General features: G+C 42.6%; 3 protein-coding genes across 3 annotated transcripts; all 3 read right to left on the bottom strand.

The window, feature by feature from the left end:
* Positions 1-25,746: 25,746 nt before the first annotated feature.
* LOC113906224 (PRAME family member 8-like) lies at positions 25,747-28,643 on the bottom strand. Its single transcript, XM_027564115.1, has 3 exons — positions 28,357-28,643; positions 27,314-27,871; positions 25,747-26,311 (listed from the first exon to the last, which is right to left on the bottom strand). Exons 1-3 carry the CDS (start codon positions 28,641-28,643, stop codon positions 25,747-25,749), a joined length of 1,410 nt encoding a protein of 469 aa, XP_027419916.1.
* A 5,232-nt stretch (positions 28,644-33,875) lies between these two features.
* LOC113906225 (melanoma antigen preferentially expressed in tumors-like) lies at positions 33,876-37,381 on the bottom strand. Its single transcript, XM_027564116.1, has 3 exons — positions 37,095-37,381; positions 36,097-36,669; positions 33,876-34,449 (listed from the first exon to the last, which is right to left on the bottom strand). Exons 1-3 carry the CDS (start codon positions 37,379-37,381, stop codon positions 33,876-33,878), a joined length of 1,434 nt encoding a protein of 477 aa, XP_027419917.1.
* A 9,124-nt stretch (positions 37,382-46,505) lies between these two features.
* On the bottom strand, positions 46,506-50,599 carry LOC113906182 (PRAME family member 8-like). The gene is made up of 4 exons (XM_027564086.1): positions 50,506-50,599; positions 49,399-49,718; positions 48,392-48,964; positions 46,506-47,391 (listed from the first exon to the last, which is right to left on the bottom strand). The coding sequence occupies exons 2-4, from the start codon at positions 49,683-49,685 to the stop codon at positions 46,869-46,871; spliced, it is 1,383 nt and encodes a 460-aa protein (XP_027419887.1). The 5' UTR covers positions 49,686-49,718; positions 50,506-50,599; the 3' UTR covers positions 46,506-46,868.
* Between the last annotated feature and the right edge of the window lie 20,908 nt (positions 50,600-71,507).

Here is a 71,507-nt window from a genome sequence, read left to right on the forward strand (position 1 = left end):
TGATGACAAATGGCTCTCAGCTCTTGCTTCACCTAGAGAACTATTTCCCCCACCTCCCCAACAGAGTTCAGTTCAGTTCAGTTGCTCAGTCGTGTCCGACTCTTCGCGACTCCATGGATTGCAGCACACCAGGCCTCCCTGGCCATCACCAACTCCTGGAGTTTACTCAAACTCATGTCCATTGAGTTGGTGATGCCATCCAACAATCTCATCTTCTGTCATCCCCTTCTCCTCCTGACTTCAATCTTTCCAAGCATCAGGGTCTTTTCCAATGAGTCAGGTGGCCAAAGTACTGGAGTTTCAGCTTCAGCATCAGTCCTTTCAATGAACATTCAGGACTGATTTCCTTTAGGATGGACTGGTTGGATCTCCTTGGAGTCCAAGGGACTCTCAAAAGTCTTCTCCAATAATACAGTTCAAAAACATCAATTCTTCGGTGCTCAGCTTTCTTTATAGTCCAACTGTCAAATCCATACTTGACTCCTGAAAAAAACCATAGCTTTGACTAGATGGACCTTTTTTGGCAAAGTGATATCTCTGCTTTTTAATATGATGTCTAGGTTGACCATAACTTTTATTCCAAGGAGCAAGTATCTTTTAATTTCATGGCTGTGGTCACCATCTACAATGATTTTAGAGCCCAAGAAAATAAAGTCTCTCACTGCTGCCATTGTTTCCCCATCTATTTGCCATGATGTGATCAGACTGGATGCCATGAAGTTAGTTTTCTGAATGTTGAGTTTTAAGCCAACTTTTTCACTCTCTTCTTTCACTTTCATCAAGAGGCTCTTTAGTTCTTCGCTTTCTGCCATAAGGGTGGTGTCATCTGCATATTGAGGTTATTGATATTTCTCCCAGCAATCTTCACCCCAGCTTGTGTTTCATGAAGTTTGGCATTTTGCACATATGTACCTCATGCAAAATGCCAGACTGGAAGAAAGCAAAATGGCCATCCAAGGAGGCTTTACAAATAGCAGTGAAAAGAACAGAAGTGAAAAGCAAAAGAGAAAAGGAAAGATATACCCATCTGAATGCAGAGTTCCAAAGAATAGCAAGGAAAGATAAGAAAGCCTTCCTCAGCAATCAATGCAAAGAAATAGAGGAAAACAATAGAATGGGAAAGACTAGAGATCTCTTTAAGAAAATGAGAGATACCAAGGGAACATTTCACGCAAAGAAATGTTATGCAAAGAAATATCCATACCAGAAATGGTATGGACCTAACAGAAGCAGAAGATATTAAGAAGAGGTGGCAAGAATACACAGAACTATACAAAAAAGATCTTTAAGACCCAGATAATCATGAAGGTGTGATCACTCACACTCATCTAGAGCTGGACATACTGGAATGTGAAGTCAGGTGGGCGTTAGGAAGCATCACTATGAATAAAGCTAGTGGAGGTGATGGAATTCCAGTTGAGCTATTTTAAATCCTAAAAGATGATGCTGTGAAAGTGCTGCACTCAATATACCAGCACATTTGGAAAACTCAGCAGTGGCCACAGGACTGGAAAAGGTCGGTTATCATTCCAATCCCAAAGAAAGGCAATGCCAAAGAATGCTCAAATTACCACACAATTGCACTCATCTCACACGCTAGTAAGTAATGTTAAAAATTCTTCAAGCCAGGCTTCATCGATATGTGAACCATGAACTTCCAGATGTTCAAGCTGGTTTTAGAAAAGGCAGAGGAACCAGAGATCAAATTGCCAACATCCGCTGGATCATTGAAAAAGCAAGAGATTTCCAGAAAAACATCTATTTCTGCTTTATTGACTATGCCAAAGCCTTTGACTGTGTGGATCACAATAAACTGTGGGAAATTCTTCAAGAGATGGGAATTCTAGACCACCTGACCTGCCTCTTGAGAAACCTATATGCAGGTCAGGAAGCAACAGTTAGAACTGGACATGGAACAACAGATTGGTTCCAAATAGGAAAAGGAGTATGTCAAGGCTGCCTATTGTCACCCTTCTTATTTAACTTATATGCAGAGTACATCATGAGAAACGCTGGACTGGATGAAGCACAACTGGAATCAAGATTGCTGGGAGAAAAATCAATAAGCTCAGATATGCAGATGACACCACCCTTATGGCAGAAAGTGAAGAAGAATTAAAGAGCCTCTTGATGAAAGTGAAAGAGGAGAGTGAAAAAGTTGGCTTAAAGCTCAACATTCAGAAAACTAAGATCGTGGCATCCGGTACCATCATTTCATGGCAAATAAATGGGGAAACAGTGGAAAAAGTGGCTGACTTTATTTTTCTGGGTTCCAAAATCACTGCAGATGGTGATTGCAGCCGTGAAATTAAAAGACACCTACTCCTTGGAAGGAAAGTAACCTAGAAAACATATTAAAAAGCAGAGACATTACTTTGCCAACAAAGGTCCATCTAGTCAAGGTTATGGTTTTTCCAGCAGTCATGTATGGATGGGAGAGTTGGACTGTAAAGAAAGCTGAGCTCTGAAGAATTGATGCTTTTGAACTGTGGTGTTGGAGAAGACTCTTGAGAGTCCCTTGGACTGCAAGCAGATCCAACCAGTCCATCCTAAAGATCAGTCCTGGGTGTTCATTGGAGGGACTCATGTTGAAGCTGAAACTCCAATACTTTGGCCACCTGATGTGGAGAGCTGACTCATTGGAAAAGACCCTGATGCTGGGAAAGATTGAAGGCAGGAGGAGAAGGGGACGACAGAGGATGAGATGGTTGGATGGCATTACTGACACAATGGACATGGGTTTGGGTGGACTCCGGGAGTTTGGGGTGGACAGGGAGGCCTGGCATGCTGCGGTTCATGGGGTCACAAAGAGTCGGACGTGACTGAGAGACTGAACTGACACTGCATGTAAGTTAAACAAGCAGGGTGACAATATACAGCCTTAACGTATTCCTTTCCCTGTTTGGAACCAGTCTGTTGTTTCATGTCCAGTTCTAACTGTTGCTTCTTGACCTGCATACAGATTTCTCAGGAAGCAGGTAAGGTTGTCTGGTATTCTCATCTCTTTAAGAATTTTCCACAGTTTGTTGTGATCCACACAAAGGCTTTGTGGTAGTCAATAAAGCAGAAATAGATATTTTTCTGGAACTCTCTTTTTCGATGATCCAAGGGATGTTGGCAAGTTGGTCTCTGGTTCCTCTGCCTTTTCTAAATCCAGTTTGAACATATGGAAGTTTTGGTTCACATACTGTTAAAGCCTGGCTTGGAAAATTTTGAGCATTACTTTGCTAGTGTGTGCTGCTGCTGCTAAGTCACTTCAGTCGTGTCCGACTCTGTGCGACCCCATAGATGGCAGCCCATCAGGCTCCCCTGTCCCTGGGATTCTCCAGGCAAGAACACTGGAGTGGGTTGCCATTTCCTTCTCCAATGCATGAAAGTGAAAAGTGGAAGTGAAGTCAAAAGCTCAGTCGTGTCTGACTCCTAGCAACCCCATGGAATGCAGCCCACCAGGCCCCTCTGTCCATGGGATTTTCCAGGCAAGAGTACTGGAGTGGGGTGCCATTGCTAGTGTGTGAGATGAGTGCAATTGTGCCAAAGTTTGACATTCTTTGGCATTGTCTTTCTTTGGGATTGGAATGAAAACAGACTTTTTCCAGTCTTGTGGCCGCTGCTGAGTTTTCCAAATTTGCTGGCATATTAAATGCAGCACTTTCATAGCATCGTCTTTTAGGGTTTGAAATAGCTCAACTAGAATTCCATCGCCGCCACTAGCTTTGTTCGTAGTGATGCTTCCTAAGTAAGGCCCACTTGACTTTGCATTCCAGGATTTCTGGCTCTAGGTGAGTGATCACACCATTGTGGTTCTCTGGGTCATTAAGATCATTTTTGTATAGTTCTTCTGTGTATTCTTGCCACCTCTTCTTAATATCTTCTGCTTCTGTTAGGTCCATACCATTTCTGTCCTTTATTGTGCCAGTCTTTGCATGAAGTGTTCCCTTAGTATCTCTGATTTTCTTGAAGAGATCTCTAGTCTTTCCCATTCTATTGTTTTCCTCTATTTCTTTGCAATGATCACTGAGGAAGGCTTTCTTATCTCTCCTTGCTATTCTTTGGAACTCTGCATTCAAATGGTTATATCTCATTTTCTCCCTGGCCTTTCACTTCTCTTCTTTTCACAGCTATTTGTAAGGTCTCCTCAGGCAGCCATTTTGCCTTTTTGCATTTCTTTTTCTTGGGGATGGTCTTGATCCCTGCCTTCTGTACAATGTCACGAACCTCTGTCCATAGTTCATTAAGCACTCTATCAGATTTAATCCCTTGAATTTATTTGTCACTTCCACTGTATAATCATAAGGGATTTAATTTAGGTCATACCTGAATGGTCTAGTGGTTTTCCCTACTTTCTTCAATTTCAGTCTGAATTTGGCAATAAGGAGTTCATGATCTGAGCCACAGTCAGCTCCCAGTCTTGTTTCTGCTGACTGTATAGAGCTCCTCCATCTTTGAGTGCAAAGAATATAATCAATCTGATTTTGGTATTGACCATCTGGTGATGCCCATGTGTAGTGTTGTTGGAAGAGGGTGTTTGCTATGGCCAGTGCATTCTCTTGGCAAAACTTAGTTGCCTTTGCCTTGCTTCATTCTGTACTCCAAGGCAAAATTTACCTGTTACTCCAGGTATCTCTTGACTTCCTTCTTTTGCATTCCAGTCACCTATATCACCTATAATGAAAAGGACATCTTTTTCGTGTGTTAGTTCAAGAAGGTCTTGTAGGTCTTCATAGAATCATTCAACTTCTGCTTCTTCAGCATTAGTGGTAGGGGCATAGACTTGGATTACCGTGATATTGAATGGTTTGACTTGGAAACGAACAGAGATCACTCTGTCGTTTTTGAGATTACATCCAAGTGCTACATTTAGGACTCTTCTGTTGACCTTGATGGCTACTCTATTTCTTCTAAGGGTGTTGCCCACAGTTGTGGATATAATGGTCATCTGAGTTTAATTCATCCATTCCAGTCAATTTTAGTTCACTGATTCCTAAAATGTGGACATTCACTCTTGCCATATCCTGTTTGACCACTTCCAATTTGCCTTGATTCATGGACCTAACATTCCAGGTTCCTATGCAATATTGCTCTTTACAGCACCAGACTTTACTTCCATCACCAGTCACATCCACAACTGGGTGTTGCTTTTGCTTTGGCTCCGTCTCTTCATTCTTTTTGGAGTTATTTTTCCACTGATCTCCAGTAGCATATTGGGCACCTACTGACCTGGGGAGTTCATCTTTTAGTGTCCTATCTTTTTGCCTTTTCATGCTGTTCTGTGGTCTCAAGGCAAGAATACTGAAGACCATTCAGGTATGCTGCTGCTGCTGCTAAGTCGCTTCGGTCATGTCCGACTCTGTGTGACGCCATAGATGGCAGCCCACCAGGCTCCCCCGTCCCTGGGATTCTCCAGGCAAGAACGCTGGAGTGGGTTGCCATTTCCTTCTCCAATGCATGAAAGTGAAAAGTGAAAGTGAAGTCACTCAGTCGTGTCCGACCCTCAGCGACCCCGTGGACTGCAGCCTTCCAGGCTCCTCCGTCCATGGGATTTTCCAGGCAAGAGTACTGGAGTGGGATGCCATCACCTGACCTAAATCAAATCCCTTAAGATTATACATTGGAAGTGGCAAGTAGATTCAAGGGGTTAGATCTGATAGACAGAGTGCCTGAGGAATTGCGGATGTAGAGCCCTTTTGGCAGTCCTGACTCAGGCGTCTCACAGCCATGACTCACTGACAAGGGAGAACAAAAGGCAACTCCCTGGATCCACAGCGTGATACACTCCCAACTCCAATGTAATACCCTGGAGGAGGGGGAAGATCAGGTGGAATCAGGCTCCAGCTGGGACCATGTCCTTGCTGGGCTTCTTCCCCTGCCTTCTCCATGTCCTTCATGCTCTTTTCCTTTTCCAGTTAACCTGTGTGCCTGCATCCTTGTATCAATCTCTGCTTCTAGGTACTGGTACCTAATACATTTAGATGTGCTGGTGCCCAAAAGTCACCAACAAGGCACACTTAACAACTGGGGGTAAACTCATCTTCATTATTGTTGCAGAAAAGCTTTTGCATTTGAGAGCCTAACAGTGCACATCTAGGGCATTTTCTCATCACATTGGGGTGTGGTGTTGCAGATTGCAGCTGCAACTCTGTTCACCTGGGGAATAAGTAACTTTCTCATAAAGCTCTTACACTTGTAATGGCTACAGTAATATGAGACTGAGTGAGTCAGGATTGGACATGGCTGGCAGATAGTGGTAAGGGTGAAAAAGAGCCAAGGAGGTAAAAGAGGGCATCTCTGACAGTGCTTGCATTATTGTGGGGAGTAGATTCAGTAGTAATCTGAGACCCTTAGAATGTATGCAGAACCTGACATCTCTATGGAAGTCTCCATAATGCCATTGCTTCTATTAGTATGATAGATATTTACACCTAAAGTAAATATAACAACATTAAAACAACATTCTGGCCTATAACAACATTAAAAGTGAAAGTGGAACTGAAAGTCACTCAATCGTGTCCAACTCTTTGCGACCCCATGGACTATACAGTTCATGGAATTCTCCAGGCCAGAATACTGGAGTGGGTAGCCTTTCTTTTCTCCAGGGGATCTTCCCAACCCAGGGATTGAACCCAGGTCTTCCTTATTGCAGGCAGATTCTTTACCAGCTGAGTCACAAGGGAAGCCCAAGAATACTGGAGTGGGTAGTCTATCCCTTCTCCAGCGGATCTTCCCCACCCAGGAATCCAACTGGGGTCTCCTGTATTGCAGGTGGATTCTTTACCAACTGAGCTATCAGGGAATTAGGAAAATCATCTAACATTACTTGAGTTATTTGAAAAGTGAAAGTGTTAGTTGTTTAGTTGTGTCCAACACTTTTCGACCCCATGGACTGTAGCCTGTCAGGCTCCTCTGTCCATGGGATTCTCCAGGCAACAATACTGGAGTGGATAACCATTCCTTTCTACAGGGGATCTTCTTGACCTAGGGACTGAACCCCGGTCTTCTGCATTGCAGGCAGATTCTTCACTGTTTGAGCCACCAGGAAAGCACAGAGTATTAAATTTTATAGGCTCAAAAAAGGTTTTTTTTTTTTTTTTCCTCTTTAGTAAAGAGCATCTTCCAAGAACCTACAGAAAATACAATTAATGGTGAATCAACAGAAAGCATTATAAGCAGTGTGGTGCTGGAGAAGACTCTCGAGAGTCCCTTGGACTATGAAATGAAACCAGTCAATCCTAAAAGAAATGAACCTGAATATTCATTGGAAGGACTGTTGCTGAAGCTGAAGCTTCAATACTTTGGCCACCTGATATGAAGAACTAACTCTTTGAGAAAGACCCTAATGTTGGGAAGGATTGAAGGCAAAAGGAGAAGGGGGAGAAAGAGGTTGAGATGGTTAGATAGCATCACCGACTCAATGGACATGAATTTGAGCAAACTCTGGAGTCAATGGAGAACAGAGGAACCTGGTGTGCTGTAGTCCATGGGGCCACAAAGATTCAGACATGACTTAACGACTGAACAACAACAGCAACAAATAATATGCCTTTGTTAATTATTCAATATTGCACTAAGGGTCTTGGCCAATTTTTCAAAAAAAAGGAAGTAAGAGGTATAAATATTTGAAATGAATTGTGTGTTAATAAATGACATGATTGCCTACATAGAAAATCCAAGAGTATCTACTGGTAAATTTTACTGAACTCATCTGTTAGTTCAGCAAGATGTGTGTGTGTGTGCATGCTCAGTCACTCAGTTGTGTCCACCTCCTTGCAACTGCATGGACTGTAGCTTTCCAGGCTTCTCTGTCCATGGAATTTTCCTGGAAAGAATACTGGAGTGGATTACCATTTCCTAGGGGATCTTCCCAACCCAAGAATCAAACTTCTGTCTTCTTCCTCTCCTGCATTGGCAGCTGGATTCTTTACCACTGCACCACCTGGTGGACAGGTACAAAATTAACGTGCACAAGTCAGGACCTCTTAGACTAACCAATTCTTGCACAAAATCTAACCACAAATTTAGGAATGTACAAGTAACTCAGTGGTAAAGAATCTGCCTGCCAGTGTAAAAGATGCAGGAGACATGGGTTTGATCCCTGGGTTGGGAAGATGCCCTGGAGAGGGAAATGGCAACTCACTCCAGTATTCTTGCTGGGATAATCCCCATGGACAGAAGAGCCTGGCAGGCTACAGTCCATGGTGTCACAAGAGTCAGACATGACTGAGTGACTGAGTGCATAGATAAAATATAATCCAAACTGCTTTTAAATCAAATCCCTTATGATTATACAGTGGAAGTGAGAAATAGATTTAAGGGACTAGATCTGATAGATAGAGTGCCTGATGAACTATGGACGGAGGTTCGTGACATTGTACAGGAGACAGGGATCAAGACCATTCCCATAGAAAAGAAATGCAAAAAAGCAAAATGGCTGTCTGGGGAGGCCTTACAAATAGCTGTGAAAAGAAGAGAAGCGAAAAGCAAAGGAGAAAAGGAAAGATATAAACATCTGAATGCAGAGTTCCAAAGAATAGCAAGAAGAGATAAGAAAGCCTTCTTCAGCAATCAATGCAAAGAAATAGAGGAAAATAACAGAATGGGAAAGACTAGGGACCTCTTCAAGAAAATCAGAGATACCAAAGGAACATTTCATGCAAAGATGAGCTCGATAAAGGACAGAAATGGTATGGACCTAACAGAAGCAGAAGATATTAAGAAGAGGTGGCAACAACAGACAGAAAAGCTATACAAAATAGATATTCATGATCCAGATAACCATGATGGTGTGATCACTCACCTAGAGCCAGACATCCTGGAATGCCAAGTCAAGTGGGCCTTACTTAGGAAGCATCACTACAAACAAAGCTAGTGGCGGTGATGGAATTCTAGTTGAGCGATTTCAAATCCTGAAAGATGATGCTGTGAAAGTGCTGCACTCAATATGCCAGCAAATTTGGAAAACTCAGCAGTGGCCACAGGACTGGAAAAGGTCAGTTTTCATTCCAATCCCAAAGAAAGGCAATGCCAAAGAATGCTCAAACTACCACACAATTGCACTCATCTCACACGCTAGTAAAGTAATGCTCAAAATTCTCCAAGCCAGTCTTTAGCAATATGTGAACCGTGAACTTCCTGATGTTCAAGCTGGTTTTAGAAAAGGCAGAGGAACCAGAGATCAAATTGCCAACATCTGCTGGATCATCAAAAAAGCAAGAGAGTTCCAGAAAAACACCTATTTCTGCTTTATTGACTATGCCAAAGCCTTTAACTGTGTGGATCACAATCAACTGTGGAAAATTCTTCAAGAGATGGGAATACCAGACCACCTGACCTGCATCTTGAAAAATTTGTATGCAGGTCAGGAAGCAACAGTTAGAACTGGACATGGAACAACAGACTGGTTCCAAATAGGAAAAGGAGTTCGTCAAGGCTGTATATTGTCACCCTGTTTATTTAACTTATATGCAGAGTACATCATGAGAAATGCTGGACTGGAAGAAACACAAGCTGGAATCAAGATTGCCGGGAAAAATATCAATAACCTCAGATATGCAGATGACACCACCCTTATGGCAGAAAGTGAAGAGGAACTCAAAAGCCTCTTGATGAAAGTGAAAGTGGAGAGTGAAAAAGTTGGCTTAAAGCGCAACATTCAGAAAATGAAGATCATGGCATCCGGTTACACCACTTCATAGGAAATAGATGGGGAAACAGTGGAAACAGTGTCCGATTATTTTTGGGGGCCCCAAAATCACTACAGATGGTGACTTCAGCCATGAAATTAAAAGACGCTTACTCCTTGGAAGGAAAGTATGACCAACCTAGATAGCATATTGAAAAGCAGAGACATTACTTTGCCAAAAAAGGTTCGTCTAGTCAAGGCTATGGTTTTTCCAGTGGTCATGTATGGATGTGAGAGTTGGACTGTGAAGAAGGCTGAGCACCGAAGAATTGATACTTTTGAACTGTGGTGTTGGAGAAGACTCTTGAGAGTCCCTTGGACTGCAAGGAGATCCAACCAGTCCATTCTGAAGGAGATCAGCCCTGGGATTTCTTTGGAAGGAATGATGCTAAAGCGGAAACTCCAGTACTTTGGCCACCTCATGCGAAGAGTTGACTCATTGGAAAAGACTCTGATGCTGGGAGGGATTGGGGGCAGGAGGAGAAGGGGACGACAGAGGATGAGATGGCTGGATGGCATCACTGACTCGATGGACGTGAGTCTGAGTGAACTCCAGGAGTTGGTGATGGACAGGGAGGCCTGGCGTGCTGCGATTCATGGGGTCGCAAAGAGTTGGACATGACTGAGCGACTGATCTGATCTGATCTGAAGCCCAGAAGGGGAAAAGGAAGTGTTCATTTACATTCTAGAACAAAGCAGAGCTTGAAACTAGAGTGGTGAGAAAGTGAACTAGCAAAATGACTGATGGGGAAAAGAGATGTTAGGGCAGGGAGTCATTATGGGCCCAGGAACCTAGGGGCCTGGGTTTTAAGACCCACATGGGGGACGAGTACAAAACTAGCCTGGAAAAGATAGGCAACTGGAATTAATATCACGACATAAAACTGTGTCATCAAGATCTTACTTTAAGTGAAAGGAGGAATTCTAGAAGTCCACCTGCCACTGCAGGGAGGTTCTGGGTGGGTAGGGAAAAAATTATCTCTCCTTATAAATTCAAGTATCCAGCCCATTCCTTAGGTAGATTTGCAGCCTATTTTATTTTTAAAATAACTTTTTCCTTTTTATTTTGTATTGGGGTATAGCTAATTGGGGGCTTCCTAGGTGGTGCTAGTGGTGGTCAAGAACCCACCTGCCAATGCAGGAGATGTAAGAGATGAGGGTTTGATCCCTGCGTCAGGAAGATTCCCTGGTGGAGGGTATGGCAACCCACTCCAGTATTCTTGCCTGGAGAATCCCATGGACAGCGAGCCTGGTGGGCTATAGTCCATGGGGTTGCAAAGAGTCAGATATGACTGAAGTGACTTAGCATGCATGCACGTAGCCGATTGAGAATGTTGTGACAGTTTCAGGTAAACATCAAAGAGACTCAGCCATACATATACATTCATCCATTCTCCCCCAAACTCCCCTCCCTTCCTGGTGTAGCCTATTTTATATGCACTATGTGGTCCAGGAGACTCTAAGATGAGAAATGAAGTTACAATTTGTCCCATGTCACTGACATCACTGGGACACTTGAAAATCACAGTAGCAAAAGGACCTTAGGATGGAATGGATGCTGTTGGAGAATAACCCAGTAGCAGAAGCTACAAAGAATTCCCACATATAAAGCCTGGTGAAGATGAACCCAAACCCAAATTATAGTACTCATTCTAAAATATTCCTCTAAGAGTCAGGATCAGCAAACCATAATAATCAGGAGGATTTGAACCCTGGAAATAATACAGATAGAACAATCTGGAAGAGGCTCTTAAATAAGATATTAGAAATGAATGAAAACATAAAGGAATTGAAATCTTAAAAGATACTAGTTTTAAAAGGCCTATTTAAAAAAATAGAATCAAATAGAACTCTTTGAAACTCTTTATCCAAGAGATAAAAATTAAAAATTTCTCAGGATTTGTAGAAGACACCATCTTAGATTCAGGAAGCCCAATAAACCTGAGCTGAATAAAGGAAAATGAATCCATCTTGATAAACTATATGAAATTCAGAACGTCAAAGGCTAAAAGGTTACCTTAAGAGTGCCAGAGAGAAAAAACCAATTACCTACAAGGGAATGACCATTTGCTTTACAGCTGGCTTCTCAGCTCCATTAATGGAAATCAAATGCCCTTCAAAGAGGAACAGTATCTCCATATCATTAAGAATGTAATTGTCTTCTAAATTCAGCAAAATTCATTCAAGAGTGAGGTGGAATAAAAGCCTTTTATGATGACAACTGAATTTCCCACTTTTAGCTGTTGAAAAAGAAAATCACATCTATAAAAAAAGGTCTGAGATTCAAAAAGAAATGGTAAGTAAAGAAATTGAAATAAAGGCTGTTAATCTAAACAAACCCCAACTGTACAAAACAGAAATAATGACAAGTTTGGAGTACAAAAGCAAGGGGTAAATAAAATCCTAAACTCCTAGCCAACAATGTAATGTAAGAAAAGAGGAGTAATTGGCATTCATTTTTTCCTATTGTTTAAAAGGAAGATAGAGACACTATTTTTATTTTATTTTTTTCAGTTTTTAAATTAATTTTTATTGGAGTATAGTTGCTTTACAGTGTTGTGTTAGTTTTTATTGTACAGCAAAATGAAACAGCTGTGTGTGTGTGTGTTAATCGCTCAGTCATGTCTGACTCTTTGTGACCCCATGGCCTGTAGATTGCCAGGCTCCTCTGTCCGTGGAATTTTCCAGGCAAGAATACTGGAGTGGGTTGCCGTTTCCTTCTCCAGGGGATCTTCCCAACCCAGGGATGGAATCTGGGTCTCCTGCATTGCAAGCATATACTTTACCATCTGAGCTACTAGGGAAGCCCAGCTATATGCATACATATATCCAACCATGAAGAAGGCTGAGCACCAAAGAAATGATGCTTTAGAACTGCGGTGCTGGAGAAGACTCTTGAGAGTCCCTTGGACTGCAAGGAGATCCAACCAGTCCATTCTGAAGGAGATCAGCCCTGGGATTTCTTTGGAAGGAATGATGCTAAAGCTGAAACTCCAGTACTTTGGCCACCTCATGTGAAGAGCTGACTCATTGGAAAAGACTCTGATGCTGGGAGGGATTGGGGGCAGGGGGAGAAGGGGATGACAGAGGATGAGATGGCTGGATGGCATCATCAACTCGATAGATGTGAGTTTGAGTGAACTCCGGGAGATGGTGATGGACAGGGAGGCCTGGCGTGCTGCAATTCATGGGGTTGCAAAGAGTTGGACACAACTGAGCGACTGAACTGAACTGAACTGAATAAGACTTCCATCACCCAAACCTCCAGGCTCAGCTGTCTGATGTGATTTTTCCACACTTTAAGGTAATTCCTATCTTACACAAGTTGTTCCAGAAAATAGACAGCAGAGAAAACTGTGCAGTTAGTTTATGAGGCTGACTGTAACCTATGTTTCAAAGCTGAATAAGAACATTATAGGGGAAGTAAATTATAGGCCCATTTGGCAAACATTCTTAGCTCACTGAATCCAATAGTGTATTAAAAAGCAGTATATCATGATTAAGTAAAGTTCATTCTGGCAATTCAAGACAACCTCTGAAAAATCTATCATTATAGTTCACAATGACAGACTTAAAAAGGAAAAGTATGATTCCCTCAAAAATTCAGAAGTTTTTTAGAAATCAAATCTTATTTTTTAATTAAAAAATTCTTGGAAAATGAAATGTCATAAACTAAAAAGTCACATTAAACATCAGATACAGTGTAGAAACTTTAGCTATCTTCCTACCAGGTTTGAAATAAGATAAGAATCTTTGTGGGCAGCTGTGCTCACCACTATGTGACCAGTGCTGCCCAAACCCTCAGAATCTTTGGATTCAAAGACAGCTATGGTATTATGGTCAGTAGCAGAGACTCCAGAGCCAGACTGACTAATTTAGGTTCAAAACCAGCTCAGTCCTCTTTGCCTGTGTGACCTTGTGTGTGTGTGCTCAGTCATGTCCTACTCTTTGCGACGTAGGATTGTAGCCTTCCAGGCTCCTCTCTCCATGAGATTTTCCAGGCAAGAATATTGGTCTGGGTTGCCATTTCCTCATCCAAGAGAGCTTCCTGACCTAAGGTTCGAGCCCACGTCTCCTGCATTGGCAGGAGGATTCTTTACCACTGCGCCACCTGGGAAGCCCTTTGTGACCTTGTACACACTTGCTTAATCTCTCTGTGCTTCAGTTCACTCACTTATTCAATGGGGTAATAACAATGTCTACCTTAGAGAATTACAATGGTGTTTGCCATGACAACTAACATTGCTATCATCATTATTAAGTTTTAAAAATGTTACCAATTGAAAAAGTAAGTAAAGAAGGTCTATAGTTTAGATAATTATAGGTTCACCAGGATTTCCCTGTTGTTCTGGAAGTATTAATAATAATAGCACTTTTGTTCACTCTCCAAAGTATTTCTGGGTTGGGCAGTTAATTGTATCAAGCTGTCTATAGCACTATGTGCTATGCCGTGTATATGAATTCAGTTCAGTTCAGTTCAGTCACTCAGTTGTGACCGAGTCTTTGCGACCCCATGGACTGCAGCACATCAGGCCTCCCTGTCAATCATCAACTCCCAGAGTTTATTCAAACTCCTGTCCATTGAGTCGGTGATGCCATCCAACCATCTCATCCTCTGTCATCCCCTTCTCCTCCTGCCCTTAATCTTTCCCAGCACCAGAGTCTTTTCAAATGAGTCAGCTCTTCGCATCAGGTGGCCAAAGTATTGAGGTTTCAGCTTCAACATCAGTCCTTGCAATGAACATTCAGGGCTGATCTCCTTCAGAATGGACTGGTTTGATCTCCTTGCAGTCCAAGGGACTCTCAAGAGTCTTCTCCATCACCACAGTTCAAAAGCATACATTCTTCAGCACTCAGCTTTCTTTTTTAGTCCAACTGTCACATCCATACATGACCACTGGAAAAACCATAGCCTTGACTAGACGGACCTTTGTTGGCACACTAATGTCTCTGCTTTTTAATATGCTCTCTAGGTTGGTCATAACTTTCCAGACACACAAAAAATGACACTACATATTTTATAAGGATACGTGCAAATTTAAGGCTAGGTCACATGGTAGAATAGTTATCTATGGTGGGGAAGGGAGTGGAAGTGAATAAGGGGAATAAAAGGGAATTTATACAGTTGTATATACATATACCTGCAAGTGAGGGCCTCTTGTGGACCAATTATGACCGTGAGCCATGAAGGAAGAATCTAGAATAGTCCAATTCTGAAAGATGGAGAAGGAGGAAAGGGAGGGAAAAGAAGAAATAAAAGAGAAAGAAGAGAGAAGAAAAGAAGCAAAATATGAAATTAGTGTCTTTAGTGGGATGAATTGGGATATTGTGATTGACATATACACTATTGATTGTTGTTGTTCAGTCACTAAGTCTGAATGTCAGCAACTCCCAAGGGCAAAAACAAACATTTGGGAGTGTGGAAATACGCTGTGCTGGATTGTGTTGCTGGTTTCACAGGTGAATACATTTGTCAAAGATTATCAAATTGTAGACTTTAAGATGGTAACAATAACCCTGTATGCCAGACAGCAAAAGAGACACAGATGTATAAAACAGTCTTTTGGACTCTGTGGGAGAAGGCGAGGGTGGGATGATCTGGGAGAATGGCATTGAAACATGTATATTATCAGTCATATGTGAAACGAATCGCCAGTCCAGGTTTGATGCATGATACAATACGTTTGGGGCTGGTGCACTGGGATGACCCAGAGGGATGGGATGGGGAGGGAGGTGGGAGGGGGGTTCAGGATGGGGAACACATGTACACCCATGGCTGATTCATGTCAGTGTATGGCAAAAACCATACAATATTGTAAAGTAATTAGCCTCCAATTAAAATAAATTTATATTAAAAAACTGTAGACTTTAAATGTGTGTAGTTCCCTATCAATAAATTATAACATAATAAACCTATATGAATCAATATGAATAAATCTCAAAGACAAAATCTTGGCCAAAAAATGCACATGGAAAAGGATATATAGAGTATCGTGTGTACTATGTCGCTTCAGTCAAGTCCAACTCTTAGTGACCCTATGAACTATAAGCTCACCAGCCTTCTCTGTCCATTGGATTCTCCAGGCAAGAATACTGGAGTGGGTTGCTGTGCTCTTCTCCAGAGGGGCAGGGATTCCTGACCCAGGGATCAAACCCACATCTCTTATGTCTCCTGCATTGGCAGACAGGTTCTTTACCACTAGCGCCACCTGGGAAACTCAACATAAAGTGTCACATTTATGTAAATTTTACCAGCATCTGAAATTAAATGCTATTTATGGAAAAATTAATTTGAAAACACTGAGTTGGCCAAAAAGTTTGTTTTTTCCCCTAACATCTTATAATTAAAACGTGCATAGTAATAGTATATGACAAGTTTAAAATAATGGTTATCTTAGGAAGGGAGGGAGAGACAGAGGTTCAAGGATAGGGGAGAATTCCCCAGAAGGAGTCATCTGTATCTATAATATTATAATGGACTTACAAATAGCAAATACGAGAGAAGGTGTGGGGAAAGGGGAATTGCCCTACACTGTTGATGGGAATGTAAATTTGTGCAGTCACTATGAAAAACAGTATAGAGTTTCCTCAAAAAACTAAAAATAGAGTTGTCATATGATCCAGCAATCTCACTCCTGGGCATATATCTGGACAATACTCTGATTCAAAAAGATACATGTACCCCTATGTTCATAGCATCACTATTCACAATAGTCAAGACACAAAAACAACCTAAATGTCCATTGACAAATGAATGGATATAGAAGATGTAGTGTATTTATATGATGGGATACTACTCAAGCATAAAGAAAGAATGAAATAATGCCATTTGCAGCAACTTGGATGGATCTAGATATTATCACACCAAGTGAAGTAAGTCAGAAAGAGTAAGATATATTTCATATGATATCATTTATATGTGGAATCTAAAATACAGCATAAATGAAATTCTCTGTGAAACAGAAACAGACTCACAAACATAAAGCACAGACTTGTGGTTTCCAAGGGGGCGTGGGGTGAGGGAGGGACGGATTGGGAGTTTGGGATTAGCAGATGCAAACTATTATAAATAGAATGGATAAACAACAAGGTTCTGTTGTATAGCACAGGGAACTATATTAAATATCCTGTAATCAACCATAATGGAAAAAATATGAAAAAGAATATATATGTATAAAAATATTGTAATAGGCTTAAACATTTTAAATGAATATGGCAAAATGTTGATTCAGAAGTGTAAAACTGGGTGTGAGTACCTGTGTATTTTTATTTTATATTACTCAGCAAACTTCTCCGTGTATTTGAGAAATAGAAAAAACAATGTGAATATGTGAAATATTAAGACAAGGAGATAAGGAATGTTGAGACCTCTTTAGAAAAGATTTGCTATCAAGGAAAAGAAATGAAACAAGAGATGGAGGATGCTATGAAGTCAAGTGAGGTTTTTCTTTTCTTTCTTTTTGCTTCTTTTTTAAACTGAAGATAGTGGAGAGCCTGTCATAAGTTGATGAAAATGATCTAGCTTGAGGATGAAATGAATGATTCAGGAGAGATGGGGCTAAATACAGGGAAAAAACATTGCAAAACCAAAGAGAAGCTTTGGTGAGTATAAGGATTTTTTTACTCTGTGATTGATAGGAACCAAAAAATTGGAACAATATAAATTTACATAAACAGGTAAAGGGTCAAATTGTGGACCATTCTTATTCTGAAATACTGTAGCCCTGCTAATACAAATGAGGACAGAGGTTTAAAGACCTGGCTTTAAAATTTTTTTTAAAGGAAGAAGATCAAAGCTACGTGAAAACACTTTTTCTATAAGAGAAGATGAAACCAGACATTTCCACATGCACATATAAATGTACAGAAAGTCAGGGAAAAGTCTCAGGAGATACACTAAATAGAACCCTCTGGAGAGGGGCCTGGGATGAGGAGGAAGTTCATGAAGAATCTTGTTCTGTCTATATTATTGGGATGGTTTGTGTGGAGAATATTTTCCTATATTACTTGGCTGAAACCAGCAAAAGCGAGGAGAACAAATGGAAGTTTTTCTCCATGTACAGTTTACATGTACAAATGTATTGACCACAGAAGCACAACTGCTATTTCTTCCATATCCAACTTCTTAAACTATTGGTAGCCAACTAACAATGAGCTTCCCCAAATTTACGTTTTTAGTGAATGATAACATTTGGCTATAAACTGATGATAAAGATTTCCATGAATCATGAAGTTGTAAGCATTTACTGCCACAACAGAGTCCGTGTTCAGCTATGGGACCACAGGGTGATACAGACATGGTCCCTGCCCTGTGGGAAAATCTCTAACAGGTGAGACTAAAAGGAAAAATAAAAACAAAACTGTAACCCATGCCCTCATCCAGAAATCTCACTCCTTGATATCCACCCAAATGAGCTGAAATCTTATGTCTATACTAAACATGCACACAGAGGCTAATGGAAGCTTTATTCATAATTACCAAATCTTGCAAGCAACCAAGATGTCCTTCAAGAGGTGATTGAATAAGCTGCAATATATACAGAATATGAAAAGACATGGAGGAAACCTAAATGTCTCTTACTAAGTGAAAGAAGTCAATCTGAAAAGGCTACTTACTGTATGATTCCAATTATATTATATTTTGGGAAAGGTGAAACTCTGGGGACAGCAGAAAGATCAGTGGTTGCCAGGGCTGGTGGGAGGGAGGGATGAGTAGCCAGAGCCAAGAGGGTTTCTGGGCAGTGAAAGTGCTCTGTATGATATTACAATGATGGATACATGTCATTAAACATTTGACCAAACTCAAGGAGTTCGCAACACCAAGAGTGAACTTTAATGTAAACTGTGGACTTTGTGTGAAATGATGTGTCATTGTAGGCCCATCAGTTATCACAATTACCAACCCAGTGGGGGTTGTTGATAATGGGTAAGGCTGTGTGTTTGGTGGGGGCAGGAGGTAAAGGGAAATTTTCTGTCGTTTCTGCTTGACTTACTGTGAACGTAAATCTGCTCTAAAAAGTAATCTACTTAAAAAATAGATATAATTGAAATCCAGTTCTAAAATTTTATTATTCTAAATATTTTTAAGAAAATAAAAGTTGATGTATGGCAAAACCAATACAATATTGTAAAGTAATTAGCCTCCAATTAAAATAAATAAATTTAAATTAAAAAAAAGAAAATAATTCCTGTTCATTGACCTTTAATATTAGTTTTAAAGTCTCATTTGTTTTTTTTTAAATTTTATTTAATTTTTAAACTTTACATAATTGTATTAATTTTGCCAAATATCAAAATGAATCCACCACAGGTATACATGTGTTCCCCATCCTGAACCCTCCTCCCTCCTCCCTCCCCATACCATCCCTCTGGGTCGTCCCAGTGCACTAGCCCCAAGCATCCAGTATCGTGCATCGAACCTGGACTGGCAACTCATTTCATACATGATATTCTACATGTTTCAATGCCATTCTCCCAAATCTTCCCACCCTCTCCCTCTCCCACAGAGTCCATAAGACTGTTCTATATGTCACTGTCTCTTTTGCTGTCTCGTACACAGGGTTATTGTTACCATCTTTCTAAATTCCATATATATGCGTTAGTATACTGTATTTTGGTGTTTTTCCTTCTGGCTTACTTCACTCTGTATAATAGGCTCCAGTTTCATCCACCTCATTAGAACTGATTCAAATGTATTCTTTCTAATGGCTGAGTAATACTCCATTGTGTATATGTACCACAGCTTTCTTATCCATTCATCTGCTGATGGGCATCTAGGTTGCTTCCATGTCCTGGCTATTATAAACAGTGCTGAGATGAACATTGGGGTACACGTGTCTCTTTCCCTTCTGGTTTCCTCAGTGTGTATGCCCAGCAGTGGGCTTGCTGGGTCATAAGGCAGTTCTATTTCCAGTTTTTTAAGGAATCTCCACACTGTTCTCCATAGTGGCTGTACTAGTTTGCATTCCCACCAACAGTGTAAGAGGGTTCCCTTTTCTCCACACCCTCTCCAGCATTTATTATTTGTTGTTAAAGTCTCATTTGTTTTGAGGCTCCAAACCAAGTTAAATATTTTTAAAAATGTCTACATGCATTCTTTAAAAGTACTATATATACTTTATACTTTTAAAAGAATACTTACATTTTTAATATTATGTATGTCACAGTGCAAATATTTACATTCAAATAACATTTACATAATGTCAGATTTCGGAGAAGGCAATGGCACCCCACTCAGTACTCTTGCCTGGAAAATCCCATGGATGGAGGAGCCTGGTAGGCTGCAGTCTATGGGGTTGCAAAGAGTTGGACACGATTGAGCAACTTCACTTTCACTTTTCACTTTCATGCATTGGAGAAGGAAATGGCAACCCACTCCAGTGTTCTTGCCTGGAGAATCCAGGGACAGGGGAGCCTGATGGGCTGCCGTCTACGGGGTCGCACAGAGTCGAACATGACTGAAGTGACTTAGCAGCAATGTCAGATTTAAAAAAAAATATGAACTATACAATCCTGCTTGCCAAATTGCTTAGTATCTTTTGACCTGATCCACCAGCAGATGGCAGAGGACACCTGAGGCTCAGAATGTCTATCACTAGCGATGACTCCAGCCTCTCCTGTGCTCTTCCCTCGCCCTCCCTGCATTGGCTGCTAGAGCAGCTGGAGAGACTCATGATACACTGATGCACTGCGCTTGCGTACTCAGCTGTGCTTCACTCTTTGCAATCCCGTGCGCTGTAGCCTGTCAGGTTCCTCTGTCCATGGAATTTTTCAGGCAAGAATACTGGAGTAGGTTGCCATTTTCTACTCCAAGGGATCTTCCTGACCCAGAGATCGAACTCCCATCTCCTGCATCTCCTACATTGGCAGGCAGATTCTTAACCACTGCAAAACCTGAGTTATTGTTGTTCAGTCACTCAGTTGTGTCTGACTCTTTGCAACCTCATGGACTGCAGTGTGCCAGGCTTCCCTGTCCTTCACTATCTTCCAGAGTTTGCTTATGTCCATTGAGTGAGTGTTGTTGTTCTGTCATTCAGTCATGTCCGACTGTTTGCAACCCCATGAACTGCAGCACACCAGGTTTCTTTGTTGTTCACCATCTCCCAGAGCTTGCTCAAACTCATGTCCATCGAGTCGGTGATGCCATCCAACCATCTCATCCTATGTCATCCCCTTCTCCTCCTGCCTTCAATCTTTCCCAGCATCAGAGTCTTTTCTAATGAGTTGGCTCTTGCATCAGGTGGCCAAAGTATTGGAACTTCAGCTTCATCATCAGTCCTTCCAATGAATATTCAGGGTTGATTTCCGTTAGGACTGACTGGTTTGATCTCCTTGCAGACTAAGGGACTCTCAAGAGTCTTCTCCAACATCACAGTACAAAAGCATCAATTCTTTGGCATTCAGCCTTCTTTATGGCCCAACTCTCACATCCAAAAATGACTACTGGAAAAACCAGAACTTTGACTAGATGGGCATTTGTTGGCAAAGTAATGTCTCTGCTTTTTAATATGCTAAGTTGGTCATAGCTTTTCTTCCAATAAGCAAGGGATTTTTAATTTCACCGTTCACAGTGATTTAGGAGCCCAAGAAATAAAGTCTGTCACTGTTTCCATTGTTTCCGCATCTATTTCTCATGAAGTGATGGGACGGGATGCCATGATCTTAGTTTTTTGAATGTTGAGTTTTAAGTCAGTTTTTTCAATCCCCTCTTTCACCTTTATCAAGAGGCTCTTTAATTCTTCTTCATTTTCTTCCATAAGGGTGGTATCATCTGCATATCTGAGGTTATTGATATTTCTCCCAGCAGTCTTGATTTCAGCTTGTGCTTCATTCAGTCTGGCATATCTCATGATGTATTCTGCATATAAGTTAAATAAGCAAGGTGGCAATATACAGTCTTGATGTACTCCTTTTCCAACTTGGAACCAGTCTGTTGTTTCACGTCCAGTTCTAACTGTTGCTTCTTGACCTGCATACAGATTTCTCAGAAATATTTCTCAAAAATCCTGAGAAATACCAGGTCAGGTGGTCTGGTATTCCCATCTCTTTAAGAATTTTCCATAGTTTGTTGTGATCCACGCAGTAAAAGGCTTTAGCATAGTCAATGAAACTGAAGTAGGTGATTTCCTGGAATTCTCTTGCTTTTTCTATGATCCTACAGAAGTTGGCAATTTGATTTCTGGTTCCTCTGCCTTTTCTAAATCCAGTTTGGACATCTGGAAGTTCTCAGTTCATGTACTGTTGAAGTATAGCTTGAAGGATTTTGAGAATGACCTTGCTAGCATGTGAATAATGCAATTGTGTGGTAGTTTAAACACTATTTGGCATTGCCTTCTTTGGGATCGGAATGAAAACTGACCTTTTCCAGTCCTGTGGCCACTGCTGAGTTTTCCAAATTTGCTGGCATATTGAGTGCAACACTTTCACAGCACCATCTTTTAGGATTTGAAACAACTCAGCTGGAATTACATTACCTCCACTAGCTTTGTTCATAGAGATGCTTCCTAAGTTCCACTTGACTTCACACTCCAGCATTTCTGGCTCCAGGTGAGTGATCACACTATCGTGGTTATCTAGGTCATTAAGATCTTTTTTGTATAGTTCTTCTGTGTGTTCTTGCCATCTCTTCTTAATATCTTCTGCTGGGTGGCATCACCTGGGTGGCCACATGTAAAAACTGAGACCCACTTCAGGTCCAGGGCTTGTTCTCCTGGTCTTATAAGCAATAAAGTGTAGGCTAGAGGGATGAAGAGTCCTGGGGGTTTCTACTAGGAGGGAAAAAGAAAGAAAAGACTCATTTATTGAACTTTTACTGTATGCCAGATCCAGTGCTAAGCCCTCAAGTGCATCATCTCATGGGATTCTACAAATATCCCATAAGGTGGGTGTCCAACATTATTATCATTTGGAGAAACTGAGGTTCTTGCCTAAGGTTCTGTCACCCCTATATCATGTTCCCCTCTGAGCCAATTACACCAATCCCTGAAGCCCCAACAGGAAGCCTTCTTATGAGTGCCCTTTGTTTAGGGTCAGTGAGATGGATAGATTTTTTGTGTGAACATTGGTTCTTGTAAAGGCATACCCAGATCACTAGTAAACCTTTAATTCTGGGTGTGTTTGGGAGAGTGTTTCTGGAAAATAAGAACATTGGAATCAGTATACTGAGTAAAGAGATTTACTCTCACCAACATTGGTGGGCATCATCCAGTCCTTGGGGTCTGAATGAAACAAGAAGACAAATTCTCTCCTGTCTTCTTACCCAGGAACATCAGAGCTTCTGTCTTGAGCCTCCATACTCTGAAACTTAAAACAGTGGTCCCCTTGGTTCTCAGGTCTTCAGCCTCAGACTTGGAGTAACACTATCAGCTCAATTGGTTTTCAATCTTAATCCTTAGTCGACTGAGTTATAGCACTGGCTTTGCTTGTTCTCTCGTTTACAGACAGCAGATTGTGGGACTTCTCAGCATCTGTAACCATGAAAGCCTGTTCCCATAATAAATCTCCTCTAATATATCCCTATATATGCACATTGCCCTGGAAACATGAATTTGAACTGCTCAGATTCATTTACACACAGATCCTTTTTTTTTCCCCCACCACTTTTTTTTAAATTTTGTTTTATTTTTAAACTTTACAATATTGTATTAGTTTTGCCAAATATCAAAATGAATCCGCCACAGGTATACCTGTGTTCCCCATCCTGAACCCTCCTCCCTCCTCCCTCCCCATACCCTCCCTCTGGGTCATCCCAGTGCACCAGCCCCAAGCATCCAGCATCGTGCATCAAACCTGGACTGGCGACTCGTTTCATACATGATATTATACATGTTTCAATGCCCATTCTCCCAAATCTCCCCACCCTCTCCCTCTCCCACAGAGTCTATAAGACTGATCTATACATCAGTGTCTCTTTTGCTGTCTCGTACACAGGGTTATTGTTACCATCTTTCTAAATTCCATATATATGCGTTAGTATACTGTATTGGTGTTTTTCTTTCTAGCTTACTTCACTCTGTATAATAGGTTCTAGTTTCATCCATCTATGGAGAACAGTGTGGAGATTCCTTAAAAAACTGGAAATAGAACTGCCTTATGATCCAGCAATCCCACTGCTGGGCATACACACTGAGGAAACCAGAAGGGAAAGAGACACGTGTACTCCAATGTTCATCGCAGCACTGTTTATAATAGCCAGGACATGGAAGCAACCTAGATGCCCATCAGCAGATGAATGGATAAGAAAGCTGTGGTACATATACACAATGGAGTATTACTCAGCCATTAAAAAGAATACATTTGAATCACACAGATCCTTTTAAGAATACATATACTTCTGCAGGATCTGAAGTTGGTGGAATCCAAGGATATGGAAATGAGAGTATGGAGGGCAGACTGCAAGTTATATGGGGATTTTTGACTGAACAGGGCAACCCTGACTACCATGTTGTTACTACAATGATCAATTGTACCCTATTGGTTGGCCTCCCTGGCGGCTCAGACAAAGAATCTGCCTACAATGCAGAAGACCCAGGTTCCATCCCTGGGTCAGAAAGATCCCCGGAGAAGGGAAATCATGTACCAATCTGAGAGTTGGATCATAAAGACAACTGAGCGCCAAAGAATTGATGCTTTTGAACTGTGGTGTTGGAGAAGACTCGAGAGTTCCTTGGACTGCAAGGAGATCAAATCAGTCAATCCTAAAAGAAATCAACCATGAATATTCACTGGAAGGATTGATGCTGAAGCTGAAGCTCCAATAATTTGGCCAGCTGATGTGAAGAGCTGACTCATTGGAAAAGACCCTAATGCTGGGAAGATTGAGGGCAGGAGGAGAAGGGAATGACAGAGGATGAGATGGTTGGATGGCTTCACCAACTCAGTTTGAGCAAACTCTGGGAGATAATCAAGTATGGAGAAGCCTGGCATGCTGCAATTCATGGGGCTGCAAAGAGTTGGATATGACTCAGCAACTGAAGAACAAAAACAAACCTATTGGCTATACTGTCTTACCACAGGCAAGGAGGTCATATATATCCATGGGTGTTTTGTTATACATCCTGATTATCTGATGGCAAAACATGCTATTCTAGTCTTCCCTGATGGTGAGAAACAGGTGTTATGGTAATTTTGTAAATCTCTTATTGACATGATCTACCCTCTAAAGGATATAAATTTTTACATGTGGCATAGAAATAATAAAACTATGTTAAATGCCTATACTATTTTAGCATTTTGCTAAAATGAATTTGGATGTGCACAACTAGATTAATTCAAGAAGGACCACTACCCAGCCATGGCAGGCATGGTTTCGTGAGATCCAGTCTCCAGATTATTCAGTTTGGACTACCCCTCCCAGAACTGGAGGGTTTGCCTTATATAGTCAAACCCTTTCTCAGCAACACAAAGGCCAGGAACTAAGACTTATGGACCCACCAGGAGAACCATGAGGACTCCTCATGTCCAGGGTCATGACCTGTGTCAGCAGTGAGGACCCTGGAAAGAGCTCTTCACTCCACTGGTTCATTGGCCAATGAGTATGTTCCCCTTTGTGTGTATTAACCCAATTAACAGACACAGAAATAAGCAAGGAGGGATGAGATGCCCCAGATAGAATAAAGAACTTGCAGGAATAGTAAGGCTTCAGATCATAGACAACTCCATGTTTTTTTAAATTTTATCAGTATCTGGAAATTCCCGAGATATAAACTGAGAAAACAGGATAATACTTCATGCAGGATAGCAGTAGGTTTACACTAGGGGTCTTTTTATTTCTGACCATTTCTTTACAATCATCCACCAGAGATAACTTTAACTTATGCTTCTCAAGCTCAAATCCCTCTAAAGTCATTTAGGTTCACATTTCTAACTCTGTGGGACACATGTTCCCGGAAGTCACATCAGCTCTCCAGGTCAACATTTTCCTTCTGCACCTTCACTGGCTCACTTTTCCTTTTCTCATTCACATGAGCAGATGTCTGAAACCATGGGTCTGGTTTCCCTTTATGATGTACCTGTGACATAGATTTCAGCTTCCAAGTGCCCAGAAGAAAGCTTTTGATAGGTGCACCCAACTAGGCAGGGATGTATTCAATAATTTCTAAATGAGAGTATTCGTCGTAGCCATAGGAAGCAAAGAAGATGGAGTTAAGCCAGATGGTCCTGGGACGTCCCAAGTCTCTCAGAATCTCCAAAAGTTCAGCTCGAAGCTGGGCAAGTCTCTCTTCTGAAAGAACTGCCTGAGAGCTGTTACTCTCCAGAGGGGCTGGGTAAAACTCTTGACTTAACCTGGGCAGCCCTGAGGTGTGACGCAGCAGCTTCTCCATAGCAGCCATGGAGAGGAGGTTCCCACACATGCTGATGGACCTGAGCTGGGAGCAGTGGCTCAGGGCAGGCAGGATGGCCTCGATTTGGGAGTCCATGATCTCACACTGATTTAAGTCCAATACCTGGAGGGTATCTGCAACTTGCTCCAGCAGAACTTGAAGGAGCTCAGGACTAAAGTCAGCCAGGGTGATACCACTCAGATCCAGGCCTTTTAGCTGACTGATTCTTGGGCACTGGGACAGGTGGGTCAAGTCTGATTCTGTAAGGAGGCAGTGAGTTATCGTGAGGTTATCCAAGGGGCTCATCAGACACCTGTGAAGAAAGGGCCATTAGGTCTGAGAAACAGGGGAGGCAGGTGACCTCCAGGTAAGAAACAAGTGATTTGCCCAAGGCCAGGGTCATTCTGACCATCAAATAAAGGTCAATATCCAACATGCCCAGTCTCATTTTAGCCTGAGTTCTTTCACCTTCACTGTGTGACTGAATGAAGTACATAGAACCTTGAAATCTCTCTTTCCTAATCTGTCAAGCAGGGTGTAACATACTCTACTTCCTTATGAGGGTGAATGAACATAATGGAATATCTAGAACCTGCTCAGAGGGAGAGCCTGACATCACGTCTAAATCAAGTGCAGGCATCTCTGAGTGTTAGTATTGGGAAAGAAGGCAAAAGATACTTTCATCTCAGGCTTTCTTCTGTCTGTGCTGGGCTCAGGCACTCATATCTCAGGCTTGGTGAGGTACCTGGGTTACATGAATAAAAAAAACAACTTGGGTAATTTCCTGCAACTCAACTGAGCTTTCCAGTCTGCAGGGGCTCATTTACGCCCCTGTGTCATCTGCTAAGATCTACCACTTTCTACTGTCCCTTTGGCTCCTGCTCTATTATCATCATCTCTAGAACCATGCATTTCTCATATATTAAATATCTTATCTGAAGCGCAAAACAACATTTTAGGGACAGGGAATTTGAGAGAGGCTCATTGCGGCCACAGACTTGCAGAGCACAGAGCTTCCATTTAGAAATGCTCAGGTCCCTCCTCAAGACCCTTTCCACTTGTTTTCCTAAGTTATCTGGACATAGATCTCTCCTCCTAAAGTAGAAACCTCAAACTGTTCTTTGGTAGAGTCCAGTCCCCTAGTTTATAGCTCCCTAGATGGTGTCCCTTTCCAGTGCCTCTATCCATTTGTTCCTCGACCTTGACTTGGGTAGCTGTGTGTTACCACACTTCAGGGTAGAGCACAAAACAAGACAGTGCACTTGACATTGCAGAGTTGTGTTCATTGTTTCTCAACTAGTGGTGCCCCCCTCACCTGAGCATCTGGTCCAGGCGGCCTGACAGGAAGAAGGGAGATTCCAGACAGAGATCCCGGAGGTGGTGCAGCTTGAGGAACTGAGAGGTAAACTGGACAACAACATGCTGTTCCTGCTCTTTAGAGGCAGAAAGTATGAGTCTCTGCACGTTACTCATTTGGCCCAGGAGAGGAGCGAATGTGGCCAGGCTGGACAGATGCCAGTTCTGGTTGACTTCTACATCCTGGATACAGTCCAGCTGCACCATACTCAGGACCTTCATAATATTTTCCACAGGCATTCCAAAGATCTTCAGCTTCTTACAGCACAGGTGTATGGAACCTTTTCTTTGTTCTGCCCACCTCATGAGGTAGGTGAGGAACTCATCCATGGCCCATTCCTTGAGGTTCATCTCTATGAACACCTCCAAGGGAGCCAAGGGCTGCTCTGTCCTTGACCTGTCCTCAGGAACTGGTGCCGTCAGTGAGCTTGAGTACATGTGGTCCATGTATCCAGACCATATGCTCCAGAAGTTCTGGCCAGTATTCCTTAAATCCAACACCTGCAGTTTGCACCTCCTGTGGGGAAACAACAGATGGGCAGCAATGGTTTAAAATCCAAACTGAATGAAATCACAGTCTCAGAATACAGGCTGAATGAAACCACAGTCTCAGAATATAGGCAACACTAAGACTTCTCACCTGAGTTTTTACTTCAGATCCCTGACATTACCTGCTGCCTTGCCCACTTCCTCTTCAGTAGGGATACTGCCTCACTTTCCTCTATCTCCTTTGCCCCTACATGCTTCCTGATTTTCTACTTCTACAATCCTTAAGAATCCCTGGGAAGAGGCTGGGACATGTTCTCTTAGGTTTCCCTGCATCTTAGACACTCCTACACTTCCAGAAGGCGTTTCCCAAAGAGGGCTCAGCAGTGGTCAAGGCCTCGAAATTCATTGACATCATCAGAAGCCTTTGGTGCATTCCTTGACCATTCACTCTATGACCCCAGCTGTCTTTTCAGGATGTCTAGTAACCTTCCAGGCTACCTGGATTAGACTCACCTGGGGTGCTCCTTCTGGGAAAGCAGGACATCAAGTCCATCCAGTACTGCTTGTAAGGTTATCAGATGAGGCGGCTCCATCAGGCCCCCCAGAGGCAGGCGGACAAAAGGCCAGGAATACACCATGGTCTTCAGGGTCTTAATGTGACTCCCATAGAAGGCTTCCATGAAGAGTAGGGGGAAGAGCTCAATGGGCAGAAACTCCAAAGAACTCATGGCCAAATCCTCATTCCTTAGCAGGCTCATAGCTGCCAGGTCCAGGAGTCTGGGTGGGGCCCAAAGACTCATTCTGATCTGACTCTGCTACAAAAGAAATCCTGTGAAAACTTCCAGAGAACAAGGCATCCTTCTCAGGCCAAACAAGAACACACCTCTCTCTCCCACTCGTCAAAGGAATCTTCCTGGCAGTAGTGCAAGTGCCTGTTAGTCCCAAGTACACTCTGGACCCAGTGAGCACAAAGCCATAGCTCTACCCCTATGGGCACTAGAGCATGATCTCACAAGGAGCAAGAAGGGAGAAATCCAACCATTAGTCCATCCATTTCCATCCACTGCTTTGCTTAATCATGTGTCACTGGGAAGTGGGTACCATGAGCTAAAGGCTGAGCTTCATCTTTTTTGGGGGGAAATTTTAATATATCACTTAGAGCCTTAAAACTATGGGAATAGGAGCATTATGTGGCCCAATATAGCCCACAGTTCACTGGGCTGGGAAAGGGTAAGAGATACCCCTAGTATGAATGATGTTTGTGCTCAAACTAAACATTTTAAATTTCAAGAAATAAAATTTCAAAAAAAAGAGAAAAAAATTAAAAAAAAAAAAGAAATTCCAAAGATGTTTTTTTTACTAAAAAGAGCATCTGCTTTGTTAAGACATTTAAAAAGAACCAATCAAATATTTGGGATTAAGTCAATACTACATTCAAGGTAAAACCAAAATCTTAAATCAGTATATATGAAAATAAATAATTTTTATTCATTTATTTTTATTTTTCAATTTTGGCAGCATGGCATGGGGTGTCTTAGTTCCCAGACCAGGAATGAACCTGCGATCCTGCAGTGGTCCAATCCCAGGATCCCTAGGGAAGTCCCCAGTAAGCAGTTTTTAAAATTAATCTCTCCTTTCATCCTGATACGCCTGCCACCATTCAAGACCAGTTGACCATGGGTACAGTGAAGGTGTCTTTAGTTGTATCTGTAACTTACCAGCTCTGTTGTGGTTGGCAGGCTGCTCACACTCAGACTTGAGAACCCCGGTGGTGACTCTGAAACCCTGAAGATTCTGCATCTCTTTGGTGTCTAAGGCTTATATAGACCTTTCTAATCACATCTTCCTTCTTTCCAACAACTAACTGCCAATCAGAAAGTGATACCTGATTAGATTTCAGACTGTCTATTGGGTTAATCCTGATTGGATCTTTGTTACCTTCAGAGGAACTGATTGAATCAGATTTCATTCAGGCAGGATGAAGAATGAGGGAGGGGTACTGGATTTCTTGATTCACCCACAAATATTGATTTGGCTTTACTAATATTAATAGTAATAGGCCTGGGTGTGAGACAGGAAAGGGGTTATCCTTTTGTGACAGGAAAAACAAAACTTTGAAGTACCGTTGTTTGGGGATCTTCAGCCATACAAAAATTATCAAAATGTCCCAGAATTAACATTGCTTTATGAAGACAGTAGTGTTGTTCCCAAAGGAAGCAAAATAAAAGTATCCACCTCTATCAACTGTCACTCAGGTGTTATGTTGGACAAGTGGAGATCAGGAATCTACTCAGAAAGTAAAGGGAAGTCCTTTTGAGGATGTGACTGGTATTCCAATCTTAAGTCAAACCATCTCTGAAGACATCAGGTCAAAATCACATTTGAGAAGTAAGAGTGAGGGCTGGGTAGTTGGAGCTGGATGTCCCTAGAGGGACAATGTGAGTAATGCAAATAGTGTAAAATGTAGGGTTTTTTTTTTTCCCTTCTCTTGGGGAAGAAGGAAATTTAGAAGACTTTTCTCTGGGTTGTGTTTAGAAATTAAAAGGAGTGACTAAAAGGAAGCAGTATGATCTCTGAAGGGTTTCCTCTCCAAAAGTTGAGATTAGTACCATAAATTGAATGAAAAGATTGTTTTCACTTTAAAAATTTAAAATGAGAAATTGCAGAAGCCACGTAACTAAGAGTGTTATTAAGATGTGGGGGTCTATCTGAGCTGGAAAGCTTTGAGATGCACATTTTTAAACATTCTTTCTTTACATATATAAGAATTACTGAGACAGGAAAGGGGCAAGGCACAACCTTTAAAAGAAGGACATGACATAAACTGATTAGAAACAACCAGGTCCAGGACGGTGGACTCAACTTGCACTTGCCCTCGATCCTCAGTATAGCTCATTGTAGCACAACCCAGCTGCCACGATGGTTATGAACATTAATGGTCAAAAAGTGGGCAGTGGTCCAATTCCTGGAAATCCCCACCCCTTCCCCAAGATGAAAGGGGCTTCCCTAGTGGCTCAGATGGTAAAAGAATCTGCCCGCAATGCAGGAGACCTGGGTTCGATCCCTGGGTCAGGAAGATCCCCTGGAGAAGGGAATGGCTACCCACTCAAGTGTTCTTGCCTGGAGAATTGCATGGACAGAGGAGCCTGGCAGACTGTAGTCCATGGGGTTGCAAAGAGTCAGACACAACTGAGTGACTAATATTTTATTGCCCCAAGATAGCTGGAATACTCCCACTCATTAGCCTATAAAATTACCCGCCCCTATAAAAATTGACAAGCCTGGTGCCTCTCTTGCTTTCCATGATGGCCCACTCTATCTCTATGGAGTGTGGGCCTTTATAAACCTTCTTTATCTTTACAAAGGTTCATTCTTGAATTTTTCCCTGCACGACGCCAAAACCCACATGTGGCAGCCTTCCCAGAGACTCTTATGTGACCTGGGGATCACATCATTCTCCTGCACCCCTACTTTCATTCCTGCAACATTACTGCTTTGGAAAGGAGTTCAGTGATTGGAACACTTCATACCCAGTTGTTATTGTTTCAGTCAATAAGTGGAGTCAGGTTCTTTTGTAACCGCATGGACTGTAGCCTGTCAGGCTCCTCTGGCAATGGGATTTCCCAGGCAAGAATACTGGAGTGGTTGCCATTGCCAACTCCAGGGGATCTTCCTGATGCAGGGATAGAATCTTTGTCTCCTGCATTGGCAGGCAGTCTCTTTACCACTGAGACACCAGGGAGAGACTTTAAAAATAGCATATGGAATGCTTTTAAGTTTCTGTTTAGAAAGCCTAACTAGTAAAATTTAAAAAACTGCCAAGTATGTGAGTGTCAGTAGCACACCAGCTCTGATGGGGTTGGCAGGATGGTCAGACCTCAGACCCCTTGTAGAACCCAGGAAATGCTTCTATATTCCTTCTTTGGTGCCTGAGGCTTTTAGAGGACTTTCTAATCATTTCTTTCCCCTTCCAACAAGTAACTTCTGATTGGAAAGTGATACCAGGTTAGATTCCAGAATATCCAGATGGTTAATCCTTAAATTTGTGTTTCTCCAGATAGATTGAATCAGATTTTCATTTCAGGAAAGAGAAATAATTAGGTCAAAGGGAAAGTCAAAACACATTCCTGGATTCACTCCCCAAACACTGATCGAGTTTTACTAATACTGGCAGTTGTAGCCCTGGGTGTGTCAAGGAAGGGATTAATCTGTGCCTGACACTGCACCAAAAAAGGAAAACCTGGAAGCATCATCTTTGGGGGACTCTTTGGCCATATTAAAACTATTCAAATGGCCTAGAAATAAAGCAGCTTCACAGGAACAGTGGTGCTGTCCCAAAGAAAACTAACTAAACTTCTCCTTGTATCAAGTTGTTGTGCCAGTGTCATGTTGGAATAATAGCAGATCAGGAGCCTATTCAGGAGCAAGGGCAGTCTCCCGGGGATATGGTTGGTCCTCCAGTTTAAGTCATGGCTTCTCTGATGGAGACCAGGTCAAAGTCACAGTGAGAAGTGAGGGTGGGGTAGGGCAGCCTGGAGCTGGGCATTCCTACAGCAGCCCTGTGAATGACTGAAGACAGTGTAAAATATGGATATATTGTTTTCCACTGACTTGGAGAGAGATTAAAAGACTTTTCTCTGGGTGAAAGTGAAAAGAAAGTGAAGTTGCTCAGTCGTGTCCAACTCTTTGCGACCCCATGGACTGTAGCCTACCAGGCTCTTCCATCCATGGAATTTTCCAGGCAAGAGTACTGGAGTGGGTTGCCATTTCCTTCTCCAGGGGATCTTCCTGACCCAGGGATCAAACCCGGGTGTCCCGAATTTTCTCAGGGTAAAGTTTAGAAACTAAAGGGTGTGGCCAAGAGGAACAGTGTCGCCTTTGTTGGTGTTACCTTTCCTGAAGATGGGATCGGACTAGCAAACTCATTTGAAAGACTAAACCTAAGAATGTGAGCAGAGAGAGAGGTGACCAGTCCTGGAATATGAGACATTTCCAAGTCTGAGAGCCCCTGATGGAGGTGCTGTGGGCTCTTGAGGAACTTGGACCCAGGGAGAGAATTAAACATGAGTCAGTCACACACAACCTTGTCATCATCATGCCAGCTGCTATCAGAAGTTATCTTCCAGCTCCTTCCCAGAAGGCAGATAGCCCCAGCCATTGTCCAGGGGGCCTGAGATGTGGAACCATAATCTCATTAGCCGATTTCCAAGTAGTATGTATATATATGTATGTATGTGTATATATATATATAATGACAAACCTAGATAGTGTGTTGAAAAGCAGAGACACTACTCTGCTGACAAAAATTCACATAGTCAAGGCTATGGTCTTTCCAGTGGTCAGGCATGATTGTGAGAGCCGGACCGTAAAGAAGGCAGAACACCAAAGAATTGATGGATTAGAACTGTGGTGCTAGAGAAGACTCCTGAAATTCACTTGGACAGCAAGGAGATCAAATCAGTCAATCTTACTGGGGATCAATCCTGAATATTCACTGGAAGGACTAATGCTGAAGCTCCACTATTTTGGTCATTTTATGTGAACAGCTGACTCATTGGAAAAGTCCCTGATGCTGGGAAAGATTGAGGGCAGAAGAAGGCGTCAGAGGATGAGATGGCTGGACGGCATCACGGATGCAATGAACATGAACTTGGGCAAACTTTAGGAGATGGTGAGGGACAGGGAGGCCTGGCGTTCTGCAGTCCATGGGGTTGAAGAGTTGGACACGACTGGGCAACTGAACAACAACAATCCAGGGACAATTGCAACATGTGAATCTCAAGTTCAAATCCAGCTAAATAAATGTAGGTTCCTATCTCTGACTCTACAGGACACATGTCCACAAGCATTGCATTACTGGGGAGACTACATTTCCCCCTGCAATCCTGCTCCCCTGTAGGACCACCTTTCCTTTTCACATTCACATTGAGTAGATGTCTGAAACAATATGTCTGTTTTCCCTTCACGATGTATCTTGTCCAAGATTTCAGTTTCCAAGGGCTCAGTAGAGAGCTTGGGATTGATGCACCCAACTAGGCTGGAATGTTACCGCCATACATGATGGGCTCAGGATGATAGAATGTGTTATCTCCACAGTGTGGACAGGGGGTGAAGCAAATCCAGATGGTCCTGGGGCGTCCTAAGTCCTTCAGAATCTCAAGCAGTTCAGTCCGACACTGGGCAAGTCTCCCAGGTTGGAGGATCCCCTGAGAGCTGAAACTCTCCTGAAGGACAGGGTACAGCTCTCGACTTAAACTGGGCAGCTCAGAGGTATGTCGCAGCATCTTCTCCATGATGGGCATGGAGAGGAGGTTCCCACGCAGACTGAAGGATGTGAGCTGGAAGCAGTGGCTCAGGGCAGGCAAGATGGCCTCGAGGTGGGAGTCCCTGATCCCAGATTGCTCTAAGTATAGCTCCTGAAGTGTGGCTGAAACTTTCTCCAGCAGAGCTGGGAGGAGCTCAGGACTAGAGTAGGTCATGGTGACCCCACTCAGATTCAGGCTCTTTAGCTGACTGATGTTCGGGCTCTGGGACAGATGGGTCAAGTCTGAATCTTTAAGGAGGCAGCAAGTTATTGAAAGGTTGTCCAAGGGCTTCATCAGGCACCTGGGGAGAAACAGAGACATTAGGTCTTAGAAACTTGAGGTGAAAACTGACCGCAAGTTGAGAGACAAGTGATCTGCCCAAGCCCAGGTTTGGTATGATGATCTGATAAGGATTGAAACCCAGAATGGCCAGTCTTATTGTAGCCAGAGTCATTTACCCTTCTGTGTGATTGGGTCAAGTACATAGAGTCTTGAAAACTCTCCTCATTAGGCAAGCAGAGAAAAACTCACTCCACTTCTGTCTGAGGATGAATGAAGATAATGGGATGCACTAGGACAAGTTCAGAGGAGAGCCTGATACCTTGTTTCAATTGAGAGTGGGTATCACTAAAATTTAATAGTAAGAGATATACTTAAAATGCTTCCAATCCATGCTTCCTTCACACATGCTTTGGCCCCAGGTACCCATCTCAGGCTGGTGAGGCTTTTGTGTGACATGCATAGAGGACAACCTGGACAAGATCCCACAACATCCACTGAGGATGCCAGTCTGCACAGGCTCACTTACATCCCTCCTTTATCTGCAAACCATCTACCAATTTTTATGATCCCTTTGATCCCTACTCTATTACCATCATCTCCAGAGTCATGCATTTCCCATATATTAATAAGCTTATCTGAGGCTTCCCAGGTGGCACTAGTGGTAAAGAATTGGCCTGCCAATCCAGGAGACATAAAAGACAGGGGTTTTATTCCTGGGTTGGAAAGATCTCCTGGAGGAGTGCATGGCTACCAACTCCAGTATTCTTGCCTGGAAAATCCCATGGAAAGGGAAGCCTGATGGGCTACAGTCCATAGGATTACAGAGAACTGGGCATGATTGAGTGACTTAGCATACACACATGGAGAAAAAAATCGACCTTTATAGATGGGGAATTAGGCTCACTGTGGTCACAAAACCAGTGAGCATGGAGCTTCTGTTTAAAATGCTCATGACTGATGGAATTTTCCATCTGCAACGCTCCATTCCCTTAATTATTTTTAAGTCACCTAAGCTATTGTTGTTCAATTGCCCGGTCATGTCTGACTCTTTGTAATCCCATGGACTGCAGCATGCCAAGGCCTCTCTGTCCCTCACCATCTCCTGAAGTTTGCCCAAGTTTATGTTCAATGAGTCAGTGATGCCATCTAGCCATCTCATCCTCTAACACCCTCTTCTGCTTCTGCCCTCAATCTTTCCCATCATCAGGGACTTTTCCAATGAGTCACCTGTACACATCAGATGACCCAAATACTGGAGTTTCAATTTCAGCATCAGCCCTTCCAACAAGTATTCAGGATTGATTTTCATTAAGATTGACTGGTTTAATTTCTTTGCTTTCCAAGGGACTCTCAGGAGTCTTCCCCAGCACCACAGTTCAAATGCATCCATTCTTGGTGTTCTGCCTTCTTTATGGCCCAGCTCTCACAATCATATATGACCACTGGGAAGACCATAGTCTTGAGTATGTGGACCTCTGTGGCCAAGGAATGTCTCTGCTTTTTAAACACTGTCTAGGTTTGTTATAACTTTCCTTTCAAGAAGCAAACATCTTCTGATTTTATGGCTGCAGTCACCATCTGAAGTGATTTTAGAGCCCAGGAAGAGGAAATCTGTCACTACCTCCAGCTTTTCCCCTCTATTTGCTGGTCAGTGGTACACACTCACCTGAGCATCTGGTCCAGGCAGCCTTCAAGGTAGAAAGGGGATTCCAGATGGAGATCCTGGAGGTGGTGCAGCCTCAGGAACTGAGAAGTAATTTTGACAATGTGCTGCTCATCCCACTCCTCAGGATCAGGCAGATGGATGTGGGAGACAAACAGTTTCTGCACATTGCTCATCTGGCCCAGGAGAGGAGCAATCATGGCCAGAGTGGACAGATGCCAGGTGCAATTCACATGTAACTCCTGGATACAGTCCAGCTGCACCATGCTCAGGACATTCATAATATTATCCATGGGAAATGAAACAATTTTCATCTTCTTACAGCACAGGTGTATGAAAGGGTCTCTCTCCTCTACCCACTTCAGGAGGTAAGTGAGGAATTCATTCATGGTTCTTTCCTTGAGGTGAAGTTCTGTGAACACCTCGAAGGGAGCCAAGGGCTTCTCGATCCTTGACCCATCCTCAGCCATTGGTACCATTGATGAGCTTGAGGACACATGGACACTGGATCCAGACCACATTCTCCAGAAGTCCTGGCCAGTATTCCTTAAATCCAGCACACGCAGTTTGCACTTCCTGTGGGGAATCAGCAGATTGGCAGCTATAGTTTTTAGATTCACACAAAATTAGGCAACACTCTGACTTTGCACCTCAGCTTTTACTTCACATTCCTGACATCACCTTCTTCCTTGCCCTCTTCCCTCTCTGCCTCACATCCCTCCATCTCCTTTCCCTTGCCATTTCCCCTAACTTTCTACTCTAGTACCCTTAGGCATCCCTGAGAGGAGGCTGGGCATGTACTTTCACATTTCCTTGCATTTTAGGCACACCTGCACTGCTGGAAGGCATTCAGCAAAGTGAACTCAGCAATGACCAAGTCTCTGTTTCTTCACTGGCATCATCAGAAGCCACTGGTCCATCCATTTGTCATTTACTCTCCTACTGTCACTTGTCTCTTCAGGACTGCCCATCTCTTACCAGGTTACATGCATCTGACTCACCTTGGATGATCCTTCTGTGTGAGCAGGACATCGAGTCCATCCAGCACTGCTTGTAAGGTTCCCAGATGAGGTGTCTGCATCAGGCCCCCCAGAGGCAGGCGGACAAAGGGCCAGGCTTGAACCAAGGCCTTTAAGGTCTTTCTGTGTCTTCCACAGAATGCTTCCATGAAGAGTGGGGGGAAGAGCTCGATGGGCAGATACTCCAGAGTAGAAATGGTCAAGGCCTCATCAGTTAGTAGGCTCTTCCCTGCCAGGTTCAGGAGTCTCAGGGGGTTCTGGATACTCATCCTGAATCTGCTCCTAAAGGAATCCTATAAGAACTTGCAGAGAAGAAGGCATCTTTCTCAGGTAAGCATGAACACCCCTTCATCTGTCTCCCCACTCTTCAGAGGAAACAACTCAGAGTGGAAATCTCTGCTCTGGCAGTTGTGGAATAGCCTCAGTTTTTCACAGTTTTACTCTGGGCTCAGTGAGGAAAAAGCCATAGCTCTGCCCCTATGGGCACCAAAACAAGCATCTCATAAGGACCAAGGAGGAAGAAACCCAACCGCTAGCCCATCCATTTCCATTCACTGTTGTGCTCAATTTATGTTGCACTGGGAAGTGGATACCAGGAGCCTGAAAGGTGAATATTTTCAGGGGGAAACCTTTCACTCACTTACTTAGGGCCTTGTGGCTTCAATGGTAAAGAATCTGCCTGTAGTGCGGGAGACCTGGGTTCGATCCCTGGGTTAGGAAGATACCTTGGAGAAGGAAAGGCTACCTACTCCAGTATTTTGGCCTGGAGAATTCCATGGACTGTATAGTCCTTGGGGTTGCAAAGAGTTGGACACGACTGAATGACTTTCACTTTCGGGCCTTAAAACTATGGGAATAGAGCATCATGAAACCCACTGCAGTCTCCAACCTCAGCTTCCACAGTTAATGGCCTTGGAAAAAGGCAGCAGATACCCCTAAAAGTGAATGCCATTTGCACAAACTATTTTTAATGTCAAGAAATAAAATGCCAAATAATTAGATGTTTTCATTACATAAAATCTAGTTGGTTAAGATATTTTTAAATGCCATAAAGGAAAGCATAGATCAAGGTATTTGGGGCTAAGGAAAAATTACACTTAGAGACTAAACGATACATCTGAAAAGAAAGAGGAAAATCTCCCTGACATCCATTGCTGCTTGCCACCAATGGAAACCTCACCATCAAGATGAGGATGTCCTTTGCTGAGGGCTGCCCAGGTGGTGCTAGCGGTAAAGAACTCACCTGTCAATGAGGAGACATAAGAGACTGAGGTTTGATCCCTGGGTTGGGAAGATCATCTGAAGGAGGGCATGGCAAGCCACTCCAGTATTCTTGCTTGGAGAATCCCATGAACAGAGATGCCTGGTGGGCTACAGTCCATAGCATCTCAAAGAGTTGGACACTGACTTAGTCGGAAGTGACTTAACACACATGCCCTTTGCTGAGGTCTGTAACTTACCAGCTCTGCAGTAGTTGGCAGGGTACTCAGAGGTCGGATCTGGTGGAGAAGCCAGGCAGTGACTCCAGAGGAAGAAGTTTCTGCACCTCTTCTTTGAAGCTTCAGCTTTTTATAGGCCTTTCTAATTATGTCTTCCCCTACCCAACTACTACCATCCAATAGGGAACGTGATGACTGATTAGATTTCTGAATGTCCGTCAGGTAAATCCTGATTGGATCTTTGCCTATAATCAGATGAATTGATTGAATCAGATATTCATTCAGGAGGGATACATGGGGGGAGGGGTGTCAAAGACTCAATCATCGATTCATTCCAGGAACACTGATTGGGTTTAACTAATAGGGTCATTGACGGAGGCTGCCCAGGTGGTGCAGTGGTAAAGAATTTGCCAAGCAGGAGATCTTAGAAACCCGGGTTCCATCCCTGGGTTGGGAAGATCTCCTGGAGAAGAAAATGAGAACCCACTCCAGTATTCTTGCCTGGGAAATCCCAAGGACAATGGAGCCTGGTAAGCTACTCTCCATAAGGTCACAAAGAGTCGGACATGACTAAGCATGGCACACACACACCCTCCACACACAATAGGGTCAGTTATAACCATGGGTGTGAGACAGGGAAGCCATTAATGTTTCCTGAGATTGGAAATTAAAACAAAATTTGAAAGCACCATTGTTTTGGAATGTTTTGATAGATAAGTGTAATCAAGTTCAGTTCAGTTGCTCAGTCGTGTCTGACTTTTTATGACCCCATGAATCGCAGCATGGCAGGCCTCCCTGTCCACCACCAACTCCCGGAGTTCACTCAGACTCACATCCATCGAGTCGGTGATGCCATCCAGCCATCTCATCCTCTGTCGTCCCCTTCTCCTCCTGCCCCCAATCCCTCCCAGCATCAGAGACTTTCCAATGAGTCAACTCTTCGCATGAGGTGGCCAAAGTACTGGATTTCAGCTTCAGCATCATTCCTTCCAAAGAACACCCAGGGCCGATCTCCTTCAGAATGGACTGGTTGGATCTCCTTGCAGTCCAAGGGACTCTCAAGAGTTTTCTCCAACACCACAGTTAAAAAGCATCAATTCTTCGGCGCTCAGCTTTCTTCACAGTCCAACTCTCACATCTATATATGACCACTGGAAAAACCATAGCCTTGACTAGACAGACCTTTGTGGGCAAAGTAATGTCTCTGCTTTTCAATATGCTATCTAGGTTGGTCATAACTTTTCTTCCAAGGAGTAAGCGTCTTTTAATTTCATGGCTGCAGTCACCATCTGCAGTGATTTTGGAGCCCCCAAAAATAAAGTCTGACATTGTTTCCACTGTTTCCCCATCTATTTCCCATGAAGTGATGGGACTGGATGCCATGATCTTCGTTTTCTGAATGTTGAGCTTTAAGCCAACTTTTCACTCTCCTCTTTCACTTTCGTCAAGAGGCTTTTGAGTTCCTCTTCACTTTCTGCCATAAGGGTGGTGTCATCTGCATATCTGAGCTTATTGGTATTTCTCCCAGCAATCTTGATTCCAGCTTGTGCTTCAGCCCAGCATTTCTCATGATGTACTCTGCATGTAAGTTAAATAAGCAGGGTAACAATATACAGCCTTGACGTACTCCTTTTCCTATTTGGAACCAATCTGTTGTTCCATGTCCAGTTCTAACTGTTGCTTCCTGACCTGCATATAGGTTTCTCAAGAGGCAGGTCAGGTGGTCTGGTATTCCCATCTCTTGAAGAATTTTCCACAGTTTCTGGTGATCCACACAGTCAAAGGCTTTGGCACAGTCAATAAAGCAGAAATAGATGTTTTTCTGGAACTCTCTTGCTTTTCTGATGATCCAGCGGATGTTGGCAATTTGATCTCTGGTTCCTCTGCCTTTTCTAAAACCAGCTTGAACATCTGGAAGTTCATGGTTCACATATTGCTGAAGTCTGGCTTGGAGAATTTTGAGCATTACTTTACTAGCTTGTGAGATGAGTGCAATTGTGCGGTAGTTTGAGCATTCTTTGGCATTGCCTTTCTTTGGGATTGGAATGAAAACTGACCTTTTCCAGTCCTGTGGCCACTGCTGAGTTTTCCAAATTTGCTGGCATATTGAGGGCAGCACTTTCACAGCATCATCTTTCAGGATTTGAAAGAGCTCACCTGGAATGCCATCACCTCCACTAGCTTTGTTCGTAGTGATGCTTTCTAAGGCCCACTTGACTTCACATTCCAGGATGTCTGGCTCTAGGTCAGTGATCACACCATCATGATTATCTGGGTCGTGAAAATTTTTTTTGTACAGTTCTTCTGTGTATTCTTGCCACGTCTTCTTAATATCTTCTGCTTCTGTTAGGTCCATACCATTTCTGTCCTTTATCGACCCCATCTTTGCATGAAATATTCCCTTGTATCTCTAATTTTCTTGAAGAGATCTCTAGTCTTTCACATTCTGTTGTTTTCCTCTATTTCTTTGCATTGATCACTGAGGAAGGCTTTCTTATCTCTTCTTGCTATTCTTTGGAACTCTGCATTGAGATACTTATATCATTCCTTTTCTTCTTTGCTTTTTTGCTTCTCTTCTTTTCACAGCTATTTGTAAAGCCTCCTCAGACAGCCATTTTGCTTCTTTGCATTTCTTTTCCATGGGGATGGTCTTGATCCCTGTCTTCTGTACAGTGTCATGAACCTCTGTCCATAGTTCATCAGGCACTCTATCTATCAGATCTAGGCCCTTAAATCTATTTCTCACTTCCATTGTATAATCATAAGGGATTTGATTTAGGTCGTATCTGAATGGTCTAGTGGTTTTCCCTACTTTCTTCAATTTCAGTCTGAATTTGGCAATAAGTAGTTCATGATCTGAGCCACAGTCAGCTCCTGGTCTTGTTTTTGCTGACTGTATAGAGCTTCTCCATCTTTGGCTGCAAAGAATATAATCAATCTAATTTCAGTGTTGACCATATGGTGATGTCCATGTGTAGAGTCTTCTCTTGTGTTGTTGGAAGAGGGTGTTTGCTATGACCAGTGCATTTTCTTGGCAAAACTCTATTAGTCTTTGCCCTGCTTCATTCCGTATTCCAAGGCCAAATTTGCCTGTTATTCCAGGTGTTTCTTGACTTCCTACTTTTGCATTCCAGTCCCCTATAATGAAAAGGACATCTTTTTTGGGTATTAGTTCTAAAAGATCTTGTAGGTCTTCATAGAACCAACCATTCAACTTCAGCTTCTTCAGCGTTACTGGTTGGAGCATAGACTTGGATTACTGTGATATTGAATGGTTTGCCTTGGAAACGAACAGAGATCATTCTGTCGTTTTTGAGATTGCATCCAAGTACTGCATTTCGGACTCTTTTGTTGACCATGGTGGCTACTCCATTTCTTCTGAGGGATTCCTGCCTGCAGTAGTAGATATAATGGTCATCTGAGTTAAATTCACCCATTCCAGTCCATTTTGGTTCGCTGATTCTTAGAATGTCGACGTTCACCCTTGCCATCTCCTGTTTGACCACTTCCAATTTGCCTTGATTCATGGACCTGACATCCCAGGTTCCTATGCAATATTGCCCTTTACAGCATCAGACCTTGCTTCTATCACCAGTCACATCCACAACTGGGTATTGTTTTTACTTTGGCTCCGTCCCTTCATTCTTTCTGGAGTTATTTCTCCACTGATCTCCAGTAGCATATTGGGCACCTACTGACCTGAGGAGTTCCTCTTTCATTATCTTTTCATTTTGCCTTTCGTGCTGTTCATGGGGTTCTCAAGACAAGAATACTGAAGTGGTTTGCCATTCCCTTCTCCAGTGGACCACATTCTGTCAGACCTCTCCACCATGACCTGCCCATCTTGGGTGGCCCCACAGGCATGGCTTAGTTTCATTGAGTTAGACAAGGCTGTGGTCCTAGTGTGATTAGATTGACTAGTTTTCTGTGATTATGGTTTCAGTGTGTCTGCCCTCAGATGCTCTCTTGCAACACCTACCATCTTACTTGGGTTTCTCTTACCATGGACATGGGGTATCTCTTCACGGCTGCTCCAGCAAAGCGCAGCCACTCTCCTTAATGTAATGAAAATGTCCCACAATTAAAGCAGTTGCAAAAACACTGTGATGTCATTCCCAAAGGAAACAATATAAACTATCTGTATCAAACTGTTAGTTAGGTTGTACATCAGAAATATAGCAGATCATGAGTCTGTTAAAGGGAGGAAGGCAAATGCAACTGGGGATGTGCTTGGTCCTCTGGGCTTCAGTTCAGTTCAGTTCAATTAAAGGAAAAGTTGCCAAAGAACTCAATGTCCACCATTCTATTGTCATCGGATATCTAAAGCAAATTGGAAAGGTGAATAAGCTCCATAAGTGGGTGCCTCATGAACTGACAGAAAATCAAAAAATTCTTTTTGAAGTGCCTTCTTCTCTTATTCTATGCCACAACAATGAACTATTTCTCAATCAGATTGTGACCTGTGATGAAAAGTGGATTTTATACAACAACTGACAATGACCAGGTCAGTGGTCAGACCAAGAAGAAGCTCCAAAGCACTCCCCAAAGGCAAACTTGCACCCAAAAAGATCATGATCACTGTTTGGTGGTCTGTTTCCCATCTGGTTCACTACAGCTTTCTGGATCCTGGGAAAACCATTACAATTAAAAGGTATGCTCAATAAATCAATGAAATGAACTGAAAACTGCAATGACTGCAGCTGGTGTTCATCAACAGAATGGGCCTAATTCTTCTCCACAATGACATTTGACTGCAGATCACACAACCAAGGCTTCAAAAATTGAACATATTGGGCTACAAAATTTTGCCTTATCCACCATATTTACCTGACCTCTAACCAAACAAATACCACTTCTTCAAGTATCTTGACAATATTTTTCAGGGGAAATGCTTCCACAACCAGCAGGAGGCATAAAATGCTTTCTAAGAGTTCATTGAATTCTGAAGCATGGATTTTTACACTACAAGAATAAACAAACTTATTACTCATTGGCAAAAATGTGTTGATTGTAATGGTTCCTACCTTGATAAATAAAGATGTGTTTGAGCCTACATATTATGGTCTGGTAGCTCACAAGTAAAAGAATCCACCTACAATGTGAGAGACCTGGGTGTGATCCCTGGTTTGGGAAGATCCCCTAGAGGAGGGCATGGCAATCCACTCCAGTATTCTTGCCTGGGGAATCCCCATGGACAGAGGAGCTTGGCAAGCTACAGTCCATTGGGTTGCAAAGAGTCAGATACCACTGAGCAACTAAGCACGGCAAAGCACATAATGATCTAAAATTCATGGTTCAAAACCACAATAGAGGGATGGTATGGGGAGGGAGGTGGGAGGGGGGTTCAGGATGGGGAACACATGTACACCCGTGGTGGATTCATGTTGATGTATGGCAAAACCAATACAATATTGTAAAGTAATTAGCCTCCAATTAAAATTAAAAAATTAATTAAAAAAAAAAAAACCACAATAATGTTTGCACAGACTTAAATAGTTGAGGATTCCAGGCTCTTGAGCACAAGTTCAGGCTTAGTTACTCTGGGGCATGTTCGAACTTCCCAGATCAGAGATTGAACCCGAGTCTCTACTTTGGCAGGTGGATTCTTTACCACTGAGCCACCAGGGAAGCCCCCTACTCTTACTCCTTATTATGATTTTAAGCCAACTTTTTCAGAGAAGTCCTGACTTAAGCCCAGAGGGGTGAAACCACACTTAGAATAAAACCCCATACCCGCCAGAGATGCTAGGAGGGCTCAAACAAAAGCTTGTGTGCACCAGGACCCAGGGATCACACTAGAGACTGAGACAGACCTGCCTTTGAGTGTCTGAATGCCTTCTGCAGCAGCACGGGTCAGCAGTAACCTATCATGGGGACAGGAGCTCTGTCTGTAGCAGATCTGGGAGACAGGGCATATGAGCCCCATCATAGAGCCACTGAACAGACAATCTACAGCCTGGAGGGCACAAACAAAACCTTGTGCCCACCCAGACCCAGGAGAAAGGAGAAGTGACTCCATAAGAGACTGATCCAGACCTGCTTGTGAGTGTCCAGCAATCTCCATTGGAGGCGTGCGTTGACAGTGGCTGCCATGGGGTTATGGGCACTGAATTAAACAGTCCTGGCATAAGCCCCAGAGAAGGCGATGGCACCCCACTCCAGTACTCTTGCCTGGAAAATCCCATGGATGGAGGAGCCTGGTGGGCTGCAGTCCATGGTGTCGCAAAGAGTCGGACACGACTGAGCAACTTCACTTTCACTTTTCACTTTCATACATCGGAGAAGGAAATGGTAACCCACTCCAGTGTTCTTGCCTGGAGAATCCCAGGGATGGTGGAGCCTGGTGGGCTGCCGTCTATGGGGTCGCACAGAGTCAGACATGACTAAGTGACTTAGCAGCAGCAGCAGCGGTGGCATAAGCCCTTTGGGAGGAGGTCACCAATACTGCCACTCAGTTCAGTTCAGTCGCTCAGTCACATACCACTCTTTGCAACCCCACGGACTGCAGCATGCCAGGCCTCCCTGTCCATCACCAACTCCCTGAGCTTGCTCAAACTCATGTCCATCGAGTCGGTGATGCCATCCAACCATCTCATCCTCTGTCATCCCCTTCTCCTCCTGCCTTCAATCTTTCCCAGCGTCAGGTTCTTCATATCGGATGGCCAAAGTGTTGGAGCTTCAGCTTCAGCATCAGTCCTTCCAATGAATATTCAGGACTGATTTCCTTTAGGATTGACTGGTTTAATCTCCCTGCAGTTCCCTTAGTTCTCAGATCATTGGCCCCAGACTTAGTGTAACATCATCACCTTACCTGGTTCTCAGCCTTAATCCTCAGTCTGAGATAAACCTCTGTCTTTGCTGGTACTCTAGTTTATAGACAGCAGACTGAGAGACTTCTCAGCCTCTAGGCAAACCCATTCCCATAGTAAATCTCCTCTAATACATATACAGGTGACCCTGGAAAACACTGGTTTGAAACGCTCAGATGCACTTAAACACAGATGTTTTCCAAGAGTATATATTGTTTTATAGGATCTAGTTGGTGGAATTCAAGGATGTGGAAAAGAAGAAAAGAAAGGCAGAGAATAAATGATACAGGGAACTCAACTGAACAGAGGGTAGTGCCTCTAACAGACACATTGCTCAACAATCAGTTATACCCCTAGTGGTTACTCAGGAGAACCCTGACAAATACAGTATCTTACCATAGGCAAGGAGGTCACATACACCCACAGGTGTTTCCTTACACAACCTAACATCTGATGTCAAAACATGCTATTACAGACTTCTGTAATAGAGAGAGACAGGGGATTTTATGGAGATAAAGACAATTTCTCATTAATATAATGTAATCCTTGAAAGGATTTTTGATGAGGTATAGAAACACTGAAACCATGTTACATGCCTCTATGATTTTAGTATTTTGCTAAAGGAAATTATGTAACTTCCCCGGTCAATAGATTAATTCAAGAAGGATCATTATCCACCATGGGAATAGGTCAGCAAGGCTCAGAAGTTTAGCTTATCTGCAGTGTGGACGACCCCTTCCAGAATTGGGAGCCATGCCTCTTTCAGTAAAACCCTTTCCACCCCCACAAAAAGGTCAGTAACTGAAAGTTATGGAGGGACCAGGACAACCAAGAAGGCTGCTCATGTCCAGGGTCATGGCCTGAGTCAGCAGTGAGAGGCCTGCCTGGGGTCTGCACTGGAGTGGCTCACTGGCCACTGAGTCTGTTTCTCTGTGTGTATATTACCCCACTGAACAGCTCCAGAAGTAAGCAAGGAGGTAAGAGATGCACCAGGTTGAATAAAGACCTGGTGGGAATGGTAAGGTTTTGGGATCATAGACAACTCAGTGCCTTTTTTTTTTTTTTTTTTTAATCAATGTCTGGAGATTTCCCCGATATGAACTGAAAAATCAGGAAAAATACATCATGAACACCAGCAATCCATTTACAATGAGGGACTCTTTATTTCTGACCATTTCTTTACAGCCATCTTCCCAGGGATTACTCCAACATGTGAATCTCAAGCTCAAATCCACCTAAAGAAATGTAGGTTCTTAGTTCTGACTCTACAAGCATTCCTATTCCAGGAGACAGTATTTCCCTCTGCAATCCTGCTTCCCTACAGGATCACCTTTCCTTTTCACATTCACATTGAGCAGATATCTGAAACCATGGCTTATTTCCCTTTCATGATGTGTCTTGTCCTAGATTTCAGTTTCCAAGTGCTCAGAAGAAAGCTTTCCACTGATGCTATGGACTAAGCAAGGGTGTTATCACTGTATATGATGGGCTCAGGATGATAGAATGTGTTATCTCCACAGGGTGGATAGGGGCATGAAGCTAATGCAGATGGTCCTGGGATGTCCCAAGTCCTCCAGGATCTCAACCAGTTCAGTCTGACACTGGGAAAGTCTCCTGGGTTGGAGGATCCCATCAGAGCTGAAACTTTCCTGAGGGACAGGGTATAGCTCTTGACTTAACCTGGGCAGCCCAGAGGTGTGTCGCAGCAGCTTTTCCAGGATGGCCATGGAGAGGAGGTTCCCATGCAGACTGAAGGACATGAGCTGGAAACAGCGGCTCAAGATATGCAGAATGGATTCCAAGTGGGAGTCCCTGATACCACATTGCTCTAAGTACAGCTCCTGGAGGGTGGCTGAAACTTTCTCCAGCAGAGCTGGGAGGAGCTCAGGACTAGAGTAGGTCATGGTGACCCCACTCAGATCCAGGCCCTTTAGCTGACTGATGTTTGGACTCTGAGACAGATGGGTCAGGTCTGAATTTGTAAGCAGGCAGCGAGTAATCCCAAGGTTGTCCAACGGGGTCATCAGGCACCTGGGGAGAAAGAATTAGGTATTGGAAACTGAGGTGGAAGTTGATTGCAAGTTGAGAGACAAGTGATCTGCCCAAGCCTAGATTTGAACTGATCATCTGATAAGGATTAATACTCAGAATGGCCAATCTCATTGCAGCCAGTCATTTCACCTTTTTTGTGTGACCAGGTCAAGTACATAGAGTCTCAAAACCTCTCTCTCCTCATTACTCAAGCAGAGAAAAATGTTCTCTGCTTCCTTATGAAGAGGAATGAAGATAATGGAATGGACTAGAACAAACTCAGAGGAGAGCTTGACATCTTGTCTCAATCAAGATTGGACATCGCTGAAAGTTAATAGTAAGAGATATACTTAAAATGCTTCCTACCCAGGCTTCCTTCTGAACACACTTTGGCCCCAGACATCCATCTCAGGCAGGTGAGGCTCCTGGGTGACTTGCATAGAGGACAAACCTGGGCAAAATCCCACAGCATCCACTGAGAATGCCAGCCTGTGGGGCTCACTTATATCCCTGCTTTATCTGCAAACCAGCTTCTAATTTTTATGATCCCTTTGACACCTGCCCTATTACCATCATCTACAGAATCATGCATTTCCAATATATTATTTACCGTATCTGGAGCAAAAAATATCCTTTTACAGACAGGGAATTTGAGATAGGCTCATCCTGGTCAGAAAGCTGAAGAACCCAGAGCTTCAGTTTAGAAATGCTCAGGGCTGTTGGAGTTGTCCGTGTTCAATGCCCTTACCTATTATCCTAAGTCACCTAGAAAAGATAACTCTTCCTAAGAAGAAACCAAATAACCATCCCCTAGATTCTAACCCTTAGTCTATAGTTTCCAGCACAGTGTCCCTTTCCAGAGCCTCCTCCCAGTTTGGACCCCTACCTAGATTTGGGTGGTTATGTGATACCACAGTTCACAATGGAGCAGCAAAGGGGACGGTGCATTTGATATTCTAGTGTTGGGTTCACTGTTACCTGGTCAGTGGTGCACACTCACCTGAGCATCTGGTCCAGGCAGCCTTCGAGGTAGAAGGGGGATTCCAGATGGAGATCCCGGAAGTGGTGCAGCCTTAGGAACTGAGAAGTAATTCTGACAATGTGCTCTTCCTCCTGCTCCTCAGGATCAGGCATGTGGATGTGGGAGATGAGGAGTTTCTGCAAATTGCTCATCTGGCCCAGGAGAGGAGCAAATGTGGCCAGCGTGGACAGATGCCAGGTGCGATCCACGTATACCTCCTGGATACAGTCCAGCTGCACTATGCTCAGGACCTTCATAATTTTATCCATGGAAAGTGAAAGAATCCTCAGCTTCTTACAGCACAGGTGTATGGACGCTTTCCTCTGCTCCACCCATCTCATAAGGCAGGTGAGAAATCCATCCATGCTCCTTTCCTTGAGGTGAAGTTCTATGAACACCTCGAAGGGAGCCAAGGGCTGCTCGGTCCTCGGCCTGTCCTCAGCCCCTGGTGCCATTGAAAAGCTTGAGGACACATGGATGCTGGATCCAGACCACATTCTCCAGAAGTCCTGGCCAGTATTCCTTAAATCCAGCACACGCAGTTTGCACCTCCTGTGGGGAAACAACAGGTTGGCAGTGATGGTTTTAATAATATCCACACAAACTTTAGGCAACACTCGGACTTCCCACATGAGTTTTTACTTCAAATTCCCAACATCACGTGCTGCCTTGTCCTCTCCCCTCTCTGCTTCACCTTCCTCCATCTTCTTTTCCTCTTCCATTTTCCTTAGCTTTCTACTTCTAGTGGCCTTAAACATCCCTGGGGGGAGGCTGGGACTTGTACTTTCAGATTTCCTTGCATCTTAGGCACTCCTACACTGCTGGAAGGCATTTCCCAAAGTGAGCTCAGCAATGGCCAAGTCTCTGTGTTTCTTCATTGGCATCATCAGAAGTCACTGGCCCATCCATGTGCCATCTACTTTCCTGTCTTCAGCTGTCTGTTTGGGATTGCTCACATCCTACCAGATTACCTGCATCTGACTCACCTTGGACGATCCTTCTGTGTGAGCAGGACATCAAGTCCATCGAGCACTGCTTGTAACGTTAGCAGATGAGGCATTTGCATCAGGCCCCCCAGAGGCAGGCGGACAAAGGGCCAGGCTTGCACCAAGGCCTTTAAGGTCTTTCTGTGTCTTCCACAGAACGCTTCCATGAAGAGTGGGGGGAAGAGCTCGATGGGCAGATGCTCCAGAGTAGAAATGGTCAAGGCCTCATCGGTTAGTAGGCTCTTTCTTGCCAGGTTCAGGAGTCTCAGGGGTTTCCGGATACTCATCCTGAATCTGCTCCTAAAGGAATCCTGTAAGAACTTGGAGAGAAGAAGGCATCTTTCTCAGGTAAGCATGAATATCACTTTATATGTCTCCCCACCCTTTAGAGGAACCAACTCAGAGATAAAGTCTCTGCTCTGACAATTGAGAAGAGCCTTAGTTTTTCAAAATTTCACTCTGGGCTTAGTGGGCATAGTGGCATAGCTCTGCCCTTATGGGTACCAGAACAAGCACTTCTTAAGGATCAAGAAGGAAGAAACCCAACCACTGGTCCATCCATTTCCATTCACTGCTTTGCTTAATCATGTTTCAGTGGGAAGTGGTACCAAGAACTGAAGGTTAGGATCCATCTATTAGGGGGAAAATACTGAAATCACTTAGAGCCTTAAAACTATGGGAAGAAGAGCATCATGTAGTCCAATACAGCCTCCATCCTTATTTCCCACAGTTAACAGGCTGAGAAAGATGAAACAGACTCCTTAAATGAATGCCATTTGCACAAACTGAATATTTTTAATGTCAAGAAATAACATTTCAAAAATATGGATGTTTATCCTCCAATTAAAACAATTTAATTAAAAAATTAGACGTTTTCATTAAAAAAGGAAATCTTGTTGGTTAAGATATTTTTAAATGATATAAAGGGAAGCACATATCAAAATGTTTGGGATTGAGGCAAAATTACACTTAGAGGTAAAACCAAAGCCTTACATGTACACATCTGAAAAGAAAGAAATCTCCCTGACACCATTGCTGCATACCACCAGTGGAAACCTGCTGACCATAGGTAAGATGAGGGGTCTTTTGCTGAGGTCTGTAACTTACCAGCTCTGCTGGGATTGAACGGTGCTCAGAGGTCAGATCTGGTGCAGAAGCCACCAAGTAGCTTGGAGAAGACAGGCAGCGAATCCAGAGAAAGAAGTTTCTGGACTTCTTTGATTCCTCAGGTTTTTATAGGCCTTTTTAATCACATCTTCCCCCTGTCCAACTGCTACTATCTAATCAGAAAGTGATGCCTGATTAGATTTTCAAATGTCCATTAGGTAAATCCTGATTGGATCTTTGCCTTTAGTCAGATGGATTAATTGAATCAGATATTCACTCAGGAGGGATACACTGGGGGAGGAGAGTCAAAGTCTCAGCCATGGATTCACTCTATGAACACTGATTGAGTTCTTCTAATTGGGCCACTGACTGAGGCTTCCCAGGTGGCTCAGTGGCAAAGAATCCAAGCAGGAGACTCGGGTTCCATCCTTGGGTTGGGAGGATCCCCTGAAGAAAGAAATGGCAAGCCAGTATTCTTTCTTGGAAAATCCCATGGACAGAGGAGCTTGGTGGTCTATAGTCCATGGGGTCACAAAAGAGTCAGACACAGCTTAGCGACTAAGCAGCAACATCAAGTTGTGACTTTTGTTTTACACTGGAAACAGCAGATCATGAACCTATTAAAGGGAAATGCAATTGGAAATGTGCTTGGTCTTCTGGGATTAAGTCAGGGCTTCTCTGTAATAGCTGACTCAAAATCACAGTAAGGAGCAAGGGTGTGGTCTAGGCAGTGTGGAGGGGGTCATTCCTAAAGGGACTCTGAATGACCCAAACAGAATAAAATAAGTTTTGTCTGGTTTTTTTTTTTTTTTTTTCCCCTCTTGAGGAGGAGGGAAACTAAAAGACTTTTGGTGGGGTTTAGAAATTAAAAAGGAAACTGTTAACTTTGAGAGCGTTTCTTTCCATAAAGATGGGATCAGCAGAGAAAACTGACATGAAAAGATTAAATCTGAGAATGTGAGCGCAGGGAGAGTTGTGAGCCCTGGGAAACCAGACATTTCCAAGACTGAGAGGCACTGATGGTGGGTCCTATGGGCTGTTTGAGAACTTACCAAGGGGAGGTAAGTAAACTAGTTAACTTGCACCTAACCATGTCCTTCTTATGGCAACTGCTTGCTTTTGCTGTTGTTTATTTGCTCAGTCGTGTCCGACTCTTTGCCACCCCATGGACTGGAGCATGCCAGGCTTCCCTGTCTATCACCAACTCCCGGAGCTTACTCAAATGCATGTCCAGCCAGTCAGTGATGCCATCCAACCATGTTATCCTCTGTTATCTCCTTCCCCTCCTGCCTTCATTCTTTCCCAGCATTAGGGTCTTTTTCAGGGAGTCTGCTCTTCCCATCAGGTGGCCAAAATATTGGAGCTTCAGCTTCAGCATCAGTCTTTCCAGTGAATATTCAGGGTTGATTTCCTTTAGGATTGACTGGTTGGATCTCCTTGCAGTCCAAGGGACTCTCAAACATCTCCAACACCACAGTTCGAAAGCATCAATTCTTCGGTTCTCAGCCTTCTTTATGATCCAACTCTCACATCCATACATGACTACTGGAAAAACTATAGCTTTGACTATAGGAACCTTTGTCAGCAAAGTAATGTCTATGCTTTTTAATATGCTGTCTAGATTGGTTATAGCTTTTCTTCCAAGGACCAAGCAAGCTTTTTTACTTTCATAGCTGCAGTCACCATCTCAGTGATTTTGCAGCCCAAGGAAATAAAGTATGGGTTTCCCTCGTAGCTGCAGGCAAGTAAAGAATCTACCTGCCATGCAGGAGACCTGGGTTCCATTTCTGGGTCAGGAAGATCCCCTGAAAAAGGAAATGGTAAGCCACTCCAGTATTCTTGCTTGGAGAATCCCATGGACAGAGGAGCCTGGCAGGCTACAGTGCAGGGGGTTGATAGAGTCAGACATGACTTATTGACTGAACCACCAGTTTTCTTTGTTTCCTCATCTATTTGCCATGAAGTGATGGGACTAGATGCCAAGATCTTCATTTTTTGAATGTTAAATTTTAAGCTTTTTCGCTCTCTTCTTTCACCTTCATCAAGAGGCTCATTATTTCCTCTTTGCTTTCTACCATAAGCATGGTGTCATCTGCACATCTGAGGTTATTGATATTTCTCCCAGCAATCTTAATTCCAGCTTGTGCTTCATCCAGTCTGGCATTTCACATGAGGTACTCTGCTTAGAAGTTAAATAATCAGGGTAACAATATATTATATACAGGGTGGCAGCTGCTACCAATATGCATTTTCTTTTAGGTTCTTCCCACATGACACTAGTGGCAAAGAACCCTCTTGTCAATATAGGAGATGAAAGAGACCCGGTTTCGATCCTGGGTTGAGAAGATCCCTGGAGGGCATGACAACCCACTCCAGTATTCTTGCCTGGAGAATCTCACAGACAGAGGAGCCTAGTGGGCCACAGTCCATAGGGTCACAAAGAGCTGGACATGACTGAAATGATGTAGCACACACATGCAGGTCAGCATGCACAGAAGTTACTCTTAGATGGCAATTTACTCCAGCCATTTTCCTTGGGGCTTGGTAGCCTAACCAAAGTCCTATGGGCTTTTTTCCAAGTAAATTTTGATAATTCTATTTCTTCAAAATTAGAGAAGTTGAACAAAAATTCTGACCAAAGTGATGCTATTCCCCAGAAAATAAAATTCTGTTCTCCTCGTAGTATGCATTTGTTCACAAATACCAACAGCTTTCACTACAAAATTCAGACGCTGTCTCTCCATATATATATATTAAGGATCTGCCATGTACAGGGAAGACTCCCACCCCGGGCTGCATCTCACAGAGATTTTTTGCAGTTTCAGGATGCAGAGAAAACAAGACTCTCTCTCTACCCCCAAGAAATCTCCATGCCTTTCTTTCCTCCATTCACTGAGATGGCCAAATAATTCAGTTATAAAACAACCAAAGAAAGCTAGGGGTTATATTTTATTCATTCATTAATTTATTTTTGGCTGCACTGGGTCTTCGTTGCTGCACCTCTCTAGTTGCAGTGAGCAGGGGCTACTCTTTGTTGGGGTGCTCTGGCTTCTCACTGCAGTGGCTTCTCTTGTCTCAGAGCACAGGCTCTAAGGCACAAAAGTTTCAGTAGTTGTGGCACTTGGGCTGGAATCTCCCCAACCAGGGATCAAATCCATGTCATCTGCCTTGGTAGACAGACACTTGTCTCCTGAAATATCAGGGAAATCCAAGACTAGGAGTTTTGAATTGTGTTCTCTACCTTGCTATCCTTCCAAAGGATTCCTTTCACCATATTTCTACCACGGATATAAGTGGCCTTTGCATAAAGTAAGCTTAAATTGGATTGTACTTATTAGACATTTTAACTCCCAGGCTACCAAAAGCCTTTATTAATGACCTTCCATAGAGTGACTTAGTAACAATGATAATCACAAACATCTCTGTTTACTGAACACAGACTGGATGAGCAAGAGTGTCGGCACTTTTTACACACTACCCCAAGTAAGCTTCATAGGAAATGTAAAGTTCGCTGCTCTTTTCCAAATTTTAGCTTGTTGGATTCAGGGCTGGGCTTGGGAGAGGAAGTTGTGACATCCATGCTGTGAATAATTGGTAGATTCCCTCAGTTGAAAGGTTCAGAAGGCCCTCTGAGTTGTCAGACAACTTAAGTTGTTAGGATGGACTGACTTACAGACTTCATGTGATGTCAGTGAAAATGAGGAAATAGCAGAGTCCAAGCTGAGGATGTTTGTATGAGAGTCCAGCTTCTGTGAGATCCAAGGAGGTAGAAGTAGTCCAAGTGTTGGAGTATTCTAGAAACTATAAAAGCCCAGCCCTCTCCCTTCCCTGAGTAGAGTGTAACATCCTCTGTTCACCTCCAAACAGAGCCTGTTTGCTTAGGAGACACACTTTGTGTCAAGGAGAAGACAGCCTATGTGTATAGAGGTACCATCCTTCCTCCCCCAGTCCTGGGCCAGTAGGACTCCCAGAGTCTGGTGAGGAGCCTAGGTTTAGCATTTTTGCCATCTTGGCTGCTTTTCCTCATGGTCTTACTTGCTGCACAGGTCAGGGCAGCCCCTTGAGCCCATCAGGGAGTTGTTCTGTCCTGATTCTCCAGTCACAGGATCCCGAGTGAGATTGCAAAACATCTGCTTTTGGCTCCCTGCTCCAGCATTTAGAATATTTCTTTCTGTGCATCCAGTTCCCTCTCCCAGCATAAGCCAGCTCAGAGCCCTCTCTCTCTCTCTCTCTGCAGCCTACCAACATCTTCTCTCCTAGAATCTGGAGCATGGCCACATGTTGAGACACCCTTCCACTGAAACCAGCAGTAATCAAGGAAATGGTATCAAATTCCTCTGAGTTACTTGGAGTTTTATGACTAACCCCAAGGCATAGTCAGTTTGCACTGCTCTTCTGGACCCGTTAGGCACCCAGGAATGCTGGAGGCAACTCCACCCGGCTTACAGAGGAGGACCCTCACTCCTCTGCTCTTCCTAGAGGTGACAGCTTTTAGGAGACCCTTGGGGCCAGTTCCCTGCAGAGGCCCTCTCCTCTGTGGCTCTCTTGTTCCAGCGCTGGAGCTGACAAAGTTTTTCTCAGGTCCAAAAAGTCTTTTACTCTCCCAACTCAGATCTCTTCTTGCCCTGAAATGTCTTGCCCTTTGTGCTTTTTTAAAAAGGCCAGGTGAATGATTGGTGGCCCTTGCCCCCTGTAGTGCTCAACAGGCTCTGGTCCCACTTTAGATCCATTACCATCTTGCTGTAAACAAGGAGCTGTTTCTTTTTCAGTTCAATCACTCAGTCGTGTCTGACTCTTTGTCACCCCCATGGACTGCAGCACGCCAGGCTTCCCTGTCCATCACCAACTCCCAGAGCTTACTCAAACTCATGTCCATCGAGTCAGTGATGCTATCCAACCATCTCATCCTCTATCATCCCCTTTTCCTCCCACCTTCAATCTTTCCCAGCATCAGGGTCTTTTCCAATGAGTCAGTTCTTTGCATCAGGTGGCCAAATTTTTAGCTCTAAAACTTCCAATGAGTATTCAGGACTGATTTACTTTAGGTTGGACAGGTTGGATCTCCTTGCAGTCCAAGGGACTCTCAAGAGTCTTCTCCAACACCACAGTTCAAAAGCATCAATTCTTCAGTACTCAGCTTTCTTTATGGTCCAACTCTCACATTCACACATGACCACTGGAAAACCCATAGCTTTGACTAGATAAATCTTTGTTGGCAAAGTAACATCTCTGCTTTTTAATATGCTGTCTAGGTTGGTCATAGCTTTTCTTTCAAGGAGTAAACAAGCTCTTTTACTTTCATGGCTGCAGTAACCATCTGCAGTGATTTTGAAGCCCAAGAAAATAAAATCTGTCACTATTTCCATTCTTTCCCCATCTATTTGCCATGAAGTGATGGGACTAGATGCCATAACCTTAGTTTCCTGAACGTTGAGGTTTCTAAAATCAACATGAATCAGCCAGAGGTGTACATATATTCCCTCCCTTTTGAGCCTCCCTCCCATCACCCTCCCCATCCCACCCATCTCGGTTGATACAGAGCCCCTATTTGAATATTCTGAGCCATACACCAAATTCCCATTGGCTATCTATTTTACATATGGTAATGTAAGTTTCCATGTTATTCTTTCCATGCATCTCTCCCTCTCCTCTCCCTATGTCCATAAGTCTGTTCTCTATACGTGTTTCTCCATTGCTGCCCTATAAATAAATTCTTCAGTCCCATTTTTCTAGATTCCACATATGTGCATTAGAATGTGATATTTATCTTTTTCTGACTCACTTCACTCTGTATAATAGGTATATTCTAGGTTCATCCACCTCATCAGAACTGACTCAAATGCATTCCTTTTTATGGCTGCGTAATATTCCATTGTGTATATGTACCACACCTTCTTTATGCATTCATCTCTTGATGGGCATCTAGGTTGCTTCCATGTTGTAGCTATTGTAAATAGTTGTATTAGTGTTGCAATGAACAATGGGATACATGTGTCTCCTTCAATTTTGGTTTCCTCAGGGCAAATGCCTAGGAGTGGGACTGCTGGGTCATCAGTTCAGTCAGTCAGTTGAGTCGTTCAGTCGTGTCTGACTCTTTGCGACTCCATGAATTGCAGCATGCCAGGCCTCCCTGTCCATTACCAACTCCTGGAATTCACTCAGACTCACGTCCATCGAGTCAGTGATGCCATCCAGCCATCTCATCCTCTGTCATCCCCTTCTCCTCCTGCCCCCAATCCCTCCCAGCATCAGACTCTTTTCCAATGAGTCAACTCTTCGCATGAGGTGGCCAAAGTACTGGAGTTTCAGCTTTAGCATCATTCCCTCCAAAGAAATCCCAGGGCTGATCTCCTTCAGAATGGACTGGTTGGATCTCCTTGCAGTCCAAGTGACTCTCAAGAGTCTTCTCCAACACCACAGTTCAAAAGCATCAATTTTTCAGCGCCAAAGATGGAGAAGCTCTATACAGTCAGCAAAAACAAGACCAGGAGCTGACTGTGGCTCAGATCATGAACTCCTTATTGCCAAATTCAGACTGATATTGAAGAATGTAGGGAAAACCTCTAGACCATTCAGGTATGATCTAAATCAAATCCCTTATGATTATACAATGGAAGTGAGAAATAGATTTAAGGGCCTAGATCTGATAGATAGAGTGTCTGATGAACTATGGATGGAGGTTCATGACACTGTACAGAAGACAGGGATCAAGACCATCCCCATGGAAAAGAAATGCAAAAAAGCAAAATGGCTGTCTGAGGAGGCTTTACAAATAGCTGTGAAAAGAAGAGAAGCAAAAAAGCAAAGGAGAAAAGGAATGATATAAGCATCTCAATGCAGAGTTCCAAAGAATAGCAAGAAGAGATAAGAAAGCCTTCCTCAGTGATCAATGCAAAGAAATAGAGGAAAACAACAGAATGTGAAGGACTAGAGATCTCTTCAAGAAAATTAGAGATACAAGGGAATATTTCATGCAAAGATGGGCTTGATAAAGGACAGAAATGGTATGGACCTAACAGAAGCAGAAGATATTAAGAAGAGGTGGCAAGAATACACAGAAGAACTGTACAAAAAAAATTTTCACGACCCAGATAATCATGATGGTGTGATCACTGACCTAGAGCCAGACATCCTGGAATGTGAAGTCAAGTGGGCCTTAGAAAGCATCACTACGAACAAAGCTAGTGGAGGTGATGGCATTCCAGGTGAGCTCTTTCAAATCCTGAAAGATGATGCTGTGAAAGTGCTGCCCTCAATATGCCAGCAAATTTGGAAAACTCAGCAGTGGCCACAGGACTGGAAAAGGTCAGTTTTCATTCCAATCCCAAAGAAAGGCAATGCCAAAGAATGCTCAAACTACTGCACAATTGCACTCGTCTCACATGCTAGTAAAGTAATGCTCAAAATTCTTCCAGCCAGGCTTCAGCAATATGTGAACCATGAACTTCCTGATGTTCAAGCTGGTTTTAGAAAAGGCAGAGGAACCAGAGATCAAATTGTCAACATCTGCTGGATCATGGAAAAAGCAAGAGATTTCCAGAAAAACATCGATTTCTGCTTTATTGCCTATGCCAAAGCCTTTGACTGTGTGGATCACAATAAACTGTAGAAACTTCTGAACGTGATGGGAATACCAGACTACCTGACCTGCCTTTTGAGAAACCTATATGCAGGTCAGGAAGCAACAGTTAGAACTGGACATGGAACAACAGACTGGTTAGTACGTCAAGGCTGTATATTTTCACCCTGCTTATTTAACTTATATGTAGAGTACATCATGAGAAACACTGGGCTGGAAGAAGCACAAGCTGGAATCAAGATTGCTGGGAGAAATATCAATAAGCTCAGATATGCAGATTACACCACTCTTATGGCAGAAAGTGAAGAGGAACTAAAAGCCTCTTGATGAAAGTGAAAGAGGAGAGTGAAAAAGTTGGCTTTAAGCTCAACATTCAGAAAACTCAGATCATGGCATCTGGTCCCATCACTTCATGGCAAATAGATGGGGAAACAGTGGAAACAGTGTCAGACTTTATTTTTGGGGGGGCTCCAAAATCACTGCAGATGGTGATTGCAGCCATTAAATTAAAAGACGCTTACTCCTTGGAAGGAAAGTTATGACCAACCTAGACAGCATATTCAAAAGCAGAGACATTACTTTGCCAACAAAGGTTCGTCTAGTCAAGGCTATGGTTTTTCCAGTGGTCATGTATGGATGTGAGAGTTGGGCTGTGAAGAAAGCTGAGTGCCGAAGAACTGATGCTTTTGAACTGTGGTGCTGGAGAAGGCTCTTGAGAGTCACTTGGACTGCAAGGAGATCCAACCAGTCCATTCTGAAGGAGATCAGCCCTGGGTGTTCATTGGAAGGAATGATGCTAAAGCTGAAACTCCAGTACTTTGGCCACCTCTTGCGAAGAGTTGACTCATTGGAAAAGAGTCTGATGCTGGGAGGGATTGGGGGCAGGAGGAGAAGGGGATGACAGAGGATGAGATGGCTGGATGGCATCACTGACTCAATGGACATGAGTCTGGGTGAACTCCGGGAGTTGGTGATGGACAGGGAGGCCTGGCGTGCTGCAATTCATGGGATCTCAGAGTCGGACACGACTGAGCGACTGAACTGAACTGAACTGAACTGAACTGATGTGCAGCATTATGTCACCTGCAAACAGTGAGAATTTTAATTCTTTTCCGATCTGGATTTCTTTTATTTCTTTTTCCTCTCTGCTGTAACTAGGACTTCCAAAACTATGTTGAATAATAGTGAGAGTGGACATCCTTGTCTTATTCCTGATCTTAGAGGGAATGCTTTAAGTTTTTACTATTGAAAATAATGTTTGCTATAGGCTTATCATCTATGGTCTTTACTATGTTGAGGTAGGTTCCTGCTATGTGCATTTTTTGAAGAGTTTTCATGATAAATGGGTACTGAATTTTGTCAAAGGCTTTTTTTCTACATCTATTGAGATGATCATATGCTTTTTATCTTTCAGTTTGTTAATATGGTGTATCATATTGACTGATTTGCATATATTGAAGAATCCTTGCATCCCTAGAATAAACCCAACTTGATCATTGTGCATGAACTTTTTGATGTGTTGCTGAATTCTGTTTGCTAAGATTTTGTTGAGGATTTTTGCATCTATGTTCATCAGTGATATTGGCCTGTAGTTTTCTTTTTTTGTGTTGTCTTTGGTTTTGCTATCAGGGTGATGGTGGCCTCATAGAAGAAGTTTGGAAGTGTTCCTTCTTTTGCAATTTTTTGAAAGAGTTTTAGAAGGATAGGAATTAGCTCGTCTCTAAATGTTTGATAGAATTGTCCTGTGAAGCCATCTGGTCCTGGGCTTTTGTTTGGGGGGAGATTTTTTTTTTTTTTTTTTAACTACAGTTTCAATTTAAGTGCTTGTAATTTGGTTGTTCATAATTTATATTTCTTCCTAGTTTAGTCTTGAAAGATTGAACTTTTCTAAGAATCTGTCCATTTCTTCCAGGTTATCCATTTTATTACCATATAGTTGTTCATAATAGTCTCTTATAATCCTTTGTGCTTCTGCATGATCTGTTGTAACCTTTCCTTTTTCATATTTGATTTTGTTGATTTGATTCTTCTCTCTTTTTTCCTTGATGAGTCTGGCTAAATGTTTGTCAATTTTGTTTATCTTCTCAAAGAACCAGCTTTTAGTTTTATTAATCTTTAATTTTATTTCTTTTTCATTCATTTCTGCTCAGATCTTTATGATTTCTTTCCTTCTACTAATTTTGGTGTTTTCTTTTGTTGTTGTTGTTCTTTTTCCAGTTGTTTTAGGTGTAAAGTTATGTTGTCTATTCGATGTTTTTCTTTTTCTTCTTGAAATAGGATTGTATTGCTATAAATTTCCCCCTTCAGTTCAGTTCAGTTCAGTCGCTCAGTCGTGTCCGACTCTTTGTGACCCCATGAATTGCAGCACGCTAGGCCTCCCTGTTCATCACCAACTCCCAGAGTTCACCCAGACTCACGACCATCCAGTCAGTGATGCCATCCAGCCATCTCATCCTCTGTCATCCCCTTCTCCTCCTGCCCCCAATCCCTCCCAGCATCAGAGGCTTTTCCAATGAGTCAACTCTTTGCATGAGGTGGCCAAAGTGCTGGAGTTTCAGCTTCAGCATCATTCCTTCCAAAGAAATCCCAGGGCTGATCTCCTTCAGAATGGACTGGTTGGATCTCCTTGCAGTCCAAGGGACCCTCAAGAGTCTTCTCCAACACTACAGTTCAAAAGCATCAATTCTTCAGCGCTCAGCCTTCTTCACAGTTCAACTCTCACATCCATACATGACCACTGGAAAAACCATAGCCTTGACTAGACAGACCTTTGTTGGCAAAGTAATGTCTCTGCTTTTCAATATGCTATCTAGGTTGGTCATAACTTTTCTTCCAAGGAGTAAGCGTCTTTTAATTTCATGGCTGCAGTCACCATCTGCAGTGATTTTGGAGCCCCCCAAAATAAAGTCTGACATTGTTTCCACTGTTTGCCCATCTATTTCCCATGAAGTGATGGGACCGGATGCCATGATCTTCGTTTTCTGAATGTGGAGCTTTAAGCCAACTTTTTCACTCTCCTCTTTCACTTTCATCAAGAGGCTTTTTAGTTCCTCTTCACTCTCTGCCATAAGGGTGGTGTCATCTGCATATTTGAGGTTATTGATATTTCTCCCAGCAATCTTGATTCCAGCTTGTGCTTCTTCCAGTCCAGTGTTTCTCATGATGTACTCTACATATAAGTTAAATAAGCAGGGTGACAATATACAGCCTTGACATACTCCTTTTCCTATTTGGAACCAGTCTGTTGTTCCATGTCCAGTTCTAACTGTTGCTTCCTGACCTGCATACAAATTTCTCAAGAGGCAGATCAGGTGGTCTGGTATTCCCATCTCTTGAACTGCTTTTGCTGCATCCCATAGGTTTTGAGTTGTCGTGTTTTCATTGTCGTTTGTTTCTAGAAATATTTTAATTTCCCTTTTGATTTCTTCAGTAACCTGTTGGTTATTTAGAAATGCATTGTTTAGTCACCATGTGTTTGTGTTTCTTACAATATTTTTCTTGTAATTGATATCTAGTCTCATAGAGTTGTGGTCGGAGAAGATGCTTTATATAATTTCAATTTTCTTAAATTTACTGAGGTTTGATTTGTGAACCAAGATGTGGTCTGTCCTGAAGAATGTTTCACGCACACTTGCAAAGGTGTATTCTTCTGCATTTGTATGGAATGTCCTGAAGATATTAATGAGAGCTATCTCTTGTAATGTATCATATAAGATTTGCATTGCCTTATTAATTTTCTCTTTTGATGATCTGTCCATTGGTGTGAGAGGGGTGTTAAAATCTCATACTATTATTGTGTTACTATGAAATTCTCCTTTTATGTCTGTTAGTGTTTGTCTTATGTATTGAGGTGCTCCTGTGTTGAGTGCATAGGTGTTTACAATTGTTATATCTTCCTCTTGGATTGATTCCTTGATTATTTTGTAGTGTACTTCCTTATCACTTTATTCTTTAAGGTCCATTTTGTCTGACATGAGGATTGCTACTCCAGCTTTCTTTTGCTTCCCATTTGCGTGAAATATATATTTCCATCCTCTCAGTTTCAGTCTATATGTGTCTTTAGGTTTGAAATGAGTTTCTTATAGATAGCATATATATGGATCTTGTGTTGGGGGCCAGCGTGAGGCACTCCACCCGTGGCAAAGGTCATGAGGAAGGAGGCCCGACATACTCAAAGGTGGGATCGAGCCTCAGGAGTCCCCCTGGAAATCCTCGAGCATCTACCCCCATAACCAGAGCCTGCCTACTTTACTACTTTGTGCTCTCACCTACACCTCTAACTTTACAGGGGGCTGTCCCCCACCACCTCTTTCGGAGAAATAGTTAACTTAGAGCTCCAGTTAATAAAAACTCCTGGGCGTGACAAGAGTGTTTTAACCTATAAACTCCTCTGAAGGTTCTCTAGCCTGCCTGACAGGCTTGTCCGGCCACATGTGATTGCTCACAGCCTCCCAACCGTGAGAGGCACGAGATGCTTTAAACCTTCTAAAAACAGGTTCCTTGAAAAAGTTAGAAAACCATTAGTATAAATATAGTGGACTGATTAGAAATTGTATTGGTGAAGGGTTTTTCATTTGTTGAGCCAATGTTTACTGCTAAGTCTCCACATCCCCTGCCTTTATACACATTAATGAATATATAGAAGAAATAAGTATTAACCTTTGATATAAATCACGTTAGACCTTAGGCTAAGTAAATTCTTTCCTTAACTAAAACCCACTACACCTTCACCTTACAGGAATGTAACTTTATTTGGGTGGCATCTGTTTTAAGAATAATCCCCCTTGGAGAAAAAAGTGTCCTGGTTGACTGACCGCTGTCACAAGGAGAGGGTCATAAATTGTCAGCAGGCCCCCCTGGCCAGAAGATGATGGAACACCCCTAAGACCTCTGTATACATTTGTATGAAGCACCTGACTTTGATAAAAGTCAGGAGTGCTGACCCCACGTGACTTTTGCATAACATCTCAGTGTATAAAAGTAGACCACGGAAAATAAAGAATTGGGATCAGTTCCTCGAAAGACTGGTCTCCCCATGTCTCTCTCTCTCTCAAACTCTGGCTGAGTCTCCTAATTATGCCTAGGCTTCTAAGATCCGACCGGGGAGGCTTCAGTGTCTCCTCTCCTTCGGGAGAATGGAAGGACGCCTGCGGCCTACGTAAGTGGTGCAAACTTCTTGTCTTGAAGTTTTATTGGTCTCCCGCGTAAACCAAGCTACTCAGCCTCTTTTCTCCACTGAATTTTCCTGCTGAGCTATCCTCATTCTATTACTCTTTACATCTCTAATTAAAGCTATTGTATCCTGATCCTCGCTGACACCGTCCCCGCTTCGAACTCCCTGGATCAGCCGGAGCTGGGCCCTGGCAATCTTGTTTTTGTATCCATTCAGCCAGTCTGTGTTTTGGTTGGAGAATTTAATCCATTTACATTTACAGTAATTATTGATATATATGTTCCTATTGCCATTTTCTTAATTGTTGGGGATTGATTTTGTAGATTTTTTTTTCTTGTCTTGTTTTTCTTGACTATATAAGTCCCTTTAAGCAGGTATTATAAAGCTGATTTGGTGGTACTGAATTCTCTTCACTTTTGCTTTTCTGAAAAACATTTTATTTCTCCATCAGTTTTGAATGAGAGCCTTGCTGGGTAGTGTAATCTTGTTTATATATTTTCCCCTTTCAGTACTTTAAATATATCCTGCCATTCTGGCCTGCAGAGTTTCTGATGAAAGAACAACTGTTAAACGTATGGAGTTTCCCTTGTATGTTACTTGTTGCTTTTCCTTTGCTACTTTTAATATTCTTTCTTTGTGTTTAGTCTTTATTAGTTTGATTAGTATATGTCTTGGTGTGTTTCTCCTTCAGTTTATCCTGTATGGAACTCTTTGTGCCTCTTGGATTTGATTGACTATTTCCTTTTCCATTTTGGGGGAATTTTCAACTATAATCTCTTCAACTATATAACTAACTATAATCTCTTTCAACTATAATCTCTTTCCCATACCTTTTATTTATTTTTTCCTTCTTCTGGGACCCCTATAATTTGAATGTTGGTGCATTTGATACTGTCCCAGAGGTCTCTGAGACTATTCTCAGTTTTTTTCATTCTTTTTACTTTATTCTGTTCTTCAGAAGTTATTTCCACCATTTTATCTTCCAGCTCATTGATTTGTTCTTCTGCTTCAGATATTCTATTGATTCTTTCTAGAGTATTTTTAATTTCAGTAATTGTGTTTGTCTCTGCATGTTTAGTTTTTAATTCTTCTAGATCTTTGCTAATTGATTCTTGCATTCTCTCCATTTTACTTTCAAGTTTTTGATCATCTTTACTCTCATTATTCTGAATTCTTTTTCAGTAGTTTGCCTATTTCCCCTTCATTTATTTGGATTTCTGTGTTTCTAGTTTGTTCCTTAATTTGTGTAGTATTTCTCTGCCTTTTCATTATTATTTTTTTTTACTTTTTTTTGCTTTTTAATTTAAATTTATTTATTTTAATTAGAGGCTAATTATTTTACAACATTGTATTGGTTTTGCCATACCTCAACATGAATCCGCCACGGGTGTACATGTGTTCCCAATCCTGAACCCCCCTCCCACCTCCCTCCCCATACCATCCCTCTAGACTTTTATTTTATTTTATTTTATTTTTGTTGACATGTGTGGTTTTTATTTTTTTCTTCTTCTAGTTTTATTGAGATATAATTGACATATAGCACTGTGTAAGTTTAAGGTATAATGATCTGACTTATATCATGAAATGATTATGACAATGAGTTTACTGAGCATTCATCATCTCATATAGATATAAAATTAAACAAATAGAAAAAAATTATTGTCTTGTGATGAGTGTTTGAGGTCCCCTTTTCCCAGGCTTCAGAGTTGAATTCTTTCTTCCTTTTGGTTCCAGCTCTCCTAAGGTTGGTCCAGTGGTTTGTATAAGCTTTGTATAGAGTGAGATTTGTGCTGAGCTTTTTTTTTTTTTTGTATGTTTCTTCGTTTTTCCTCTGATTGGCGAGGCTGAGTGAGGTGGTTATCCTGTCTGCTGATGATTGGGTTTGTATTTTTGCTTTGTTTGTTGTTTAGATAAGGCATCCTACACAGTGTGCTACTGGTGGCTGGGTGCTTGGATGCAGGGTCTTGTATTCAAGCAGTTTCCTTTGTGTGAGTTCTCACTATTTGATACTCCCTAGGGTTAGTTCTCTGGGAGTCTAGGGTCTTGGAGTCAGTGCTTCCACTCTAAAGGCTCAAGGCTAGATTTCTGTTCATGAATGAAGATTCCACAAGTGGTTTGTTATGGTATTTAGTAAGATTAAAACAAATAGCCAAAAACAAGAAACCAAAGATGAACCCCAGACAAATGGCAGTTACAAAATCAGGCACATAATAATTAAAATAATGGAATATACACATATACATATACACTCATAGCAAAGTCAAAACAGTCCAACAAAAATAAAGTACAGTAGATTGACCCAGTGGACAAAGGAAATCAAAAATTATATTTACCATTTAAGAACAAAACTAGCTAAAGCACAAACTGGAGAACAAAACTAAAGTGAGATGCCAAGTGGGGAATAAAGCAATGAAAACAAAACTAACAAACATGTTGAGAGGAAAAGAAAGAAAGTAAAGAAAGAAAGACTAGATATGTAAAGTTAAATAGAGGTAGATGAAGATTTATATACATTAAAGGTTACCTGAAAGGGAAAAATAGTAGGAAAAGCAAACAAAAGAATAAATATAGAAAAAATGAGAAAAAAAAAAAACCAGCTCAAAAGCTTAATTAGATTTCATAGTGCCAAGAAAATGGACAACTACATAGAGAGCAGGGAAAATAGGCTAAAAAAAAAAAAGAACAGAAAAAACTCCAAAAGAATCTACAGAACAAGTCAAAACTTAAGAATAATAAATGTTTTTCTTGAGTCACTTCTCTCAGAGTCCTTTCCCTCGCTGGGAGTTACAGTCCACCTTAACTTCCTAGGATGCCCTCCAACACTGTGCTGATCTCTGGACCTGCTGTAGGGGCAGCTCAGATTCTAATCTGGTCCTGTTCCTGTGTGTTCTTGCCTCCAGTGTCCACAGCTGTCAGAACTAGTGTGTTTTCTTTTGCAGGAGCTCTCAATGTCCTTTTATACATTCCATAGACAGAGTCTGCCTAGTTGATCATGTGGATTTAATCTGCAGCTTGCATAGCTGGTGGGAAGGTTTTAGGTCTTCTTCCTTAGCCACATTGCCCCTGGGTTTCAATTGTGGTTTTATTTCCACCTCTGCATGTGGGTTTGCTCCTGAGCCTGCCCTGGAGGACTTGGGTTTGCCTCTGTGTGGGCCAGGTGTGGAGGTGGTGCAGCTTCTTGGGTCACATGGGTTCTGGCCGCACCGGGTACTCAGGGGAGTTGGCGGCTAGGGAAGCAGGAAATACAGTGCTCTAGAAGGCTATAGCAACCAGTATTGGCCCATACGCTCCAGGATGCTTGCCTGGAGAACCCCCCTGACAGAGAAGCCTTGTAGGCCACAGTCTACAAGGTCTCAGAGCTGGACACCACCAAAGTGACCCCACATGCATAAACGCAAGACTTTTTTTTGCTTGTGACAGCTTTGCCCCAGTGAGAGTTGAGCATGAAGGGAGTGCAGCTGCTTGGCTTGCAGGGACCCTGTCGGTGTCAAGTGTGCAGGGACACAGATTGCCTCCTCTGCAGGAGTTATGGCCCTATCAGAGTCTTTTTTCGAGCCTCTTGTAGCTGGTGATCAGAAGGACTCTTTGGCCAGTCTTTCTCTGTAGCTCTGTTATCTGTTCAGGCACTCAGATCAGGCACTTAATGAGGCACCCTGGTGGGGTCCTGCTCTGTAGTTCAGTGCGTCAGGCATTTGATGGGCCAGCCTCTCTATTGTTCAACTCCGGATGCTGATGGCTCCACCCCCTACACATGACTCAGCAGTATTGCCTTGCTTCCAAGGCTGCCTGGCTTTCCTCCACAGGCATTTCCTACCACAATCTCCTCCCTCACAGCCCCTCGATCTGACTCTCCACAGTCAACAGCAGCCCTTGCCTTGCTATTGTTCCATAATCCCTAACTCCAGCTCCCAGCCACCATGCCTTCTAGGAGACCGGCGTCCCTGTCTGGGGTATGCATGGCTGTGGCAAGGACTGTTTGATTCTCATTCCATTTAGGCTGCCACAGATCAACTGTTTCACTCTCAGCCTTAAATGTTTCTTCTCTGACTCAGACAATTGCCCTGATGTGGGGATGGAACTCCTGCTTCAGTTCCCCCACCCGCCGAGGGCAGGTCCAGTCCTACTAACACTCTTATTTTATCCTCTAGTTCCTTCATCCTACCGAGTTTTGCATCGTTCTTGCTAGGAGTCAGATACGACTGAGTGACTTCACTTTCACTTTTCACTTCCATGATTTGGAGAAGGAAATGGCAACCCACTCCAGTGTTTTTGCCTGGAGAATCCCAGGGATGGGGGAGCCTGGTGGACTGCCATCTATGGGGCCGCACAGAATCGGACACGACTGAAGCGACTTAGCAGCAGCAGCAGCATATATTCTTTTCCACTGGTCAGGTACTCCTGTTCGCTCTCAGCTGGTGTTCTGCATGCACTCTGTGTCTGAAGGTGTATTCTTGATATATCCGTGTAGAAAGATGTACTCCACATCCACCTACTCCTCCACCATCTTGTTCTCTCCCAATCCCAATTCTCATTCTTTTCCCGTCCCTTCTGTTAACTATAAATTTTCTTTCTAGATCTGTACTCTATTTCTGTTTTGTAAATCAGTTCATTTATACCATTTTTAAATGGTCCACATATAGGCAATATCATATGATTTGTCTTTTTCTCTGGCTTACTCAGCATGACAATATCTGGATCCATCCAAGTTGCTGCAACTGGCATTCTTTCATTCTTCTTTATAACCGATTAACAGTTCATTGTATATATGTACCACATCTTCTTAATCTATTCCTCTGTTGATGAACACTTGGGTTGCTTCTGTGTCTTGGCTTTGGTAAACAGTGCCACAATGAACATTGTGGTGGATTATGTAATAGTTTTCTTCAGTGTATGTCCAGGGGATTGCTGGATCATATAGTAGCTCTATTTTGAGCTTTTTAAGGAACAGCCATACTGTTCTCTATAGTGATTGAACCAATTTACATTCCCACCAACAGTGTAGGAGGGTTTCCTTTGCTTCACACCTTGCTAGCATTTATTACCTGTAGATATTTTTATGATGGTATTCTGATGCTGTGAGGTGATACCTCATTGTAGCTTTGATTTGCATTTCTTCAGTAATTAGTGATTCTGAGCATCTTTTCATGTCCTTTTTGGCCATCTATATGTCATCTTTGAAGAAATGTCTATTTAGATCTTCTGCCCATTTTATGATTGAGTGGTTCACCTTTTCTTTTTTTTTTTTTTAATATACATATGTTGAGCTGCATGAGCTTTTTGTACATTTTGGAGATTAATCCTTTGCTGGTTGCTTCATTTGAAAACATCTTCTCCCATTCTGTGTGTTGTCTTTCTGCTTTGGTTCCCTTGCTGTGCCAGAACTTTTCTTTTTTTTTTTTTTTTGCCAGAACTTTTAAGTTTAATTAGGTCCCATTTGTTTATTTTTGTTTTTACTTTCATTACTCACCAGTGAATCCAAAAAGATCTTGCTGCTATTTGTGTCAGAGGGTGTTCTGCTGTTTTCCTCCAAGAGTTTTATAGTAGCCAGACTTACATTTATAGTATCTGGGCCTCCCTGGTAGCTGGTAAAAAAATCTGCCTATAGTGCAGAAAACCCAGGTTCGATCTTTGGGTCAGGAAGATCCCCTGGAGAAGGAACTGGCAACCCACTCTAGTATTCTTGCCTGGGAAACCCCATAGACAAAGGATCCTGGTGTGCTGCAGTCCACAGGTCACAAAGACTTGGGCACAACTGAACGACAGACAGTTTTGGCCCTTCACTTTGGACTTATCATTTAGTTCTTTAATCCATTTTGAGTTTATTTTTGTGTTTAATGTTAGTGCATGCTTAAATTTTATTCTTTTTATGCTGTCCAGTTTTCCCAGCACCATATATTGATGAGAGTGTCTTTTATTCCATTGTATATTCTTGCCTTCTTTGCCATAGATTAGGTGACCACTGATCCATGGGTTTCTCAGTGGACTTTCTATACTGCTTCATTGTGCTATATTTCTTTCTTTGGGTGAGTGCTACAAAGTTTTAATTACTGTAACTTTGTTGTAAAGTCTGAAGTCAAGGAGCCAGATGAGTACATCTCCATTTTTCTTTCTCAAGGTTGCTTTGGGTATTCGTGGCCTTTATTGTTTTCATACAAATGGTAAAAATTTTGTTTCTAATTCTGTGAAAAACATGATTGGTAATTTGATAGGGATTGCACTGAATCTATAGATTGCTTTGGGTAGCATAATCATTTGACAATATTGACGATTCCAAAAAAGTCCATGGTCTAGCTCTGCATCTGTGCATGTTGTCTTTGACTTCTTTCATCAGTATGTTATAGTTTTCTGAGTACAGAACTTTTGCCTTCTTATATAGGTTTATTCCCAGATATTTTATGCAATGCTAAATGGGATAGATTCCATAATTTCTTTCTCTGATATTCAATTGTTAATGTATAGGAATGCAACAGATTTCTGTGTATTAATTTTGTATTCTCCAGTGTTTCCAAATTCACTGATGAGTTCTAGTTGTTTTCTGGTAGCATCTTTAGGAGTGAGTATGAATATACCATGTTCTTTGCAAACACTGAGAGTTTTACTCTGTCTTTTACAAACTGGATTTATTTTTCTTCACTGACTGCCATAGCTAGGACTTCCAAAACTATGTCAAATAATAAGGGGAGAGTGCATATCCTTGCCTTGTTTCTGATATTTGAGGAAATGTTTCCCGTTTTCCAACATTAAGGTTGATATTTGCTGTGAGTTTGACTTATATTTTTTTTATTATGCTGAGCTAAGTTCCCTTTCTGCCCACATTTCTGAGAGTTTTTATCATAAAATAAAAAGGTGTCAGTTGTTAACTTTCCTTTCATATTTTACTGATTTGAGTACATGATTTTTCTTACTGAGTGTGGCTTAACATTGGCCAGTTTCATTTATCCTTTCATTTTTATCATAAATGAACTTACTTGCAGAAACAGAAAGACTCATGACTTAGAAAATGAACTCATGGTTTGTGTGTGTTTGTGGGGGCAGGGGGAGGGGTGTGTGGGAGGAATGGTTGGGCCTTGAGGGAAGTCATGACCACACCACTGTGGTTAGAGTGGATAACCACTGGGAAACTATCATATAGCTCATGGAGCTCCACTCAAAGTTTTGTGCCACACTGTATTGAAGGGCTGTTCGGGGGAGAATGGATACGTGGGTTATCTATACTGAATATCTTGGCTGTTCACCTGAAACTATGGCAACACTGATAAGTGGCTATATTCCAATGCAGAATGCTTTTGGAATTCACCAAACAAATTTTTGAAGCAGAGAACTTGTGAAGAATAAGGAGATCCTCCAGGTTACCAAAACGGAAAAAATAAAAAATGAGAGGGGATAAATTCACACATATGACTTATTGACTATATGGTTTAGCAAGAAAATAATAGGACATTATAAAGCAAATTGATCCCAATAAAAATTAATTAAATGAAATAAAGAAACACTCATGGAAAATCTACTGCTGTCCTCCCTGACATATTATTCTGAGTTCAGTTCAGGCCTCGATGATCTCAAGTCACTTACTAAAAAAGAAAACAACGGCACTGTGTTGTCCATGGTACAAAACCTGACTATTCTCAGAGTTTCTTTCTTCTGTGTGGAACATCTCCTTTGTGTGTGGGGGGGGGGTGGGGGGAGGGCGTGGGCATGCACTAGGGCAAGTGAGGGCATGCTGGCGTGTGGGCGTGTCCTGGCTTAGTCACTCAGTCATGTCCGACTCTTTGGAACCCCACGGACTCTAGCCCACCAGGCTCCTCTGTGCATGGAATTCCCCAGGCACGGACACTGTAGTGGGTTGCCATTCCCTTGTCCGGGGGATCTTCCCAACCCAGGGATGGAACCCAGGTCTCCCACATGGCAGGCAGATGCTTTACCAGCTGAGCCACAAGGGAAGCACGACTGTCTATATCTCAGTTCTCATGGTAGAATTCAGTCATTGTTTGCAAAGTGAATGGTGAATGCAGAAAGGATCCTGGATTACCCGGCCATCCCATCAATCTCTGCTCCCTGAATCGACTGATAGAAATGAAGATCCAAGCGGGATCAATCCAATGAGAGCTCTATAGACTGATCAGGTGCCCGTTTCTGATTGGCTTCGCAGTGGGCCAGAGGGATGATGGGAATACAAAGTCCTTTTCTGGCTCTGGAGTCACAGCTGGGTTCTCCGCAGTGTCGACGCCTGAGCGCCCTGCAAGCCACAGC

This window comes from Bos indicus x Bos taurus, chromosome 16 (genome assembly GCF_003369695.1).
Source record: "Bos indicus x Bos taurus breed Angus x Brahman F1 hybrid chromosome 16, Bos_hybrid_MaternalHap_v2.0, whole genome shotgun sequence".
In the NCBI taxonomy this organism is placed as follows: Eukaryota; Metazoa; Chordata; class Mammalia; order Artiodactyla; family Bovidae; genus Bos; species Bos indicus x Bos taurus.

Coding starts and splice junctions, on each gene's coding strand:
- LOC113906182 (XM_027564086.1), bottom strand. CDS start 49,685: ATGAGTATCCGGAAACCCCTGAGACTCCTGAACCTGGCAAGAAAGAGC. Junction 48,965..49,398: donor ACACAGAAGGATCGTCCAAG/GTGAGTCAGATG, acceptor GTTTCCCCACAG/GAGGTGCAAACTGCGTGTGC. Junction 47,392..48,391: donor TGCCTGGACCAGATGCTCAG/GTGAGTGTGCAC, acceptor CTTTCTCCCCAG/GTGCCTGATGACCCCGTTGG.
- LOC113906224 (XM_027564115.1), bottom strand. CDS start 28,643: ATGAGTCTTTGGGCCCCACCCAGACTCCTGGACCTGGCAGCTATGAGC. Junction 27,872..28,356: donor TCCCAGAAGGAGCACCCCAG/GTGAGTCTAATC, acceptor GTTTCCCCACAG/GAGGTGCAAACTGCAGGTGT. Junction 26,312..27,313: donor CGCCTGGACCAGATGCTCAG/GTGAGGGGGGCA, acceptor CTTTCTTCACAG/GTGTCTGATGAGCCCCTTGG.
- LOC113906225 (XM_027564116.1), bottom strand. CDS start 37,381: ATGAGTATCCAGAACCCCCTGAGACTCCTGAACCTGGCAGGGAAGAGC. Junction 36,670..37,094: donor ACACAGAAGGATCATCCAAG/GTGAGTCAGATG, acceptor GATTCCCCACAG/GAAGTGCAAACTGCGTGTGC. Junction 34,450..36,096: donor TGCCTGGACCAGATGCTCAG/GTGAGTGTGTAC, acceptor GTTTCTCCCCAG/GTGCCTGATGAAGCCCTTGG.